A 72089-nucleotide genomic window follows, 5' to 3' on the forward strand; every position below is an offset into this window, starting at 1 on the left:
AGGGCTGGCGCCAATTTGGTTCTGTGATCTTCAGATTCTGTTTTGATAAATTATCTTTTTTGGCCGATTTTCTTTATAAATATCGTATCAAAAATTCCGTTTTCATTGACGAATCAATCTACAATCAACAATCATCAACATTCACTAATTCTCCTTATTCTTTATCATCATTCATCTCATTCACCGAATTCTCTTTATTCATCATCTTTCTTTCATCAATTCTCAATAGCATTAATCTTTTTGCATTCTTTCTTTCTTTCTTGCTTTTTCATACAAAATTCCGCATTCACAAGATCTAGAAACACCTAGCCATATTCGAAGTTGCCTTCGCCCTAGACTTGAAAGGTTTTAATTTCTGAGAGTTTGGTCCCAAATCTCTCTTTCAATTATTTAATTTAATTGCTTTGATTATTATTTTCCTTGAAGTTACTAACGTGTGTATTTTGTTATTAGAAATAGGTACGAGGCATCCAAGTAAGTATTTTAATTGTTTTTATGATGTAGACATCATGTTTAGATTATGATATTCCTAGTATCATGTCTAGGGTGTTTTTAATATCAAGTATGATTAAAAGTATGATGCTTCCTATGTTCTTTCTAATATTTATGATTATGATTGATGATGATTATTTATTATGTTGCTTGATATGCATATTATTGTATATTGTTATTGCTTGATCACGCCTTTTATTGCAGGTTAAAGGGAATTGGTATTTGCAATCACGCTTAATAAGATAATTAATAATCTTGTTAGGTTAATTGTGATTATAATTCAAGTGATCGCCAATAATAGTTTATTTGTGCATTAATGTTCAACCAACATAGATTAAACAGGTTTAGGGTTAATCCTATTGATTGTATGTTAGTCACAAAGCGCACATGAATACGAGCAGAATAAAGTAGAGGCCTATTATTAGGGCAGGTTCAATCTCTTTTAGGTTGGATTTGTACCTTCATCCCCGGACCCTTATTTGGTTCATGACCTTATGGAGTTGACGATCTCTTGGATTGTTAAGGGGTGTAACCTTCACCTCGTGAACGGTTTACAAGTTCCTTAAAAACTTGTTGGCGACTCTTTTGCTCTATCTTCTTCCCTTTTGGATGCTACCGTACTTTAGTGTATGATCACAGTGGGGTTCGAGCTAGTGGGATTTTAAAGGCTTGAAATTATTCCCCACACTTCTATGATAGGTATGGGAACTTGTTGTGTGGTTGGCATGGGTTGTGTCGAAACAGGAGGTTGCATTCTCCCGGATCTTGTGAGGACATCTATGGATGAATCTTCTTCAACCCAAAAGTCATCCATGGAATATGACACCGAAGGTGGAGGTCCTACCATGTCTTTCAAATAAATGTCTTCTTCGTCGCTGTCCCAAACTCCATTAATATTTGCATCTTCTTGTGGAACTTGGACTAGCCTCTTATCATCAATCATTTTCTGAATTAAATCCTTAAATTCAAAACAGTTTTCAATAGTGTGACCCCCTTATTGATGATATTGACAATAAAATATATCTGTCCTTTTTAATGATTCAAATAGTCTCGGTTCGAGAGGTTTGATCTCGCCACTCTCGCAGAGCATTTTGAACATTTGTGCATATGGGATCCCAATTGGAGTGTAGAGTCTATTACTCTTCTTGGGTTTATCAATGACTTGTAAAGGAAAGTGTTTCGCATCATAAGTCGTTCCCATGGGTGTGAATTCTTTCCTAGGTTTGTTTTTCGAGGGTGAAACCTCGTCATACTTTTTCTGAAGTTCCTTCACAATCTTGAGGGCTTCGCGTAGCAAGTTTGACCCTTCCAACATGGACAGTGTAAGCAATTATATCCTCTTTACTTGCTAATTCTGGAAGGTTATCCACGGCATCGAAAAAGATCTCCTCCTCTTCCTCGATAGCATGGATTTCCTCGATAGGTTTGATGAGAGATGAGGGATCAACCTCGTTTTCCTTATCAGAGATGGCCAAGGAGTTAGCGAGAGGCGCATTATCAATACTTGGCTTCTTATTGGCGGGGGCAATGGTAGTTTGTTATTGTCGATTAAGTCTTGGATAGCTTCCTTAAGTTTCCAACAGTTCTCAGTAAGATGGCCCCTACCTTGGTGATACTTGCAATGTGCGTTGGGATTCCAATTAGCCGTCCTCTTCTTGACTGGTGGGTCCCCAAACGGTCCAATAGGAGTTATAAGACCTTTTGCATTTAATCGGTCAAATGCCATGTCATAACTCATGCCAATAGGAGTAAAGTTCCTCCTAAATGGTTTCTTTTGTCCTTGATTATTCATAGCAAGGACTTCACTTACGTTAAAAGTGCTAACATTGTTTAAGTGGGTGGTTTTGGAAGAAGAAGAATTGTTGTTCTTCTTGCCTTTCCAGCCACTGTTGGAGTTATTGTTAGCAGCTTTCATCTTAGCCAGGTCGTCTTCAATATTAATTCCAATGTCGTAGACGGCCTTGAAGGTATGGAGATTATTCTGATATTTGAGATGCTTGGAATACTTTTCTTGAAGGTTTTTGATGATTAACGACCTTACGGACTCTTTTTCGCTTGGCACCTCAATCATCTTAGCTGAGGTTTCTCTCCATTTGTTAAAGAATGATGTGAAACCTTCATTCTCCTTCTTCTTGAGGATTTCAAGTTCCCTATAGTCAGTCTCAACTTGAATATTGCATTTGTATTTATCAATGAAAGCGTTTACTATGGACTCCCAAGTAGAGGTTTTTTCTTTCTCGAGAGAGAAGAACCATTGTTGGCAAACGGTTTCGAGAGATAATGAGAACAGAGAGGAAAACACTTTCTTGTCGATACCCTTAATACTCATTATTGTTTCGAAGGCTCTTAAATGAAAGTAAGGGTTATCAGTTGCTTTGAATTTCGGGATGTCGTTGCCATTGAACTTCTGCGGAAGAAGATCCTTGTCCACCGAGACCCCTTGTGAGCTAATCCCTTGAAACTTGTAGTTGCTACATAGCTTTCTCAGACTCTCTTGCATGAGGTCCATCTGTTTTTGTTTCACTGGATCGTCAATCTTGAGGGTTAGAATCTTTAACGCCTCAGTCACGGTAATCAGTTGGTTCCTGAGCTCATTGACTTCTTCTTGAGTTGCCATTATTGTCCTAGCTTTCCTATTACGAGCGATGGGTTTGTCGAAAAGTTGGACTTGGATAAAAAGGTTGTCTTTGATTAAACGCCCTTCTTTTCTTGACCACGCGCTGTAAATCAAACCATTTTTTGTTTTAATTATTTGACTCAAATTGACCTTGACTTTACGGGTTTTAAAAGAGAAAAAAAGCAAAAATAGGGTGCATATTTTTGGCAAAAATAAGGTGTATATTTTTAGGAATCGAGTATGGGATTTAATCAAGTGGTTTAAATTGGAGGATTAATATCCGACTTACCCCCCTAAAAAATGACGGAAAATACGCGCATACAAGACTCTCTTAGACATGGTCAAAGTGTGCATTAGTGTGTGCTTTATATGGTGAGTGCAAGTGACATGCTTTAGTAAGACCATGGGACTTAGTGCCTAGACTCGATTAATGACTTGACACGGTATTATTAGCAGTAAAAATTAACCGAATTGATTAGCAAACTGTTTAACTAGACACAAAGTGATGACTAGAGCAATAAACCGAACTGTCATCAAAACGACAGGACTGGCGCCTCTCTTTGCAGTGTAGCGCCAGACGACAGGATTGTCGCCAGGCGCCACGCTCCGCAGAGTGGCGCTACAGTTCAAATTTTGGCGCCATTGCTGGAGCGTCGATCTGAAACTGTTTTCAGTATTATTACTCTACAGGGGTATGCCTAAAGTCGTACTAAGTCAACTCTAATTAAATGTTAGACTTTATTTACTCTAATTAATTAATTAATTAATTAATTAATTAGGCAAAGTTCTTTTAGTCATGAATTAATTTATTTGATCTTAGCACGAGTCAAACAAACGGTTAGGAAAAACACATAGAGTATGCACAACCAATAATGCACAATTAGTCAAGTAGGCACAATATAATGCAATGAGTTTGCAACCTAACCATGGCTCTAGTTATCTAAAGTTCGGGATATGGGTTAGTCAATAGAGGGTCCATGGTTAATTGTCCGGATGCACCGCGCGGAAGCCTAACCGTGAAGGGTTGGCGCGAGTGGATGGGACACCGCGAATTTATAAAAACTCGCTTCCATGGTTTGGTGAATTCAATATTCTCGGATGTACCCTTTGTTGCTCAGAGCGTTCAGTCAGGTAGATGGAGCATGAATTCCCAGAGGGTTATGTCCATATGTAGAACACATATGGGTTTCAGAAGAGTGAGAAAAACTCCATCAGGAAGTAGGATCGAGCAAACAGTGCTAAAAACTGGTCGAAATTAGAACGCATATTTCTGGCTCGGTATTGGAAGAACTTGGCGCCAGCAAATAGAGGCCAGCGCCACCTTTTGGCTTTAGCGCCTGGCGACAAAAGTTGTCGCCTTGCGCTAACGTCAAAACGTTGGCGCTAATCTTTGTTCGCTGACGCTAGTTCCTACATGCCTCAACAGCTTTCTGTGCTCGATAAAATTTTCCAGTTTCGCGCAGCATTATTTCGGTCCTAGTTGTGAAAGATATTCCTCAAATTTCCTACGTGTAAAAAATCCTATGTTTTAACTCATTACGAATGGTCTTTCCAATGAGATTTGTTTTATGCATATGACAATAATGTTAATCAAAATTACGCACATGAAATACTTAAAACTTTTCGAGTCTCATCCACTCATTCTAAATCATTGCTGAAATAAATTTCAGGAATTAAATAAGCCAAACGCTGACATTAGCGCCAGACGCTAATGCTAGTGCCAGGCGCTAATGATGGCGTTAGGCGCTAATCAGGTTTTTGACGCGTTTTCTAAAATCAGATAGAATTTAACCGTACAGGAGGATAAAATTGTATTTTCCTCAAAAACACTTTTTTATTCTGATTAAAATTCCAAAAAAACAACAAAAGACAATTTATCAATGCTAATTGAATTATGAATGAAAAGAACCTTCTAGAAGAATCTAGAAGACTAAAACCATTCCTAATTGCATTAGGAATGATAAATCTATATTAGGCCCTCCCCTAGATCATTAAGCCGCATATAAGGCTCAAACCTGGCCTAGTTTAGTAATTTGGCCATAACTTCCTCAATATTCATCGAAATTGGGCTTATAATATATCGTCGGAAAGCTCTTTTCAAACCCTATTCAACTACACTATTAATAGACCCATATCATGGACCAACCAAACTGGATTAGCTGTTTTCTTAAAATAGGTTTTCAAAAAACAAAGAGAAGAGAAAAGAAATTAAAACTACCCGCAACACTAAACTTTCCACACTTTCACTTCAATCGATTACGATTCGACGTGAAAGGTACTCATCACCGGTTTTGGTTTCGGGGAGACACAAATGGGTGTCTACACTGCTGAAATTTATGCTTTGCGCTAGGGGTGTTCAGATCCAGGTACCCGGGTTTTCGGGTACCCGGATCTTCGGGTAGTTTGAATCTCGTCCCATGTCCCGACCCGAAAAGATCGGGTACCCGGGTTTCGAGTTCCCGATTTTCTCGGGTCGGGACATAGGGTACCCGGATATACCAACTTTTTTTTTTTAATTTCGCTAACTTAAATTTTTGTTAACGAGTATTAACAAAAAAAAAAAAAAAAAAAAAAAACTGAATTATTGAATTAATTTTTCCACTATAAACAACAATTACTATCTACTCTTATCTAAAAAAAAAAGAAAAAACTATCACACTAAGCTATAATCCAGGAAGAAAAAATAATAAAATTGAAAATTGAAACATGTTTTGCCTTTAGCAACTACAATTCAACAGCAAATTTCAAGATCCTATCAACGCTGCTTCTCTGTCCATCGCGCCTGCTTGCCGTGGAGGACTCTCAGTCGTCGTGGTGGGAGATTTCTCGGCCGCCGCAATTCAATTCAGCTGTTGTAAGATCTCTCGGCCGCGCGCCTTATTCTCTTGATGTTGGCTAGTAATTTGGAATGGTGTGAGCTAGCCTTATTCTCTTGATGTTGGATAGTTCAAATCAATGAATGAGATCGAAGGCGTGATAGATCTAGAAATAATGAACTGAGGAAGCTGTGAGAGAGAGAGAATAGAGAAGGAATGAATAGCTGCACTTTTTTTGAGGGGGTGAGAAATATAAAACCCTAAGTGGCTAAGAGAGTAAGTGGGCTGGGCTCAACTCAATTTAAGAAAGGATTTTTTCTTCTTTTTTTCTGTTATTAGTATACTATCGGGAATTCGGGTACCCGCGAAAAATAAATCGTGGCCCATGTCCCGACCTGCAAACTGGCTATTTTGTCGAGTCGGGTGCCCGTCCCGAAAAAACAGAAAAAAATTAACAATTACCCATCGGGTTTTTTGCGGGTCATCGAGAAATCGGGTCGGGTTAATCGGGTCAGGTTTTTTTTTAATACCCCTACTATACTTTGCGCGAAGGAATAATAAACTATGCTAGAGCTATCCCCGCTCAATTTTTGGAGGTGAAGACTGATGCCAAGGCTATCAAGGGGATGATGAGCAAGGATGTTGAGGATCCTCACCATGAACTTGCTGCTTTGATCATAGATGTTGGGAGGCTTCTTAGGAATAAGGATATGGCTATAATTTTTAATCACATTCCAAGGGAGATCAACTCTATGGCTCATTATCTTTCTAGATATGCCGTGGATATGCACATTGGCCATAAACCTCATTATGAAGTTCCAGCAAGTGTTAAGGCATCCTATGATGCAGATCTCTTAGCTATGGGGGTTTTTGCTTCTGTTTAGTCTATGGGATGTTCTTTTTCTAGTTCTGTTACGGACTTTTGAACTCTTTTTATTTTCTTGCCTTTTCGTATATGTATAAATTAATTTTCAACCTACCTTTTGGGTATATGTAGGTTGTGAATGTTTGGTTTGTAATATTTAGGACATAAAATCCAAGTAATATATGCTTCCTTTTTCTATTAAAAAAAAATCCAAAGTATTAAGTTTAAAAGCGAGCATGACTTGAGAATCACCTAAGAGCAACTCCAATGGCAAGCTAATTTGATAATTAGTTTGTCATGCAACATAAGCTTTTAAGCTAATTATCATTTAGCTACTTTTTGCTCCAATGGATAGCTATTAGCTTAGTAGTAATTGTTGGATAGAAAATACATGGAAAGAGCTTAATTGGTGCAATGAACATTTTATTTTGGCAAGTTTAATTCCCAAGTAAATTAGCTTGGCAAAGCTAATTTGCTTAGCCAAGCTAATTGAGTTTTCTAGCTCCAATGATCAAGCTAGTAACTAAGGAATTATTGAAATTGCAAGCAAGTCCCTAGCTACAACCATTGGAGTTTCTCTAATTACTTCATAATTTTCTAACACAAATTCTAACACCAAAACTGTTATACATTCCCGCCATCAACAGAGGCGCCTTTCTCATCTGTAACTTTTTCTCAAAAAAAACCTAAAACCCCTTCAATTCTCTCTCCAAATTCCTTTCAATTTTCATAGAATTAGTTCAATTAGATTTGTGCCCTTAAAAAATGGGGATACAAGGGCTATTGCCGCAACTAAAATCGATAATGTCGCCATTACACATTAAGGAGTTACAGGGTTGTTGGGTTGCTATTGATACCTATTCTTGGCTACACAAAGGTTGCCTTATCTTGCAGTACCCAGCTTTGCAAGGGTATCCCTACTTCTAGGTCAATTTCATCTCCCTTAATTTTTGCTTATCATTTTTTATACTAGGAATTTATTTATTTTTTTATTATTTTTTTTTTTTTTTGATTTGATTGGAGATGAAATCTTGGATTTTTTTTTTTTTTTTTTTTTTGCAGTTTTGGAGATACCCATTTGGAGAATTTTGTTAAAAATGAGTTAATTTAAGATTTGTTTGGATGGTTTTCTGATTTATCTAAGTTGGGTATTTGGGGTTAAGTTTTTTTTTTTTAATGTTATTTTTATTAATTTCCTAGCTAATAATTAAGGTTAGTTTGAGGGGGGAAAATCCCAATTGAAGTGAATGAATTGATATTAATTTTTGGGATTTTATTGTTTAATTGGAGATACATCCTTGTATTTGATCGCGGGTGGAAGTAGGTCGTTGGGACTATTAACCCTAACCAAATTAGAAATTTATAATACCTAAACTTACACTAAACTAGTTAGTGGCAAGTAAAGGGTCGAACCCAAAGGACTAAGTGTATTAATTTGTGCTAACTAGACTAGTAGGAAAGGTTGTGAGATAGAGAGAGATTAAACCAAACACTACTAAGAGCAATTAACTAAAACTAGGGAAAGTGGAATCCAATCACATCAATGTATTAAACAACATCATACAAATAGATGAAAATGACCTCGATTAGGAACATCAACATATTTAACTCACTCTCGCACAATTAAGCATTTAATTATCCTACTAAACTAATTCACTCTCGTGCAACTAGCCTAGCAAAGGTATGGAAGAATTTAGGGCTCTCAACCAACTCACTCTCGCACAATTGATTGAAAGCACAATTAAGAGCATAGAATCGATTAGCTAGAAAGATTCTAATCCATAAAAGCATCACCCATACACAATAATCAAGAAACAATTTCATACTAATCACAATCAATCATTTAATTCATTAATATAACCTTCATCCAATTCCCTAGAACAAGACCTAAGCTAACATAATGAAGAAAGACATGGAAAACAAAGTAAAATAAGACTAAAAACAAGATTAAACAAACAAACTAATTAATCTACTCAAATCAACAAACAAAAAGCAAAAACTAAGAATTAAGCAAGAAATAAAGATGAGAGAAAGTTAGAAAATGCTCATTGAATAGATGAGAAGAAGTTCCACAAAGTTGCTTCTTCAACCTCTCAAAAACTCCATGGAAATCCAAGCTTTCTCTCTATACACTACTCCTAAACTAGAGAGAGAAAATCCTAATCTAACCCTAAGAGAGAGAAAATATAGGCTAAACTAATCTAATCTATCTAAAAATAAAATGTTGATTGAAAGTTTAGAGAAAATAACCCAAAAGGGATATTTATAATACAAGTTAAATAAAAATAAAATAAAATAAATAAAACTAATTAAAATTAAATACAAAAAACAAAACTAAAATAAAATAAAAAGAAATGGAGAAATAAACCCAAAAACCCCCCAAAATTCCCACCCAAACCCACGATTTCTTTTTGCCCCTTCTTCATTTCGTGGCTGCTCCAAACTTTCATCCTCCATTCACGCATCATCATCACCGTTCATACTCCATCATCATCAGCAATTATCACTCAATCACCACCGTTCATCAACCACAATCATCTAGCATCATCAGATTCTCGGCCTTTGGATTAATTGAAGAAATCGTGGCCGTCCAATTTTCATAAAAATCACGTGAAAAGCTCGTGATTGACCCACAATTGCGCGCCCGCACAGAAGTCGCGCAAAGCTACTGCCTCAACTCAGATTTTGGACCCCAATTTGTGAGCTTTCTGACAGGGCTGCGCGGCCGCGAATTGGTTGCTCTGTGAGTTTGGGTTGCTGTGAGTTGCGTGGCTTAATTGGTGAGTAATTTGGTGGTGATTTGGGTGGTTGTTGTTGATTGGAGGTGGTAATTGCTGTTGCGGGTTGTTTGGTGGTGTGGTGAAGGTTGTGATTTTGGTGGTGGTTTGGTTGTGATTTTGGTGGCTGGTGAGAGTGGAATTTTGAGGGATGTTGCGGGGTGGTTTTTGGTGGTAGATTGAAGGGGGCAGCAGTGGTGGAGCTGGTGGTTTGGGTGGCTGCTGGAGTCGAATTGAAGGCGGTAATTGCTGGCGGTTTTGGTGGCGAAATGGGAGGTGTGGCTGGGTTGTTGTGTGCGGCTGTTGCTGCAATTTTGTTTTGGTGGCTGACGGTGGTTGCGGCGCTGTGGGAGCAGGGGATTGTGGTGGTTTGCTGCGGCTGGTTGTTGTGTGGTGGTTCAGGGCGGTGTGGCTGGGTGTAGGTGGTGCTGTGTTCGTTGCTGTTGGTGTTGTTGGGGGAAAGCAGGGAGCAGGGCAGTGTGGTGATATTGGTGGGTGGTAGATTACTCAATTCTCGGACCTTGAACCCGATCGACCAAGGACCCGAAAACACCTACAACCAAAAACAACACGAGGGGATGATCGAGAACAAAATAAAAATATAATAAAGTAAAGTAAAATACTGAAACTAAAAGAAATAAAATAAAATCAAAAGAAAATAAATAAAATAAAATAAAGAAAACAAAAATGGAAATAAAATAAAATAAGAAAATGAGAGAAACTAGGAATTATTAACTAAAAATACGAAAATAAACTAAAAACTATTAAAAACTACTAAAATACTCAAAATAAAGATAAAAGACGAGAATAATCAAATAAAAGAAATAAATAATAAAATGGGCTAAATTATTGTAAAATAAGCCGGAAAGCGACTCAATAAACACCCTAAAAGTGACATAAAAGTCACTTATCAGTATTATTTACCATTTTGGAAATACCCATTTGAAGAATGTTAGGAATAATGTTTTTCTTTTGGATGATTTTTGACCTTGCATCTGACAATGGTGATATTATTTGAATTGGGTATATCCGTATATGGGGTTAAGCTTCAATTTGTAATGTTAATGGTATCAGTTCCCATTTCCCAGCTATTGAGGGAAACTAAAATCCTGATCACTGTGTTGTTTTTTTTATTGACAGCAAGTAACCAATTAAGTTGAAAAGTTGCAATTTTGGATTTTCAATTTGGCATGCATGTGTATGCCTGAGTAAATTGTTGGTATAGTGACTTCCTCTCTATTCTAATGTAATATCTCAAAACCCTCCACATAGTCCACACAAGAGATGGAGTGGAATGATTTTTATAAAACTGTAGCTCTGCTGTTCTGGGTTAAGAAATGACAATATGAATTGAAAAGGTTTTGCGTGAAACCGTTTTACGTGAGTCCGGTTTATAATGCACACACTCATCCCCACCCCACTAACACTTCTTAGCCACTTGTCGGCAACCAGCAACCACCATCCCCAGGCTTATAAATTGATTTTTTTTTTTTTTTTTTTTTTGTATGATCGGACTCACGTGAGTCCGTTCTACACAATACTTTTCCACGTGGATTACAATGTCATCAATTTTGACATGAATGGAACACCTTTATCTTCAATTTATCGGTCTCCATCTCAATGTTAATAGCCGAATAGATTCCTTTTAGCTATTAAAAAATGCTTATATAGTGCTACATTGCTAGTAAGTAGTAACTCACTAGTCTGGATATAACTGGAATTGATATTCTAATTTGTTGAAGGATAGGCCAAAGTTAGGATTTCTTTTAGAACTGGAGAGACAACTTGACGAGCTGTATTCATAAATAATGCAATTGGTATGAAATTGAGACAGGGTCAAGGGAGAAGATGACATTAATATGTCAATATAACATCAGGAAATAAAGAGATTGTCAAAAGACCAAAAAACTTTACCATATAAACTAGTATGAATTTTGTAATAGTTAGACTAATTATTGCTCCTCAGCTTTGATATCATACGTACTAATGATTTTGCTTTGTCGGGCACATTGATTATGGTATGCACCGAGTAAATTTGTTGCGCCATTATGGTGTTAAACCTATTCTTTTTTTGATGGAGGTGATTTGCCAATGAAGGGTGAGCAGGAAAATAAATGTGCACGGTATGCATCAATTCATTGAAAGGAATATGTTCTTTTTTTCTCATCTCATACATATCATGCTTCAGATCTTTAAGCTACACTTGAGAATGATGTTTGCTGCAATCGTTCATGTCATACACCTAGGTTTATAATTCTCAGCCGATCCTTGGAAATAATATTCAGTGTTAAGGATTGCATACCATTACTTCAGTGCCTCTAGCACTACTTCCACTTACGGCAGACTAGCAACAAGAAGATATCCTAACCTATATACATTTAGGGAGGTTTTGTTAGCCATATCCTTACTGTTGTAAAGCACAGACCTTTGATTTGAAAGACTATTGATTGACCTTACTGTTGTAAAGCTCAGTGATTGACCTTTGATTTAGTGCATTGTAATCTGAAGCTGAAAGTCTCTCATTAACTTTGTCTAAAATGGGAAAAATCTTATGTGCTTCTGTTTCTTATCTGTTGTGAAGAACTGAAGAGAGAGCATCTAATCACCAATGAATAATTTCTTGATTAAAATTTTATAGCATTTTGGGTTTGGCTTAATTCGAATATTAAGACAGCTCATAGATATATGGGATATGTTACATAGTATTCATTATTCTTGTGGGCACCTCTAAATACTTATGCAGCTTTCTTGTATGGATAAGAGGCAGCTTGTTTTTGTTTTGTGTTTGATTATTATGCTGGTTGATCAAAATCAATTTGGTCCGGATGAAAAACATGTGGTGCTTGATCATAGTAACATCAAATCAATTTGGCTACAGCTAAGAGTAAGGTGTATGACTGGTTCAGTTGTAGCCTTGTAGGGCCTAGAATCGCCGATACAAATGCTTTGTCAATATAGTGCAGTGTTTTGGTTAAATGTAGGGAATCTTACAGTGAAATGAAAGATTCATTCTTACCACGCCAACTCTGTGTTGTTAGTAGCATTTTGATGCAGTGTCACCTGCATGTGGTTGATTCTTGGTCTGTGAAACTGGTATGGGAGTTTGATTTGCTACATACTTTTGTTAAATCAGTCCAAAATTGTACCACTGTTCAGTGTAACATGTACCAAAGTATGTTCCGGATCATGATCGGGGACTGGGTGGAATTGAAGCAACTATTTTTCTATAATGGGCATAAAATAGCTAACACGGCAAATTATTGGCTTGTTACATGGGCTTCTGTGTCAATAAGCATACAGCTATTGGAACTCAGTGATTCATGCATCATATAATGTGGGAGATGTGAATTGGGAAACCACTCGGGATTTTGCTTCTGCATCTAGGATTATTGGTACATTAGTTGAAGTTGTAAAGCGCCAAATTTAACCAGGAAACAAGCTGTAATGCTGTATCCATGGTGTAGAAAAAAAGTTGTATGCTTGTATCCATGTGTGTATTTCTTTTGAGTATAATTATGTGTATTCTGGTCTATCAACTTACACTGATCAGGTGATTTTACCAAATCATTATGAGTTTGGGTTTATGTCTATAAGCTCTGTGATTTTTCTACTTCAAAGTATCAGGGGATCTTAAGGGCTTACGAGTCTTTTACAAAGTTACAATTTGTGTTAGGGTTGTTAAATCAGCTCCTAGTTGTGGAAATCAAAGGCTATAGGACCCTATTCTATGAACGATTTTCTTTGGAAGAGACTTTGATGTATGAAGTTTGCGTTTTTTTTTTTCCTGGCAAGATTGCTTTGGAATTTATGTCTCTTGATCTGCATGACTGAAATGCATATTAAAACCCTTAGTTTTGGCGAGTGGTACCTAACATGAGTTCCCTTAACTTGAAAATTAGTCTAGTTGAGTGAAACCAACCAATTAATTTAAGATCTCTGTTAATTTGACGTTTTGTATCTGTTTTCGGATCATTTAAACTTCTGTTTTCGGATCATCTAAACTTCAGTTTTATTGCCACAGCTGAGCATTGGAAAACAGTGGAAAATGCTCCTTGATTGCAATGAGACTATCGAATTCATATTTCATGTAAGTTGTAATTCTGTTTTTACAGTTTCTGTATTCCTCTTGTATATGTTCTGCTTGAATGACGGCTTAATGTGTACTTTCAGGATGATGCTAAGAAACACGACAGGGGTGCCAAGAATCGTTACACTTGTTGAGTTGTATAGGTGCTGTAATGGGAAGGCTGGAGAAAGCTGCTGCTTGGAGCTGGAATGCTGATTCTAGTCTTATTGGTGTAGTGCTGTTGCTGAATTTCTTTTTTGATGCTAGTGAAAATCATTTTTGTACTCTTTGAGCTTACAAAATCTAAAGATACATTCTTATATTTTATTTGACGGGTGTTAGCATTTTAGTCAAGCCTCTTAGCTTGTATGTTCTCTCTATGATCCTTGGTTATTTTGTCCAATATACCGTCAAATCATTTAATTTATTTTGCTCTTTGCTCCTTCCTGGAATCGATTAGCACAGCAAGCAATCACCATAATGATAAGATTAAGACAATGTTAAATCATAGATAAATGAGACAGGTAAAAAAAATTATAGATAAATAAAATGCTCCATAAATGAGAAATCAATTATAAGGGCTCCCCAATCTATATCTATATCTATCTATAACCATTATAAAATATGCAAAAGAATTTACTGTAGCTTGTGAATAGTACTTTGTGGTGCTATTACAGCCTTGCCCCTAAAATTAATGAATTTCCAATTTTGCCCCTTTACTTGCCTAGAGAGAGAAAATATGTCCTCCTTCGACAATGATGGCGATGAGCTCAAAATCACCAATCATCCTTGAAAAACCGTGGCGATGGGATTCGCTTCTTCTCAGTGTTTCAATTTCATCAGTTTTGGCGACGTGGTTGCTAAGGTTCATTTATCTTTCTTGTTCTAATTGGTTCGATACTTTGATGTTCATCTCCTCGATTAGATTTTACCTTTATATGAAGGTTGTTTTATTTATTTCTGGGCTTGTCATGTAGTTTTTTTTTATTGAATTTCATTTCAAATGGTTTCCTAAGCAAAGATGTTCGGAGTAATGTTCCAGAAGAAACCAAGCAAGGAAGAAGCTCTGCCGCAGCTTCGATCCCACAGATTGATGTTCGGAGCATGGGTTGTTGCTATTCGGGTCACTCCTTATGTTCTTCAGTATTTTTCTAGAAAGAGGAGATTACTTTGGATCTTTGATTCAACCCCACCAAAATTAAGGTATTAGTCTTATAAGTTTTCAAGATATTGACTTTATTTGATTATTAATTTCACTATTTTACATTATATGGGTGTTTTAGATGTTAAAAATTTAATTTTTGCAAGAAGGAAGATGGACCTAGGTTTGGTGGATTCGAGTTTGAGGTGAAGATACTCAGGTATTATTGGATGTTTGTTCTGTTTTTTTATTTTTATTTTTTATTTTTTTATTTTTACATTATTTTGAAACATGTTTTGATATTATATTATAGAGGACTAACAGTTTGATGTATCTGAAAGTTTAAAGTTTCGGTCATATTCAGGTTAGCAGTGCGAGGCATGAGATTCTTTTCGAAACAATCCAAACCCTCACCGATTTTAGTTTCATATTGACTAAAGCTTATGTTTCAGGCGAAGATGGATGTTTCATGGATGCTGAGTAAATACCTAGCTTGTTTAATTAGCAATCAATTTTCAGGGTTTATGATGCCTTCTGATTATACTTCTGATTTACCGGTCTTTCATGTCATGGATGTGTATGTGCAGAAAATTCAAGGTGAAGGACTTATTAACCATTTATGCCAGGCAAGATTCTAAACATTCAATTTTTGCTACAAATTTGCTTCTTAGGATTAATATAATGATAATCTGTTGTAAGATAATATGATTCATTTCTGAAAGTAATTTGGTGAAATCTAAAGTAAAAAAAATATGTTTTATTACATTGTAATTTATCGAGTCAAATAATATAGGCATAGTGGATCGTTGAGTCTATTCGATTGCTAAAGATTTGCTTGGTGTATTTCTTAATGGGGTTTTGTTATTTTTTACTTGTGTTTTTCTAATAGTGTGATATCTTGGGATCTGATATTGTGATTGCAATTTTTAGTTGAATATTTGTTAAGCTTTGATTTTTGTTGTAATCTACTTTGAAGTTGATTTAGTAGTGCTACCATTTTTTATATGAGGTTTGAACTGTAAGGTGAAAGATTGATTTGTTAGGGGATACTTAATTTCGAATTTTTTGATTGCAGATTGATTTTTAAAAAATTTAACAGTGATTAATATTGAATTTTATGAACTAGGTATTAATCAAAATGGGGGTTATAGGTGACATTCCGGTAGCAGCTATTGAGGATGTAGAGCGCTGCTAAGTACTTATGTGATGTCTTTGCAAAGGTATGAATTTCAGTGGCCTGTTTGATCTGGTTTGACAATCTGATCATGTTTTGATAAATTTGTGTGGTTGGAGTCCCTAATACAATTTATACCACAAATTAAGATACATCCTAAATACATAATATTTAGATTTCCGTTCAGCACCTATTTTACACTTGCAATTTGGATCTTGTTCATTTGTATAGTTAATATTTTGCATAACATATTTAAAATTGAGCAAGCTTTGTGTGTGCTTGCTTGCAATGTTGTTTTTCAATTTATATTTGAAATGAATAAGCATATATAATTACTTTATCTCCTTTGCAGAATCACACAATTTCCCTATTCTGTTATGAGGTCATGGAGTCTTGAAAGCAGTCTCTCTGTTAGTTGCATAACCTTTATTTTCCCGATCCTGATTTCATAATAGTGTAGCATGTTATTGATACTGCACGTTTATGTATGTTATAGACTTCATTGTTTTATTTGTAGTCTTTTACTTATGTACTAAGTCCTAGCTCTAAAGTTATGAAAAAGAAAAGAGTATATGTTGAATATTAATGCGAATTTGGCGTACTATACAGTAAGCATCTTCTTTTCTTTCTTTTGCAGTTTTATCATCAGTTCCAGGGCTTCAAGTTGCGCAAACGAAACTAAATGAGGGTTAGTTGCTGTACTGACCTCTATTCTTTGTAAACGCTGATATTCTTAGTTATGCAGCTCATGTTGGAGCATCCAAATATATTGTTAGTAACATTATTGTCTGATTTGTAACAGAATTGTTGATCTACAGGTACAATTATATCTCCCCTTTTTCTTTCTTGTTCTAATTGGTTCAATTTTCACCTAACCTTTAATTAATATGAACAGCTTACTTGTTATTTTTTTCCATATCTTTCCCTTTTCTCCCAATATTTTCTCTTTTTAATATGCTTATATGCATATGGTGTTTGCTGCCAAAATTTATGCTGTCAAGTTAGGTATTGTTGTTGTGAGTGACTATAGAGGGTAGCTGTTGTTTCACGTTGTTGCCGCTGTTATTCTGGTGCTGCCCTGTTACTGATGTTCTGTTCGTCCAAAAATCATCGACCTGAAGTTGTTTTTAGCTCATAGTCCCTTCATCAATGTTTTAGATCTCAAAAAGTTATTCAATCTAGGCTCAAGAATTTCTCGATTTGGAGTTGTGTGCTAGGAGTTATGCCTTCTGGAATTTACTACGGTCTGCTACCCTGGTTCTATCGCAGTGGGCTGTTATTGCTCATTTGATGCCTATGTGGTGTTTTTGTGTTGAGTTGGTTGGGGTGCTAAAATGAATGCTTGGGCTTCTCTTATTTATTTTGTCTTCCCTTCTTCCTTTATTTACACATTAGTTATAAAGTTAAAATGTGGGCAATTTTGATTAATGACTATTTGGATAATGACTAATGATAATTTGCCAAAGTGATGAGGGATTAATGTGTATGTTAAATTTACAAATGTGTGAGTGACTAAAGTTAATTAGTTTAAATGTATTGAAGGGATTAAATGTTTATAAAATAGATTTGATGAACGAACACTAATCTCCCCAAGTTTATTCATCACTCTTAATTAACTTCTTATTTCGTATTACATGAGCCTTTTGTTGTTTTTATTAAATGAGGTGAGAAAATATATATGTAAAGGTTTGTACATGTGGTATGTCTAGATAAGGGTTGTGTTCTACTTATATGAATGTAATAACTTATCAAGTGAGTTTGGGAAGTATTAAGGAGTCAACAAAGAAGTTATGTTTGATATGATAGTCTCCTTATAATTTATTAATATATACGTGAGAGTAATTTACACCATACAACTGATAACTTGAGAATCCTTTATCTTTTCTAATGTAATATTAGCAGCAATTGCAGGTTGGTGCAAAATAATGCAGTGCTTGAAGTTAGTCTTGTGCTTCTATAACAAAAAAGAAAATTCAACTGCGTGGCCCTCCTTGATTCCATATCAACTTAATATGTATATTAACCGTGTGTATGTATATGGTGTGTCACTTGCGTAGTGCGTGTTCATGCCCTCCTTGATATATCTGCAGGTTAATAATTTGGTGGTTACAAATATCTCTTAATATGGGTGACATTCAGAATGCTCCTCTTTCAGAAGAGGAAACTACTTGTAGGTTTCTTTTGTATGAACTTCAGGTATATATATGAACTTCACGTAAAATACAAACTAATTGTTTATCGTGTTATCATATGTGATTAGCTCTATTTTTTTATTCTACTGTTTTATGCAGATAATTTTGGGATGAAGTGAGCAAGCCTAAAATATTAGGGCCAAGATGTTACTTGTAGGAGTGGAGCACGTGCTTAAAGGCGCCAAGAAGACAAGGATACAACCAGATGAAGCATGTGTGAGATGGTGATAGTGTTATAGGTTGAGGTTATGGGATTTAATTTCATTTGTAGTACGAGTAGTATTTAATTTATAGTACGTTTTAAACGGTAGAAATGGGTAGAATTAGATACGTAAATGATGAAGTAATGCAAGAGCATATAAGTGAATATATGAGCATAATGTGTACTTGTTTTCAACTTCAATATGTGTATTGTGATTTTAGTAGAGAAATTTTATCTTTGTTTTTGAGGCTAGGTATCAAGTTGGTGCTTTTTTTTTATTATTTATTTTGAGAAAAGAGGTTAATATCAAGTTGATTAATAATATATTTAATACAAAAGAAAAAATAAAAAATAAATAAACACAAATTTATAAGGTATAATGAGATAGTTTGTGTAGAAATTCAAGTTGATTGTAGTAGTTAGTAGAGAAATTATATCTTTGTATACCTATTTGATTTAAAATCAACTAAGTTTTAAGATTTACAAGGTATTGAGATACTTTATGTAGAAATTCAAATTGATTAGTTAATAATACATTTTAAACAAAAAAAATCAACCTTAAGGTAGATAGATTAATGCTAGATTCATAAGAAGTTACTTTCTTTAGTTTGCATAAATATCCATACACTAGAGGGAGACCTATAAGTTTTGAAGTCATAAAAAAGGAGAACGAAGAAGGAGATAGAGACTAGGGCCTTGTTCACATTTACTTAATTTTAGTTCAGTTCAGTTCAGCTCCTAATTTCCCTCTCTCTTAAAATATTCATTTCAGCTCAATTCAGTTCAGTTCAGTTCAGCTCCAATCAGTTCAGGGCAGTTCAGTTCAACTCAGTTCAGTAAATGTGAACAGGCCCTAAGAATGAGAAATAGAGGGTTTTGGAAAATAAAGGAAGGATGGAGAAACGGTTTAGAGTAAGAACATGATAACACTTGCTTAGTTTTTCTTTTTTTAAAAAAAAAATAATGCTCAATCACATTTCACCGATTAGCTCTTGGCTTCTTGCAATTTAACTGAATTCAATTCACATAATACAATAAATAATCATACAAAGTAAAAAATCTTACCAAGCCAGTGTGCAAAAACACATCTACAAAGTTACGTGGACAAAGTTGGGGAGTGTGCAACGCGCGCGCTCCATATGCAAATATTTTTTTTTGGGGTTTGCATGACCATTGAGAGAGAGAGAGAGAGAGAGCGTTTGATCTTTTTAATATTTGTACAACCGTAATTATAGATAACTTTAGAAATATAGAAGTAGGAGGTAGGAAGGGGAGAAGGAAACGGAGTGAGAGAGACTGGAGAGATGAGAAAACGAGATATAGAGAGTAAGAAATAGGAGGTGAAGGAGAGAAAAAAAAGAGGGGGTGGGGAGGAATATAGGGGCTGAGAGAGAAAGAGGGGGCTAGGAAAGAAAAAGGCTAGAAGAGAGAGAGAGAGAGAGAGAGAGAGAGGAAAAGAAATCGGAGAGAGATAGAGAGAAGGGGGTTGAAAGACAAAAGTGCAAGGAAAGGGAGCAAAGGCAAGACTGAGAGAGAAAAGTGCTATATGAAAGAGGGAAGGTGGGCTAAATGAGGAACATAGAAAAGCAAGGCCATAAGTTAAGAGTAAAGAGCATGTCGGGGGATAGAGTGAGCGAGAGAGAGAAGGGTCAAGAGGAAGAGAGGGTGGCTAAGAGAATGAAAGGTCATCTAAAAGGAGGAAGGAGAAGAGGGACATAGGGACCAAGAAAGAGACAATGAGAGTTTGAGGAAATTTAAAAAAAGGACGGAAGGATAAAATACTTTTTAAAAACTTTCTAAAATACTCAATTATAAGACATAAATGAAAGTTAAAAGGATAGAGAAACAGAGTGACCAAGAAACAGTAAATAGAAATCGACAATTAGATTTGGACAAACTTAAATTCTTTCCATAAATGTAATTCGTTAACAAATGTGGTTTTGTGACAATTTTGAAAATGTTAGCTAATTTGTAGCACTTTTAGAATAAAGTGTTCAACCTTATTGTCATGTAGAAACGTGCTAGATTCACAAGTATGTTAATATAACCATAGTAATAGATAGCTTTTAAGAGAAAATATGGAAGAAGGATGGAGGAAGGAAAAGAGGGTAAGAGAAGGAGGGTGTGGGAGGAGGATAAAGAGGAAAAAAGGGAAGGAGTGGGAGGAGGAGAGAGAAAGAGTGAGGAAAAAAGGGAGGGAGTAGGAGGGGAGAGAGAGAGGGGGTAAAAAAGGAAGGATTGGGACGAGAGAGCGAGGGGGATGAGAAATAGAGTGAGAAAGGTCAGGATAGAGTAAGATAGAGATGATCCAGAAGGAGAGGGAGAGAGAGATAAGGGTCGGAAGACAAAGAAATAGAGCAATTAAGAGAAAGAGAGGCAAGGAGAGAGAGATAGAGTGATAAAGAGAGAGATGAGTCGCTATCAGGAGGAAGAGAGAGAGAGAGAATGACTTACTAAACCGCTCAAACTATACAAGAAGAGTGGATAGGAAGGAGAAAAAATGAACAAGAAGGTGAAAAAAGCAAGGATAAATAGAAAAGAAAAATGACAAAAGCTAGACAAGGAATAAATATAAGAGAGAGGTTATATTATGAAGGAAGGAGAGATTGAAAGAAATTAAAACCAAGTTAGTGACTACCACACAAATAAAATCCCCTAATCATTATGTTAATAACACCCCAAACTACGAAACACGATCATAACCACGAATCTTATATATTTTACCGGGGGGGCACGTGCGTAGTGCGTGTTCCAACGACTATAAACTTAAATATAAAAAGTATAAAGTTATTCCCTCCAGCTGTATTATCTAAAAATCGTACATAAAGTGATTTATAGATAAATAACCAATCAATAAACTTTAATATATACACATATGATATTTCTCATTCATTTTATACATTCCATATCGATTACACACTCTAACTACTAAAATTTCAAACCACTCGAAAATTTTCAACTTAAAAAAGTCTAACAAACAAATATACAATACTTTTGTATATTTTACATTTAATCCATGTTTCATAACTTTATCCTTTATTGTTGCATTTCCTTATAACTACTCCTTATTATCACAATTATGCTAAAACGAAGCTATTCGAAAATTATTTAGGTACTCATCAATAAGAAACTATATTGCATTCTAAAATAATATCTAAACCAATACTCCTTCGTCCCTTAATAGAATGGCTCTTTCTCTTTATTATGTGAGGAATAATTGCTCAAAAGAGGAATTGTATTAAGGGACGGAGGGAGTAATATTTTTTTTAAGAATCTTTAAATTATAGCAAATTCTAGATAACTTCACTTATAACAATTGTTTTTCATACATATTTCCCCATAGACACTTATAAATTCATGTATCCTTGCTATTACAAAACCCGAACACAACCACGAATATCACAACAACCGAACACAACCATGAATTTTACTTATCTTGCCGTCGGGGGCACACACAACCGTGCTCCAACTAACAACTAGTTTATAAAAATATAGGTAAATATGGTCCAGTTAAAAAAATCCTCAAGGAATGAGAATTTCTCGTTACAAGGGCAGTTGGAATGTAAATACAATGTTCCATGTATCTTACTAAAATTTCGAGCTCTCAAAGATCCAAATTATTTCTCTCTATCAGTGCGAAATTTATAATCGTATTTTTTTATAATAATAATAGCACGATTAAAGAAAAATAGAAAAATATGGACAATTAATTTAATTAATAAAAGTTTCAGCCTTTAACAAAAAGTACTACCTACAGATATAGAAAAAAAGATGAAAAACAAAAAAAAACTAGTACTAGAATAGAAATAAAATGCAGAAAACTGCAACAACAAAAATTTATACTAATATATTTTCATAGTTAGCAATCAATGAACAATACAAAGTTTAGTATTAGTATTAGTTCCCACTATACAAAAAAATAGGCTATTTATATGCTGCCAGCAACTAATATATATACTAAATCATGAACAATAGAGCTGAAACTGAATACACCACTAAAACCACAACCCTCTACAGCTTCATTTAGCAGCTTCATGGGGTCAAAACAAAAATAACCATAGCCATAACCGTAAAAAAATCATTTACAAAACTATAAGGGAGAGAGATGGGATAAGAGCCACCTTCTAGGAAGGGTTCCCTTATAAGTTATAACCAACCCTCAAGCCTCAAAGTTGAAAGTTATCTACATTGTTTGTCTATACATATATCTCTAATAATTCAAAGAACCTCTCCTTCTTCCCATTCTTCTAAAAAAGCATCGTCAAAATCATAATTGACACTGTACTCTTCTTTGATATATAAACCCAAGTGTTCCAAGGGTCTCCTAAGATTATTAGTGCCTTTATAGTTCCACATAGTACGAGACGTACGATCCGGACACATCACAACCAAAGAAGTCCCAACCAAAGCCTCAAGATCCCTCATAACTTGAATGTTGTTATCAACATTAACAGATTGTTCGATCTGCATAAGAGTAAAAGGTTGAATTTAATAACAAAATTCTCTAAACCTACAACCATATAACTTCTAAAGGTTATGAAAGTTCAACTCACCTTTCTAATGGCCATTCGGGCTGCTTCCCTCGCTTCTTGTCTTTGCCTTTTGAGTTTAGATTCTTCTCTTGATCGAGCAGCTGATTTGGCAGCTCTTATTTTTGCATCCATGTTAGATGTCTCTGTGACATGAATAGCATGTTTAGTTGCAGTTGAAGGCTTAAGTTAAAACTAAAAGTCAGATTCATGTATTCAACTGCACATAAGATAGTAATGAATGCATACTCACCTTCATGTTGCCGCCTGTGCATTATTTCCTTCTCTTTCTGCCGATTTGTTGTATCAGCTTCAGCACCCTAAACGTTTGAAAAGTACATGAGTAAATTTGCAAATGGAATGTATTTCTGAGCTTGCCAATAACAACAGAAATCAAAAAAAGACTGAACTTTCCAAGTGATTAGAAACTAAGATTTGGCAATTACCGGTTCCAACAATGTGTGATTTTGGGCCTTCGTTATGGTTTCTGCATACCGACTCTTCAATTTTGCAATATGCAGGGCTCTTGATGGAGAGAGCTCAACATCTGATATAGTTTCCAAGCCTATACAACAACAAAATGAGTATAGCTGACAAACTCAATGCAGCCATAATTACATCTAGATATTATTAGGATTTTAAACACTGACCTTTGGCAGTAGCACCGAAAGAGCCACTTGTAGAAGGAGCAGTAGCACCAAAAGAGCCACTTGTAGAAGGAGCAGTAGCACCGAAAGAGCCACTTGTAGAAGGAGCAGTAGCACCGAAAGAGCCACTTGTAGAAGGAGCAGTAGCACCGAAAGAGCCATTTGTAGAAGGAGCAGTAGCACCGAAAGAGCCACTTGTAGAAGGAGCAGTAGCACCAAAAGAGTCACTTGTAGAAGGAGCAGTAGCACCGAAAGAGCCATTTGTAGAAGGAGCACTAGCATAGCCACGTTCTAAATCCATAAAACTCATACTTGCAGAATCTTGGCCAAAGCTACCCTTTTGCAATGTTGAATTATGTTTATCCTGCACATTCAAAACTGTTAAAACCCACCACCAAGATTTTCATCTATATATGAATTTAGTATATACATTAAACAAAGTAACCATTATTATAAGTAAGTTCCAACAAATTCTTCAGACCACAGAAGATAATGAAAGTAGCTCACCTTCACAGCAGTAAATTTATCACAAGGAATCATTTTCCGTGCTGCAACGTCACAATTGAACTTTGATGAAGACAAAGGACAGGCACTCTTATGCAGATGAGTTTGCCTTATATCTCTGTGCTCCCCGTGCAATTTTATTTTTACAGGTTCCCAAAGACGATCAAACACCCTGATGAGAGAACTCGCACGCTGATGAATATAATGGCCAGGAGGATTGTATAACATTGCATTAGAAAACGTCAGCCTCACATCAGCCTCAAACTCTTCAGCATGATCATATCTATGCTGCAGCAATTTCTGTTTAATGGTCCCAAGATCCATTGGCTTTTTGATGATGTCAAAGTAGTCGTCAATATTCCACATAACAGGATCTACAGGGACTTCAAACGGGGCACTCAGAGGATTCTGCATCAGCTTTTTAAGAACAGCCTGACAAAGTATCGTCGTAGACCGGTCCAACTTCAACCTCTTTGATACAGGACATTTGATCACTTCCTCTGATCTTCGTTTCAATCCAAGAGTAGAGTTAACCTTTGTCCGATTGAAAGTTTCCGACGATTTCTTAAACCCACAGTCCACTTTAGGCCCTTGTTTTGACAATGGACATACTCCAAGCTCACGGAAGTTATTTCCCAACATGTAATTTTCGACACCAGTACCGACTTCACTCGCATTATCAACAATCCGCGGCTTCTTCAAGCCGTTCGTAGGCTTCTTAACAAGAACTTTTAATCGCTGTTTCCTGCTCGTCATATCAGGTTCAGCAACACCTGAGAACACTTTGACCACCATGATTGATGGTCCGTCTGAAAACAACGGAAAACATCAATTTAGATTCATATACTCATACAAAATTCTTCTCACAAATTACAAATTGCAGAAATTGAACAACCAAAATAACTCAAAAATTGACATAAAAATTTCCCCGCCTAAAAAAAACGGCGTTAAATTCAAAGTTCAATCCAACATTAAAGGGTTGTGCAATACATTAGCAACCAAATTTGATATCTCGAAAAATACTTTTTTTTTTTTTTTTTTTTTTTTTACGGAAAATTAAAAAAAATAACATAATTTTAGGGATATTTGATTCAATAATCAAATTACTTTCATGATTTCCTTTTTTAGTAAAATAATCGCTGGTTATGATATTATAATCTTAGAATTTAGAAACAAAAGTTGAGATTTTGGAACCCTAAACTTAACGCACTGACAATTGAACTAGATAAGATCACAGATAAACCCTAGATTGGGAAAGTGATATGATGAAAACAAAAACAAACAACTTACATCAAAAGCTGCTTCAATGGGAGACAAATATCAGAAAGTGAACTGCGCTTCAATGGAGAACTTGACTGCGCTTCAATGGAGACAGTGGAAAACTGAGAGAGAAGCTGGGTTAGAGCCCTAACAAAAGGCCATGAAGTCCTGAACCGCCTTAGTTTTTATTTTTTTATTTTATTATTTTTTTTAATAAAGGTAAGAAAAAAAAAAGGTTTTTCTTTTTTTTTTTTTTAAATAATGGTAAGAAAAAAAATAGGACACTAGGAGACCCTACTCACGAGGGGAACTCCTAATCCTAAATTGCTAACCGCCTTAGTTAGATTGGTCAGATTTTTTTTACTACGTATTTTTTACTACGAGTACGTGCTTTTTTTTTTCAAGCAATTAGATACGAAGTAAATTTTTAAATATAAATCTTCTGTTCCTGAATTTTTGGCCCATTGAAATAATTTTTGACCGTAATATAGTGTTAATCTACAAGAAATATTATAGTCATATGGGAACTCGTTGGATTCATAGGTATTTTTTATTAATATCTATTTTTTATAATTTTTACACGTATGAAAATGAAAATAAAATTGTAATAAGGTGCGTTTTAGAGACCGCAAAAAGTCAAACGGGGCAAAAGATTAGGGACGGAGGGAGTAACACACTACACCCTCCTCCCCAAGTAACTACTAAAAAAAAAATATCCGAAGTACTCATATAAAAGCCTTAAAAAATATTACTCCTAGGGTTGTTAATGAACCGAGTTTGTTCAAGCTCAGCTCGGTCAAAGCTCGGCTCAAGATTAAACAAGACGATGCACGATCATGCTAAGCTTGCAAGGAGCTCGAATTAGTTTTTTTTAAATAAATATTATATATTTATTTACATTTAAATAAAGTTAAAAAAAATACAATAACAACAGTCCACTACTATAATTAGGTAGTTTGGGTAAGTTACGTAACATGATTATGCATTTTACGGGCCCAAATGAGCCTAATTTCAAAATTGAGCTTATAACTAGCTTGATTTTGAACTCAAGCCAATAACGAGCTCAAGCCGAGCTCCACTTTTAAGCACTCGAGCTCGAGCCGAGCTCAATTTCCAAGGTTTGATGAGGCACGAGCTCGAGCCAAGCCTACCAGTATTTATGCTCGACTCGGCTCATTAACAACTCTAATTACTACTACATTTTCTCTCTCCTCAAATTTTATACTTCGTAATTGAAATAATTTTTGACCGTAATATAGTGTTAATCTACAAGAAATATTATAGTCATATGGGAACTCGTTGGATTCATAGGTATTTTTTATTAATATCTATTTTTTATAATTTTTACACGTATGAAAATGAAAATAAAATTGTAATAAGGTGCGTTTTAGAGACCGCAAAAAGTCAAACGGGGCAAAAGATTAGGGACGGAGGGAGTAACACACTACACCCTCCTCCCCAAGTAACTACTAAAAAAAAATATCCGAAGTACTCATATAAAAGCCTTAAAAAATATTACTCCTAGGGTTGTTAATGAACCGAGTTTGTTCAAGCTCGGCTCAAGATTAAACAAGACGATGCACGATCATGCTAAGCTTGCAAGGAGCTCGAATTAGTTTTTTTTAAATAAATATTATATATTTATTTACATTTAAATAAAGTTAAAAAAAATACAATAACAATAGTCCACTACTATAATTAGGTAGTTTGGGTAAGTTACGTAACATGATTATGCATTTTACGGGCCCAAATGAGCCTAATTTCAAAATTGAGCTTATAACTAGCTTGATTTTGAACTCAAGCCAATAACGAGCTCAAGCCGAGCTCCACTTTTAAGCACTCGAGCTCGAGCCGAGCTCAATTTCCAAGGTTTGATGAGGCACGAGCTCGAGCCAAGCCTACCAGTATTTATGCTCGACTCGGCTCATTAACAACTCTAATTACAACTACATTTTCTCTCTCCTCAAATTTTATACTTCGTACCTTTTAGTTATACCAAATATATTACAGTAAAAGACGATGTGATGCCGGTATGATATGTACATTTTTTAAGTATAAGATTTTCACTTTTACTGATTTCTATTTATAGTTTATTATTATTATTATTATTATTATTATTATTATTATTATTATTATTATTATTATTATTATTATTATTATTATTTATAAACAAAATATATGTACATTTGAATAGTTAACAAATATTTCCTTGAATGCTTCTCAAAAAATGTGTAAATTTTTTTGGCAAATTTGTCAGAAAAAACCTTTTAAAAACAACATTTTGCAAAAAAAAAAAAACTTTTAAAAGCCTTTTGGTTAAAAAAAACCACCACGTTTAGTTTTTTTTTTTTTTTGCGAGAGAAAACCTATTTAGTATTTACTTAATTACCCTCTAATTTACTTAATTAATCTCTTTATTTCCTCCTATTTCTTCTAATCTATTAAGTATTACTAAAACAAAACATGCTGACATCATTAAAGGACACTTGTCAATTTCTTATGAAAATTTTTCCCGCCAAAAGTATTTTTGACATCATCATTTTTTTCTCTATTTTTTTTTCTCTTAAGTTCTAAAACTAAACAATTACAATATTTCTTTCAAAATTAATAAATAAGATTATGATTACACTTTTTTGAATCCTTCACCAAAAAAATGACACTTTGAATGAAGAATATTGACAACTATTTTAAACAAATAAAATCTATTTAAACCATGCAACGTATGGGATTAATCTAGTTAAGCTCTAATCCACTAACTTACTAAATAATAATATTTAATTAATCAGCTTGTCTTGTGTGATGTCGGCCACACCGTGTGACCACTTAAAGTAACCCCTATAACATTGATTAAGTAACCCCTGTAATACCAATCAAGTAACCCCTATAACACTGATCGAGTAACTCTATAACAGTGATGAAGAAACCCCTTTAACACTGATCAAGTAACCCCCATTACACTAGCAAAGTAACCCCTATAGTGGCTAGCCACACGGTGTGGCCAACCACATATAAGACTTTGTGTGAATTTATATATAAAACAAACCACCATTCCCAACCACCGCCTCCCCTTCCTCCTCTCTTGGTAGCAACCCCCTCCCCCCCACCGGACCTGCCACTCAAATCCCCAACCTTCGGCGACCTACCTCCACTACCGTCCAACCCTGTTTTTCCCCTTTATCCCCGTCGGCGACCACCACCTTTTCATTTTGAAAAATAAGCCTTAGAAAATCAATTTGGGGGTTTTTAATTTTATGCTTCTTGCTTGCAATTGATACTTGTTTTTGCTTTGATTATGTCTATATGTGATGCTAAAGTGATTTAAAAGCAAATTGCATTTGATTTGGACTTGATTTGAGCATGTTTGAGTAAACTAGATCCAAAAGTTTGAAAGGAGGTGGTGGTCGCCGACGGGGATAAGGGAGGGAGGGTCGGCCGGCGGTGGAGGTAGGTCGCCAGAGATGAGTGGATTCGGGCATCGGGTTCAGTGGGGGTGGGGGTTGCTGCCAAGGGAGGGGGAAGGGGAAGGGTGATTGGTTGGTGGTTGGGTGGTGGTTTATTTATATATATAAATTAAATATAATTATTAAAGTAATTTGATGGATTAGAGGTTAGTTAGAAGAAATGGGAGGAAGTTAGAGATTAATTAAGTACATTAGAGGTTAATTAAGTTAATAGGTTTTCTCTCGCTAAAATAATGGACGTGGTGATTTTTTTAAACAAAAAAGCTTTTAAAAGGTTTTTTTTTCGCAAAATGGTGAATTTTAAAAGTTTTTTTTCTTTTTTTTTTTGACGAAAAATGAGTATATGTTAATTTGAAATAATGTTATAACGTAATTGAATTATTTTTTTTTTATTATTATTTTTCTATATTGACATATATTTTTTCAAACAAAGTCTATTAATTCAACAAATAATAACGCAAATCAATAAAAAATGTCTAACAACAAAAATATAATAATTTGAATATAGTAGGTTGTATTAACAATATTGAACATTTACATATACAAAATGAACGAACATTTGCATATATACAAAAATGAACATTTTTATGTGATTTGAAAGTGAAAAATATAAGAGGACATCATTATGAAGGAAAAAGGGGGTGCAGCCGCGCAGGTAGTGCTACCTATACAAGGGTGTTGGTAAAAACTAGTATGGGTTAGATCTTCTAATAATAAATGGTGTGGGTCTTTTATACGATTGTGCAATCATGGGACAGTGTGGGTCTTATCAGGGTTTAAAGTAAACCTATTTTACTAAGCACTGGTACTAGTTTTCCTTTATTTTTCTATTTTGCAAATGTTATTTTCACACACCAAAGCTTGTATAAATTGTTTGTAAGGATGTTTTAATTATTATTTTTTTAATTTTGAAAACGGCTAAAATTACATTAATTAATCGAGTTTACAACAAATGAAAGAAAAGTTGAGTAACATAAGTTACTATTATGCAACATCAACTAAGGCCATTAACGACATTTTTACCTTGAAGCTATTATACAACAAGTGAACACAAATAAGACTTACTAACTAACCAATTTACATTTAAACATGTGATGGGACTATTGATAGAATGGGGAAGTTAATGATGATGCTTCGTGGTGCAAAGTCTTTTCGAACATACAAATAAAAGTCGATGAATATTGCTGAAATGACGAAGTTAGCCAAAATCCATAAGACTTATGCTAAGTGACGAAACCATTTTCCACTGATTAAAATATATAAAATCCTCTTGATATTTGTGTTGATATCAATCACATTTCCTTGTGATCTGACAAAGTTATTCAAAAAAAAAAAAAAAATCCTAGGTATTGTACATGTATAATTGTATATATATCCCCTACTCTATGGGATAATAAACACTTCTCTATTCTTTATTTTACAATCGTGATCAGTTATCATTATTTATTTATTTATTTTTATGTTAGGTTTAACTATACTAAATCTACATACAAAAATACTAGTGTACTTTTTTTTTTACTTTTAATTTTTATCCTCTAATTAGTTATTACTTCTTTCGTCCGTAGTTTATTTATTTTTTTGCCAATTTGACTTCTCACGATCTCTAAGATGTGTATTAATTATACATATCTCCGGTTCTGTAATATACTAGTATGAAGTAGGGACATAAGCAGTAATACGACAGACAAATTCCGTGTATTAATTTTAAAAATCGAGCATGATTTAAGAAGTGAATTGCTATATACCGCCAACGTTTTTTTATCAAACCGCCGACAAAAGTAATGAAGGGACAAAATTACCCTTACTCATTTATAAGTCCATTAAGCTTCAAACTCAATCGTCAACCACCCCAAAAGCAATCACCAACACCCAAGCCGCCACCAGCCATGCAATGATGCAATAACAAGTAATGGAGTAATTATAATACAGAGTAATTTTTTTACAAACAAATAATTTTAATGCTAATAAATAAAAAAGAATAAAAATCTAGCAGTGAAAACCAATGCCGATCGGCGCCCAAAATCGGTCGACCATGACCAACAATCGGAGCCCAAAACCGGTTGGCCAGGGTAACCAACGGTTTTGAATGCCAGTTACCGGCGACGTCAACCGGCTTTGAGCGTCAAGTGAAAGTCGGAGGTGGTAAAAAAAAGGGAAAACGAACTAGTTTTGCCGACCACCGTAATACCAGTCTGTCACCTTCGGGGTATAGTAAGGGCATTGGTGTCCAATCACCTTAAATGTTGACGTTGTTGATAAAAACTGTTGGCGGTATTTACACCCCCCTTTAAGAGCAAGTTTAGCCCCAAGTTTTAAGACTTGGATGTGACATCATTTTTGGTAGTCTCTATTGAAAATGATGTCATCAAATTCTTGTTAAGATTCACTAAGACTTACACAAATTTATCATTTTAGCCCTAATACTTAAATATTTGACATATTATGAAAAAAAGTGTAAAAAAAGAAAAAGGGATAATAAAAATAAAATTTAAGTGAGTGAAGTGAGTCCCAATCTCAAGTTTTAAGTTGAGTATTGAAATTTTAAGACTCAATTTGAAACTTGCTTGAGATTTTTGAAGAAAAATGAAAAAAGTGTTAAATATAAATCTTAATACTCAAAATGATGATGTCACCCATGTCGGAATACGACTTGGCTAAAAACTCAGTAACCCCAGTAAAGGTGCAATTTTCTAACACAAATTCTAACACCAAAACTACTGTACATTCCCGCCAACAACAGAGTTCATAGGCGCCTTTCTCATCTGAAATCTTTCTTCTTCTAAACCTAAAAACCCCTTCAATTTCTCTCTCCCAAATTTCTTTCAATTTCATCGAATTAGTTCAATTATATTTGTGCCCTTAAAAAATGGGGATACAAGGGCTATTGCCGCAACTAAAATCGATAATGTCGCCATTACACATTAAGGAATTACAGGGTTGTTGGGTTGCCATTGATACCTATTCTTGGCTACACAAAGGTGCCTTATCTTGTAGTACCCAGCTTTGCAAGGGTATTCCTACTTCTAGGTCAATTTCATCTCCCTTAAGTTTTGCTTATCATGTTTGATTTTGGGATTTTTTTTTTTTTTTTTTTATTTTTTATTTGTTTGAGTGGAAATGAAATCTTTGATTTTTTTAGCAGTTTTGGAAATACCCAATTGGAGAATTTTGTTAAAAATGACTTTAATTTAAGATTTGTTTGGATGGTTTTGTGATTTATTTGAGTTGGGTATTTGGGCCTTTTGGGGTTAAGCTTTATTTTTTTGTTGTTGTTGTTGTTGTTGTTGTTGTTGTTTATATTAATTTCCTAGCTAATAATTAAGGTTGTGTTTGAGAAGAATAAATCCCAATTGAAGTGAATGAATTGGTATTAATTTTTGGGATTCTATTAGGTTGATTTTATTGTTTAAGTGGAAATATATCCTTGTATGATTTACCATTTTGGAAATACCCATTTGAAGAATCGTAGGAATAATGTTTTTATTTTTGATGAATTTTGACCTAGCATCTGACTATGGTGATAATATTTCAATTGGGTATATGGGGTTAAGCTTCTACTTTTAATGTTAATGGTATCAGTTCCCATTTCCCAGCTATTGAGGGAAACTAAAATCCTGATTACAGTGTTGTTTTTATTAGTTTTTTATTTTTTTATTTTTTATTGACAGCAAAAGCACAATTAAATTAAAAAGTTAAAATTTTGCATTTTCAATTTGGCATGCATGTGTATGCCTGATTGAATTGCTGGCATAGGGGGTTTGATCTAGTGGCTTCCTCTCTATTCTAATGTCATATCTCCAAACCTCCACATAGTCCACATTAGAGGTGGAGTGGAATTACATTTATAAAACTGTAGTTTTGCTGTTCTGGGGTGAGAAAAGACGGTGGATCTCAGAATAAAGTTTACAGTTATTACAATGTCATCAATTTTGACATGAATGGAACACCTTCATCTTCGATCCATTGGTCTCCATCTCAATGTTGATAGCTGAGTAGATTTCTTTTAGCTGCAAAAAATGCTTGTGAAGTGGTAGTCATACACTTGTCCATATAGACTGGAATTGATATTCATATTTGTTAGGATTTCTTTTAAAACTGGAAAGACAAGTTGTCAAGCTGTATACATAATTAATGCAGTTAATATGTGATTGACACAAGTCAAGGGAGGAGATGGCACTCATATGTCAATATAAGATCAGGAAATAAAGAGATTATCAAAAGATAAAGAAACTTTACTATATGAACTATGAAACATTTTTTAGTAGCTAGTCTAATTATTGATCCTCAGCTTTGATATCATATACATACTAACGGTTTTGCATTGTCAGGCACATTGATTATTGTATGCACCGAGTCAATTTGTTGCGTCATTATGGTGTCAAACCCATTCTTGTTTTTGATGGAGGTGATTTGCCTATGAAGGGTGAGCAGGAAAATAAACGTGCACGGTATGCATCATTTCATTGCAAGGAATATGCTGTTTTCATCATCTCATACATATCATGCTATTAATCTTTAAGCTACACTTGAGCATGATGTTTGATGTAATTGTGCATGCCATACACCTAGGTTTCTAATTCTCAGCTGCTCCTTGGAAATAATATTCATTATTAAGGATTGCATGCCATTACTTTAGTGCCTCTAGCACGTTTTCCACTTATGGAAGACTAACAACAAGAAGATTTCCTTACCTATATACAGTTAGGGAGGTTTTGTTAGCCATATCCTCGCTGTTGTAAAGCACAGACCTTTGATTGGATAGACTATTGATTGACCTTACTGTTGTAAAGCTCAGTGATGGATCTAATCTATTGCATTGTAATCTGAAGCTGAAAGTTTCTCAATAATGACTCTATTAACTTTGTCTAAAATGGACAAAATCTTATGTGCTTCCGTTTCTTATCTGTTGTGAAGTACTGAAGTGGGAGCATCTGATCACCAATGAATAATTTTTTGATTAAATTATTATAGTATTTTTGGTTTAGCTTAATTTGCATATTAAAACAGCTCATGGAAATTTGGGATGTGACATAGTATTCATTATTCTTGTAGGCACCTCTAAATACTCTTGCGGCTTTCTTGTATGAATAAGTGGCAGCTTGTTTTTGTTTTGTGTTTGATTATTATGTTGGTTGATCATAATCAATTTGGACTGGATGAAAAACTGTGGTACTTGATCATGGTAACATCAAATCACTTTGGCTACAGCTAAGAGTAAGGTGTATGACAGCCTTGACAGGTTGAGTTGTAGGCCCTTGAATCGCCGATACAAATGCTGTGACGATATAGTGCAGTGCTTTGTTTAAATGCAGGGAACAATTTACAGTGAATATAAGATTCACTCTAACCTCGCAAATTCCGTGTTGTCAGTAGCATGTTGATGTAGTGTCACCTGCCTGTGGTGGATTGTAGGTCTGTGAAACAGATATGGGAGCTTGATTTGCTACACAGTTTTGTTAAATACTTAAATCAGTCCAAAATTATACCACTGTTAGGTGTAACATGTACCAACGAATGTTCCGGATCATGGTAGGGGACTGGGTGGAATTCAAGCAACTATTTTTCTACCATGGACATAAATTACTTAACACTTTGCAAATAATTGGCTTTTTACATGGGTTTCTGTGGCAATAAGCACACATCTATTGCTTTGGAACTCAGTGATTCAAGCATCATAAAATGTGGGAGATGTAAATTGGAAACTAGGTGGGATTTTGCTGCTGCATCTAGGATTGGTGTTACATTAGTTGAAGTTGTAAAGTGCCAAATTTAACTAGGAAACAAGTTGTATCCATGGTGTAGAAAAAAGCTGTATGCTTGTATCCATGTGCGTATTTCTTTTGAAAATAATCATGTGTATTTTGTTCTATCAACTTACACTGGTTACGTGATTTTACCAAATCATTATGAGTTTGGGTTTATATCTGTAAGTTCTGTGATTTTTCTGCTTTACAGTATCAGGGGGATTAAGTGCTTATGAGTCTCTTACAATTTGTGTTAGGGTTGTTCAATCAGCTCCTAGTCGTGAAAATCAAAGGCTATAGGAACCTATACTATGAATAATTTTCTTTGAAAGAGAGTTTGTTATATGAAGTTTGCGTCTTTTTCCTGGCAAGATTGCTTCGGAATTTATCTCTCTTGATCTGCATGACTGAAATACATATTTAAACCCTTAGTTTTGGCGAGTGGAACCTAACATGAGTTCCTTTATATTGAAAATTACTCTAGTTGAGTGAAACCAACAAATTAATTTAAGATCTCTGTTAAATTGAATGTTAAGTATGTGAAGCCTAAGCCAAAAAAATTAACTGGATGCTGTAAACTGAGTGAAGGCGTCATCTTTTAACATCTATCATTTGAATTCATTTCTTTCTAAGCGAGTGGCCTGCTTGGCCATCCAAAGACTACTGTATCAAGGCTGTAATACAATTATACAAGTAATCTCCTTAGGCTGCCTCAGTGCCTTTTAACTTATTACCATTTGCCACATATAGGAGGAATCCCTTGGAAAGGCACTTATGGTCTTGTACTATTGCAGAAAGCTTTTGACAGGGTTAAGAGAACAGAGGATTTGTCTAATGACCTTGATGAAATGACAAAATCATTTTTTTCATGGAGAAAGTAACACATGCGACAGTTCACTTTGAATAACTAATAGTCTAATACACAGTCTGTCTGTCGATTGAGCATGAACTTTCTTGCTGTGAATCCCTTACCCCTAGAATAATGATAAATTCTTAACTTAATTTTTGCTAAAATGCAGCTCTAGGAAAGAAAATCTAGAGCGCGCTATTGAACACGAGTCAAGTGGAAATTCAGCTGCTGCCTATGAATGTTACCAAAAGGCTGTTGATATATCCCCAGCAATTGCTCATGAATTAATTCAGGTACTGCCCGGTCTTCAACTCTGATGGCTCTGGTTGCAGTTACTTTTAGTAAACTGTTAAATATTTGAGTTGTGTATCTCTACAAACGAGATGAAAGTTCACAGGATTTTTTGCTTGCAAGGTTTTGAAGCGGGAAAGTGTTTGCTATATAGTAGCCCCTTATGAAGCAGATGCGCAAATGACATTCTTGGCAATTACTAAGCAGGTTGATGCTGTGATAACAGAGGACTCAGACCTCATTGCATTTGGTTGCCCAAGAGTAAGTAGCAATATGAGCTTCTTAGGTGTAATTTATTGCACCTTCATCTAGACTGGAACTTTGTCATAAAAGTGTTTTTAAGATAGTGTGAAGGATTATGTAAAGCAAATATTGTACTCTGTAATAGGCAATGTATTACTAAGGCCTCTGTTATCTTCTACTCAGCATTTTCCATGCCTAATTAAACAGTTTTCATTTCCTGATGGGACAATCTTTTTATATTTAGTGCTATTGTATCCTTCAAGTTTAGGTATTATGTGGAGGGACAATTGTCTATTTGTCTTACATAAATCCTTGTTTAACTAAACTTGTGAGTTTGTCACATATGCACAATTACAAGACTGATTTCTATAAACTTATAATGTTCACACAAATGGCCACATCCTTTATAACTATGCTAAGAAACAAAAATGTTGTAGTTTTCCCTGTACTTTGTACACCCACAAGGCTACAAGGTTAGGTTACTTGAAAGTTCTCTTTTTTATTTGAAGAAGAAGCAACTTTAAGGATCCTAATTATTTTTAATTTTTCGTCGATGCACTTATCGTATTTTGTTCAACTGCAGATCATTTACAAGATGGACAAATATGGACAAGGTGTTGAATTTCAGTATCACAAGCTACAATACAACAAGGATCTAAATTTTGCGGGATTTACTAATGACATGATACAAGAGATGTGTATCCTTAGTGGTTGTGACTATTTGCCATCACTTCCTGGCATGGGTCTGAAAAAAGCTTATTCCCTAATTAGCAAATTCAAAACGTATGAAAAGGTGAAATTTCAGTTAGCTGTTGTACACACGTTTACTTGGTATATAATACTCTGTTGAATCTCAAAACTGACATGTTTTGCATGATAGTATTATTTATTATTTTACCATCCACAAAGCTAAAGCAAAGATCCTGAAAGTTTATCTAATGGGATTTTGAGTTATAATTTAAGCTATTACGTTTTCTTAATATTCTAGGTAATTAAACACTTGAGGTATAGCTCGGTTGCTGTTCCTCCTCTCTACGAGGAATCTTTCAAGAAAGCAGTGTGGACTTTTCGGCATCAAAGAGTTTATGATCCAAACGAAGAGGATATTGTGAACCTAACAAATATCACAGACAGTATTGATGGAGATACTGATTTTTTAGGCCCATATCCTTGCATAGTCTTCTTATTGCAAATTCATACTATTTTTATATAAATTTCAGAAGTACATGTGATTAACCTTAACCAGTTCTTACATTGATGCCTCAACAAGTAGTCAAAGCCATAGCAAAAGGTGATCTTGATCCGATAACTAAACTACCGTTTCAGGTACTGTATCCTTTGTAAACATTATCAAACTGTATATGTCTTCCTTTTCAATGAGCATTAATTGTTTTGTTTAAATTGAAACAAGCTTTTCTAGGAATTGCTTTCAACTGGGGATTGACTCAAAATAGATAGTTTAGGATGTTATGTACGTTGCTGCCTTTCTTTGATAACCAAGATTTTGTGGAGCATAAGTCAGGCACAGGAGGGCTTTATAATGTAATTTAATGATGCTCTTAAAAAATAAGGCCACAATTGACAATCTATATAGGACAAGCATATTTAACTTGTAGGACTAGCGATGTGTTCAGGATGAACAGCACAAACAACCACACACATGGTTAAAGCTGAATTGTTATAATGCAGAAGCATGTATATATAACTCTGCTTTTTAGCTATGGTGATGTCTAATATTATAACTTAGAAGTGCATAGCAATCAACTCCATTGCATTGGCCAGTGTAGTGGTCTGACATTATATTACGAGGCTAGAATTGCTGTGAAACTATGCACACTTGGGGTAACTGCACAAGGTTAGGCATAACTCATTCAGATCATGAGATAAGATTAAAGACTAGACACAGTAGCAGATTTATGCGCTGTCCATTATCTTTTCCGAACCCTCATTGTCCATTTTTTTACCTTACAGGATGAGAATGGTCATGAGAATTCAGTGTTGCATACATCTTCTCAACTCAAAGATTTTAGACCTGAAAGCAACAAGAAGAAGCTGGATTTGCCTGTACAGAAGAATGTTATGACTAACTACTTCTGTATCCTTGCATTTATCTTCCCCGTTTTTTTCATATATTTTCTACTGTTCTACAAATCTGTTTATAGATTATGTTATTTTTCTTCAAATAGTAACAAAAAATATATAAATATATCTTAGTGTAATAATAGACTTTAAGCTGGTGCAGAATTGATGTGAGAAGAAGACACTGGACATCTACAGAAATTATAGATATAGTAGCCACTCCCAGAATTAACTATAAGAATAATAATTAAGCCCAGAATCAATTTTCTTTCCAGAGATTCTCAATGATTTAGGTCTTCAAACAAACTGAGCATTTTGAGTGTCAGATTTCTTTTTATTTGGATTGGATTTTTCTGCATAATGTTCGCTTTTATGTTCCTTAACTTGTTTAGGTTTTGCATCACTAGAAGCAAAGAGGAAGTTCAGGATCCCTCGAGTCTCACCAAAAGATTCAGATTCAGGAAATGACTCCCCTACTCTGATGAAACAAGTTTTTGGATCCAACAAAGCCTGTAAAGCAGATGATTCACCATCTGAATCCTTGCTTGATCAGGTGGTTCAGGGAGATGACGTGTCTTCTCATAATTCTGTAAGTTCATAGAAAACTTTTTTCTGCTGTCCCCTTTTATACGATGTTATATTGTTATGATTCATGTGGCAAATTCTGGCATGGTTATTTATTTATTTTCCTTAAAATACTCTGCAGATGAAGAATGGGTTTTCCCAAAAAGAGGTTGAAGATAATGACTCTCCAGTTGATGGTAAGAGGGTTAGCTTTATTTTAGATTTTGAATCAGTATTTGTACCACAAGTTTCTGTTGCAATTTTGAAAACCCATATGTAATGCCATTTGACTGTATAACTTCTGTAGGAAGTCTGGGGCAAAATCCTTTGGAGCAATCCCATCGTTCAATTCATAAACCTTGTTTAGTATTGCGTAGGGGGCATGTTGATGAGCATGGTCTCGGAATAGTCTCAGAAAAGGAAAACCTGCAGGAGCAGGAATCCCCTGTCAAGAGCTCTTCTTTTCATCATAATTCAGTATGTGAGCGTGATCCTGATTGTAAAACTAACAGGATGACTTTGAGGCGTTCTTATTTTGTAGATAAGCCAGATGAGGATCAATTATTGGGGTCTGGTAAAAAGGTTGTCATTAAAAGTTCCTACTTTAAGCCTAAGTCGAAAACCACTGGAAGTTTTGTAAATGATAAGTGCTTAGTCAAAGACAATTCTTCTATTGACGGTGACAATAGTGAAGAGTGTTTACCAGAAATGGCTGCAGTTGGTAATAACTATGATGAAGACTTGTATATTAAAAGAAAAGCTTCTTCTAGTCTTGACCCTGAGGTGAGTTTTTAGGTTTCAATATTCCTATTTACTTTTTAGCCGCAGTGCATCTATAACCATAGTTTGTTTTTAATTAATACTGACTTGTGATCTTTCAGGAACACGTAGAGAAAAAGCATGCTCGAACAGATACATATGAGGAAGCAAAAGGTATGCTTCTTTTTGCCTGTAACAGTAGCTTTCTTGACACTGCTGTGTGTAGCTTTCTAATAATCCTATCAGGCAATTTGGTTGATTGTTAATGATAATTGACAATTATAGATTGCATAGAATAACTGCCACCAAATTTTAGTTTTACAACTCCATTGTGATATGTTATAGAAAACATTAGCCGCTACACAGTCTGCAAGACACAATTCGAACATTAGTTAGTATTTGGAAGACACATAAATTCATAAAATAATTCTAACAAGATATTTTATGATTTTTTCTATGTATATTAAATAAATTGCGGTCAAAACTTACAAATTTGGACCTTGAAAGGACTAATGTTTTGATTAATATGGAATGGACTGATGGAGGAAGTGTCTTGTAGAGATAGAAGCTGTGATGAAAATTTAAGATGTACTTCATTTTAGTAGATTAAGCATTCTTGGGTCTTGGTTGGTTCTCTTTGACTAAGAATAGTGTGTGGTTATAATTAGTGAGAGCCATTATTTAAGAGAATCTCTTACACCTCCAAACTCCTTTTAATAGGAGTGGTGTAGTGAAATATTCCCTTATTCCTTTTTTGTTCTATGCACTTTACTTATTTCTAATTTTGGCATACCTTTTTACCATCTTACCCCTTAAACCCCACAATAATTACCATACTCACTCTCTTACTTTATTCACCTTTTTCTTACGCTAACCCACTCACATTCTTTAATATTATCTTAAATAGCGTATCTCTAGTAACTGAGTAGAACATAAAAAGAACAAAGGGAGTATGTGAGAATAGATTTTTTGGTTTCCATTATGTGACGAGATATAGCGAGAACATACGAGGATGCACTGATGCAGCCTTAAACAGATTGAGAGTTTGTTGTGTGAATGTAAACTGTTGTCACTATCGTGTCATCTTCTATAGATGATGAATTTTCTATTAGTGATTAGTAAATCGAGGTCTGAACCATATTTTGTTACTATTCTCCTCTGTACTTACTAATCATCTTGTTAGCTTTTTGTTGTTGAAATTGAGAATTTTCCCTTACAGTTTCCATTGAACAAGATACTTCTTCAGCCACAAAATGTATTTCATGTTGACTTTGGCATGTTTTTTCAAAATAAGTTACTGAACTTTCCTCAAAATAATTTGTAATTGCCCTCTGTGATTTGCTTTTTGGCTGGATCTCTGTAATATGAGTTTCTTTTAATTTGTGAATTTACATCTTATTCCCCATGGTGCTTTCCAAACGTGAAATAGTGTATAGAGGTGGTTATTCCATGTTGAAAGCTAGTAGCTTGACCTACAGATTTATCTGTGTCATTCTCCTTGTTAGTCTGTTATATTGATTCGTTGATGTGATCTCAAAGGTCAGGAGATCCATGCCTAAACACCTTTTGTCCTAGACTCCTAGATACAATTTTATATGCTGGAAAAGTGAATAAGGTTATACGCATACGTGAACAAGATATAATACTTTGTATACTACTTGTTTAAACATTCCTTTTTAAGTGTTTTGCAAAATTCCCTAATGCCATGCTCTTTATGTGAGACGAATTTGGCAGCTGGCAATTTGTTCATATACATTTGTGGACATTTCACCTCTTCACTGTGTTCTTGAATTAGCTTAGGTTTTAGTCAATACTCTTGCATATTTAGGTTCAACAATACAGAAAGAATTTTGGAAGAATATCCTTGTTAACAGTTTTCTTAAGGCTTCTTAAAATTACATCATGTTGGGCTATGACTATTCTGGGGTCATGAGACTATTCTTTACAGTTACATTTATGTAAATGTTGTCAACATAGTGTGTGCTCCTATGCAATGTGATGTGTGATTAATGATAATTTGCTATGGATCTGATGCTCAGTACTCGCTTTCCATCAAGCATTTCCAATTCTTTGGATTAGTGGGATACATCATACATCTTAAACTCTGGTTTCTGTGTCTTCTGGACTAGGTGCTGACCTTTCAGCTGGTGGTGATAAAACAACAGATGTGGAGCCCGAAGAAGAAAAATTTGGGTGCAAAATTTCCCATTTGGGACATTACTCTGATATATCTGGGAAATCAATTGAAAAATTCGTGTCTGTAGTATCATCATTTAAATTTGGCTCATCTGGTTCTCGTGCCAGTGGACTCCGTGCTCCATTGAGAGATGTTAAAAACACTTATCCTAGCAGGTAAGGTAACATGCTTTTTTTTGTTTATCGAAAATGTAGCTTTAACTTTGAATACCTTTTCATCCTATTTTCATCAACCTGCACTAATTATCATATTATATTTACAGGACACCTGCTGCCACTGAGATTGGAAACTTCTCATACATACCCAAGAGTACGAAAATCAAGGTTAAGAGAGCATCATCTCAGAGGCTCTGAAAATTGGACAGTTTGTCGATGAATCCTTGATTGGTTAATGGACATTACGCTTATTTTCAGTGCCTCACACTGGAGGCAGGTAACCATTCTGCAACCTTTTTGTAGTCAATCAAATGCATAGTATCAATATTTGGATTGTCAATTGATCTTAATGCTTTTATTTTTGTTATTTTTGTCACAGCAATCGCTTTAAACTACTACAACTACCTTGTAACCATACAAAGAATCTGCCTCAATTTTGAACATTTGGGTTGCAGTACTGTACTATCGTCTCTTTTTTCTGATTGTAGATTCCAGTAGCTTTTGATTCATTATGACAGTACATCCTTATTTTAGGCCTCTGGCAGCATAATTTTGTATATAGTCTGTCTTCATTGTTGATACACCTCCATTCTTTTCGATGAAATTAAATTGTATTTACACCTTTATATGAATGTCAAGACACTACTCATTCACAGTACACCCTTCCGAGGAGGGACAGGGCACCCTCGTCCCTCCCTTGCTGCTTACAAGAATAAGAGCTACCATTAATGAAGGGTGTAAGTTTTGCACCCAAAAATAAAAAGCTCAAAGGTAGGATGTATACGAGTCGAGTTTAATTTAAAGTACTATTTAATTTGAACGTATAGATAAGATATTAAACAAAAGTAGCATATTTGATGAGTTAAATAAGACATGTTACATGAAAATTTTCATATTTCTATTAATTTGCTTATTCTATAGTACAACAACTTCACAGGCAAAAACCCACAAGGAAAACCCATAAAGCTCAGTATACTTGTATGTACAACAGACTTGATCTCTTTCCTTTAGATCAAAAATCACCTAAAAAAATAAATAAAGACAGAAACTTTTAATTTGTTCTGAATCCTCTGCAAATAAGATTGAGAATTATCTCAAAAAAACTATCATCAGTTAAGATTTTTTTTTTTTGACACAATCATCAGTTAAGATAGCTCGTCATTCATCATAATAATGCAGTTTCTAACGTAATACAAATTCCTTTCTTTGAGAGGAAATGACCTTGCTATATCTTTATTAGCCCGTCTTCTCTCAACAATCAAATGTGGAGGTAACCTCATCATTTGATCTTCATCATCTAAATCCGAACTTGCCTCGTCGCTTTTATACCAGAAAGAGTACTGCTGGTTCCCGCTTCCCGGTATATGAATGGGCAAAGAGGAGCTAACCTTCTGTGTCTTCTTCTTAAGACTCCTCCTTTTCAACACCATTTTCGACGACCCATTAGATTGGATGTTGTTATGCTTGCGCGTCCACTCAACGTTTTCTTCATTTTCATTGTTGCATTCCATGCTTTGATCCGATGAGTAGTCCGAAAACATCACATCGGACTCTTGAAACTCAACAAAATCCATGAAGCTTAGTAAAGAAGGAAAATCAAAAGAAAGGTTTTCTTCAAGTGTTTAGCGAGTCTTGTAGCTAGGCAGAACCCTTGAATCAAATCCTGTCTACACCACTGCCTTTTTTGACTATTTAAAAAACTCGAGAAAAATTGAATAATGATTTGGAGGGATTAAAAGATGAGTTTATTATGATGAGCAAGAAAAATGAAGAGTATGAATTGGTAGTAAAGGGTGTAAAGTAAATGGGTATATATAGGAAATGGGAGGTGAAGGGTATCAAATAGGAAAATGGACCCTTAAAAGGGAATATAAATTGGACAAAATGAAACGTAATGGCGACATTGATATTGTGTATGGTGTTTGGGTTCCGAAACTTGCTCTTGTGTTTTCTTTCAGCCCACGACTTTGTTGGAACCTAATCTTGGTCAATTATTTTATTTTATTTTAAGGAAATAACATATTTCAATGGATTTTATAGGAGAGAAATTCTAATTTAATAATGTCATTACTCATAAGGAATAAATAGTGACACTCGTATATGCTTAATGATTCCTTCATTAGGGGAGAATTTGGGGATTGGGATGTAATTTCTATGGGCTGTATTTTCTATTTTTGATACGCAATAAAATTTCAAAATTTTATTTATTTTTATATTAAATTTAGAAAAAGGCATTATTTCTTACTTATGTCTTTGTGCTTAAGTTAGAAATAAATAGATGCAAAGACATTCATTTTAAGTTAAATATTGGGTGAGTGTTAATTTCAATTAATTTCGAGTGATCTTGACTTGGCCTAACTTTAATTTAGGCAGTAACTTGTTTGGTTTAAAATTGAGGATAATTGATACAAGTTAAATTCAAGTCATATTAAATTCTTATTATCAATTTTGGGTCAAAAATTTGATCTTACAATGAAAGATAAGGATAAAGTATAAGTAAATTATTTGGTCATTATATACTTTTTTTTTTTTTTTTTTTTGTAAGGAAGAAGAACCCTAACGCCCTACTGGGTCAGAACCTCTCACAGACTTGGATTAGTGGGCTAGGCATGCACTTTGGAAGTGGTGGAAAGGTAATGAAATTCCCACCCCTAAGTGCCTCTAGTGGAATTTTATTCCATAAACCACTGGTTTTGGTCATTGTATACTTGCCATTAACAATTTTATAACATTTGTTCAACAAAATAATGTTATCCAAATGTTGTAATTAGATGAAGTGATAAACAAACCCTCTAATTAGTAATGTTTCTCTAGGTATGCTTATCTATCTTTAAATTAAAATGTATCCATACACACATCTTTTAGTCTAAATTTGTTATTGTGTCAATCAACAACTAACTACTTAAAATCGTCAAATATAGACATCCATTAATCCAAACTTATCACCAATTCACCATTAACACATTGTGATAAGCATCATGAAATAATAACTAAATAACCAATTAGCATCTTGGAAAACTAAAGATAAATCCCACCACTTTATATAAAATAGTTTAAGTAAAGTTGAAGCTATCACCCAATTAGGAATGAAGTGTAAGTAATTTAGTAAGCATATATAAACTATAGTATAAATTTTACCATATATAAAGATATAAAATCAATATATAATTATAGATCTTGCTTGACAAAAAGTCTTAATAAAAAGTTTGTCATTTTGTATAGAGTTGACACGTAAAGATGAATAATCCAACCTAAAAGCTGCCAATCAAATCCTTTTTACGTCTAATAGTATTATTTAATTTAATGCATTAATTAATTTATTTCATTTTTTAACAGCATTATATGACCAAAGTGAACATGTACATCCGAGCTGGAAATACAAGCTAATTACGTTAGCCTTAATCAGAGTGATTATGATTAACTTAATTAGAGTTGGAATTGCTAAGAGAAGTCTTTATTACCAGCACGTAACCATATTCTTAACACGTGGCTAATACATTTTATATTGGATATATTTTTGGATTTATTAGATGCTTTGTTAAATTATATACGTGGGCTTTTCTATTCAAAAAAACAAAAATTATACGTGGGCTTTTAATTTTGATGTGCTGTACTTTAAGAAATTCTGGAATTGTCGCTTCCAAGGGAACATATTTGACAAAGCTATTTCTTGATTTATTTTACGTAATACTAGTAGTATTTTATTTATTGGATTTTTCACCATATACCATTGAGTTAAAGCTTAATTCACTATATACCATATAAAACTTTCTAATACACCATATAACCTTCAGTTTTACGAAAATTTCACAACTTGCCCTTACCGTTAACTCAGTTAGTCATTAACGTTAATTATGCCACAAGGCAGCTTATAATTGGTTCTTATTAATATTCTTTATTTAATTAACTAACTTTAGAGAAATTATTTTAATTTTTTTTTAAAAAAAAACCACCACCTTAGCCAACGCCGCCACCAGCCTAACCCTGACCCTACCCCCAGCTGGCCGGCGATCGTCCCCCCTCCCCGCCGGTGAAATTCCCGACCCCAGCCACCTTTCCCTCCGGAATTCCCAGCCACCACCTGCGAGTATCCCTATCCCTCTCGAATTCCCAAGCACCACCTACGAATTCCCCTTTCCCTCCCGAAATCTCCGGCCACCACCTTCGCGCGGCAGCCTAAATCCACTCCCACACGTCGCCGCCGCCCAACTTGCCGAAAACCACCACCCCGAAACCCTAAAACACCAAAATCGAAACCCTAGATTTTGGTTTTAGGATTTTGACATACGTGGTGGTTTAGTTTGGGGTGGAAATGGCACCAATAGGGGCGAAATTGATTCGTCGGCGCGGGGGAGGGTGGTTTGGGAGCTGACCGGTGGTTAGCGAAGGGTTCTTCGAGGGAGATGGGTTGTTTCGCGACCGGTGGTTCGATTGTTCTTCTAGGATTTCGCCGGTGGTTCAAGAGAAAGGGAGTACGGCGGCCCGACGGGAGTATTCTCGTTGAATTTCAGGTCAGTGCGGGGGTTGTGGTCGGAATTCGGCGCCAGCGCAAGGGTTATGGTCGAGTTTTTCGCCGACCGGTGGTGGCTGGCTGGGTGGAGGGACGTGGGTGGCTGGGTTTTTTACTTTTTTTTTTTTTTAATTAAAATTATATAATTATTTTAAAATTAAGTAATTTAAAAGGGAACCAATCATATGTTGCCACGTGGCCTTATTAGCCTTAATGACTAACGGTATTAACGTCCGTTAGTCATTAATGACATGTTGTGACATTTTAGTTAAACTGAAGGTTATACGGTGTATTAGAAAGTTTTCTATGGTATATGGTGAATTAAGCTTTAACTCAGTGGTATTTGGTGAAAAATCCATGTGTATGTGTATGTGTATGTGTACACGCGTATTTATAAATGAGTAATACCATATTATCAAGAAATTTTTAATTGTTTCCATTATTCAAAGTAAAAGTTTCATTTCTAACGATTATAGTTTGAAAATTATTCCATTCTTAATCTTTGGCAATTCGTCATAAGTTTGATTATCAAGTGCTTGAAGAAATAGTTCAACCATGAGGTGAACAAACCTAATTTAGATGTTTAGTTCGTGTTTTATGTTGTGCTATGAGATACCAACATGACATGAAGTTGACAATCTTGACATGCCCTAGTTTCAAAACTCACTAAAACTTATATTGAACTAACGTAATCATTCCAATGTGAATCTACTAGGCAATAGCAAAACATATGTGCCGAGCCCTTGACATGATCTTTAGGATGAGCATTGAATGTGTAAGCTTATAGTTACCTGAATATCTTCGGTTATGTATAAATGAAAATTATAAAAAGTTGATATTTGAAAAATTTATAATCAGCGGAATCTAATAATTAAGATCTCTCATGCTAATTTAAATTGATTGTATAAATCAAAATATGTGGTCAATTTTATTTTATTTTGACTAAATGAATAGTAAGTGAGCCGAATTGTCATAAAAAGAGGTAGTATATCCAATGTTTAATTTGGAGTACACAATTTTTAATTAATTACTACTGTGTTTTAAAGTATTGTAAAGACCTTTCTTCTTCTTCAAAAAAAAAAAAAAAAAAAAAATGTAAAGACCTTGTGCATCAAGTATAATTGTATAATATCTTATCCAAAAAAAAAAAGTATAATTGTATAATACTAATAAATTATGCATTTTTTTGTATGTGAATAATACTTGTAAATTGTAATGAGTTCTAATTGTATCATGACTAGTTCTATCTTTTTCTCAAACAATCTAATAAAGAAATGAAATTTGTTGTAGAAAAGTTCTAACAGAATCAATCCTAATATTTGCTTAATTGCTCAAACAAATTGACCTTTGGATCCTTAATTATCTTTTATTCTCAAGTATTTTAATAATCTTTAATCTTCTTTCCTTGAGACTTAGGACCTGTTCACATTTACCGAACTGAACTGAAGTGATTGGAGCTGAACTAAAATTAAGTAAATGTGATCAGGCCCTTAGGTGAACTAAAACATTCATTTTTCCTTTATTTTCATTTTATATGCTTTATATATATATATATATATATATATATATATATATATATATATATATATATATATATATATATATATATATATTTAAAATTACTATATTGACAGGAGATGATAAGAAGATGAAGTACACGCTATTTAAAATGTTAATTTGACTTGGGTAATTGGTCCGCATCAGCTTATCAATAAATTTCAATTAACAGAATCTAATATAGTCTTTACATTTGTTTAATCCCTTTAAATAAAAAAATAGAATAACCAATAGAAAGAGCTGAAGCAAATTGAAATTATTTCTTAATTTCAAGCCCATGCCGAATAACAGGAACATATACTCGAGGCATTTGATGTTGACTTTTTGTATTGATGGGTGAAATGAAACATTATATTAGGTTGGATCTTGGGGTGTTAATAAAAATTGTTTATTTCAAATTAATGTTCTACTTTTAGTTATCTTATTCAACACATTTAGAATATTCGTTAGCTTTTATCTTTTATTTTTTCTATTATTATTTGACTTAATTTTAAATTATTATTTTTATTTTTTTTAACGAATTAAGCATTTTAATTCAATCTGGTTAACTAGAATTTCTTTCAGTTCCATTAAGACCCATTCACTATAAAAGAATAGTGTATTTTGTTTGTGAACTATTTGATTTCCATTTGAAATTTTCATGAGTTGATATCGACTCAAGAAGCTAAATTGTAAACTTACTTATTCAACTAATCAAAATAGCTCAATTCATGGTTTAAGTTTGAATGCATGTGTAATTAGTTAAGCTTGAGCTCGAATACTCGAATGGCATTGTTGCTGGTCTTATAAGGAAGCCATGATATTAGAGATCAAATATGGAATTGTTGATGTTTGATGGTAATGTGTGGCAATTGAAATATTTACTTCAATTTGATTAGTTCTTTTAGCTCAATTAGCTTTTAAATTATTTTATTGATAATATAAAGATCAGTGTTAAATACAGGTGTGGGCAAATATTTATATAGACAAATTACAAATGTAGTATCAACAAAATAAGATTGGGCCTTTCACTTGAAACAATGTACTAGTATACTACGTACAAACTTGGACTTGGATGTTAGTTTGAGTATAGATTTGAATTGGTAAAGAATCAAAATATCAAATGGAATCACAAAATACTACGTATGTACTTGTAATAAATTACAGTGCATATTGGAGATAAGAATATTTATTGAGTATAAATAGACGACTCTACCCTCAAGGGCGTAGCATGTACTATTATTACATCAATAACTAATTAATTATACATTATACAAAAGTATCAAATTTACATTCTGTTGTTTAATAATTTCACGGGCAAAAACTCAAATGAAAAAACCCATGAAAATTCAACTAAATTCACGGGCAAAAATCCAAATGAGAAAACCCATGAAAATACAAGTTAATGTAAATAACTATGTTTTCCTCGATCTAAAACTCCTAACCAAATAATATACGGAATATGGAGTATATTTTTAAAAAAAGAATAAAGAAAACTCTTTTTTTTTTTTTTTTTTTTTTTTTTTTTTTTTTTTTTTTAAAAAAAAAAAAAATCTGATTTACGGAGTAGCTGTTTTTTCCCTTTCTCCTTCACACATTTTTTTTTTCCTCTCATTTCATCCTATCTAATTAAACACACCAAAAATCATTTTTTTTTTCGTTTTTGTTTTGTAAGAAAACAAAAATTAATTAAACTATCATCTCTCAAGAAAACCAGTCATTCTGAGGATGTTGTTCCTAGCTTCACACAAATTTTTGCCTTTCAAAGGACTAAATGACCTTGCCATTTCTTCATTGTCTCTTCTTTCCACAATCAAATGTGGAGGTAATCTCCTCATTAGATCATCATCATCATCCTCACTGTCCTCGTCCTCATCGAACGGTTCGATACCGAACCGAAAAGAGCTCATTGCCGGTATATTAACCGGCATAGAAGAGCTTACCCTTGGTTTTTTCTTATGACTTTTCATGCTCTTCATCATCATCCTTGGATGGTTCGCTTGACATATTTGTCTAAAATGCTTTAATCTCCGATCATCGCTCTCGTTTTCGTCGCTTGATTCGACACTTTCATCCGATGATGAGTACTCTGCGAACATCACCTCTGATTCTTTAAATTCATCAAAGAAGTCCATTTTTTTGAGTTTTTGGGTTTTCTTGTAAAATGACACCTTTGTTGTAGAAAAGAAAATGAGGGGTTTTTTGTTTATTGTCTTAAACAATAGTAATAGAAATGAGGATTAACTTTGAAAAGATTTTTTTGTTTTAGACGAGAAAGAAAATAAGATTAGCTGTATTTTGATTTTTAGGATGAAGAAACCACTCCACATGTATATATAGATATTTGGATATTGAAGGAAAACGTAGGGAATAATGGAATATTACATAATTGAAAGCGTACAAAGCACTTTTTGTTGATTTATTATTATAAATTTATTATTCTTGATTTTAATGAAATTTTATTCGATTGAATTTGTCTATCTCGTAAAAAAAAAAAAAATGAATTTGTCTACGGCTTTGTTGGATTACAAACCTTCACAAACCACCTTTTTCTTAAGCTTCACGGCTTTGGTTTTGGAAGCTCTATAGTTGCTTATACAATTTCTTTAGGAATGGTATGATTCCATTTTACAATTTACATTTTTAGAAGTAAGTATTATCCTTTTTTTTATACCTTGACTTGGAATTTCATTTTATAGGGAATGGAAAAGATACAAGAAAAAGGTATATAAATTGTACTTCATAAGGGGTAAAATTGACCCCTAAAACCTTAACTAAATAATTATTAGCACATAAAAAATAATGACTCGCAAATTGAAACATTTCTTGATATGCATACGAGACATTTATGTTGTTTTATTTATTTATTATTTTTTTTTTGCTAATTTCGAGATCAATTTGAACCCTTAAGACTTAAAATGACCCCCAAAATCTTATAGTTGAATAATTTTTTACTTGCACATCGATACATAAGACATACTAGTGAGAAGACAAAAAAAATAAATTAAGGGTATATCAATAAGAAATGCCAATACCAACCGAGGTTTACCAATGATATACAGATTAAAGGTGATTAAACGTTTACTTAACGGATTAGTCACAATAGTTAATTAGTCTAAAATACATGTGTGCCGCTGATAAATACTCCATCCATCCCCGATTGATAGTCACTTTTGCCATTTTTGGTGAATAAAAATGTTAGTCACATTTGCTTTTTTCAAGTACCATTAATATATATATATATATATATATATATATATATATATATATATATATATATATATATATATATATATATATATTTATTTATTTATTTATTTATTACCAAAATTCTCTAACATTTGCAAAAATATTTGTGCAAATTTAACTTTCTCATGTACTTTATTTACTTTCTCTCTCTATTTTTTTGCATACCCAATGTAAATTTACCTTTTCAATGTACTTTCTTTATTTCTCCTTAATTCCCGTGATTTTTTAGCAAAAGTGGCTATCAATTGGGGACGGATGGAGTATAATCAGAGAGGGTGTACCATTGACAAAAGCCAAAACCAATAGTATACTAATGATAGTTATCCAAAAAAAAATTCCCCACAAAGGTTTGACCAAAATTGTCATTGGTATCATATAACTACTCCGTAATATATAAAGCTAAACTTTTTGATTAGGTCACAAGATAGCGACACTTAGCATTTCAACTTTTCGCCAAGTGTCGCGCCACATTGGATAGATTTAAATAGACTTTATAAGATAAAAAAGTTACTTTACAATTCTATTTGGATAGAATTTTAGGATAAAATTTTTAGTTTAGAGTTTTTATTTTCGATAAAATACCAATATTTCAGATGTACAAATTGAATAATTATAATTCTAAAAAATTATCATATAAATTTATCATTTTTTATGTCATAATATTTTTTGGAGCGGAGGAATTAGTTCAAAGCGTAAAACATCCATTTATATAACATATACTAATCGGTTAAAATAATAATCTAATAGAATTTTATTACAATGTAGACCTGTCAATTAGAGTCTGGTCATAAGTCATCTTCGATTGGTTCATTTTAGATTATGAATCAAGAAATGTTCAACACTTCAACCCTTACCCAAAGTTTTGGGCTCGGGTCAACCCAATGGGGGCTTAAACATTTATTTAATTTAATTTATTTTTTGCTATTTTTTTTGTTATTTTTTTCAATGTATTAAATCGAACATTTCCACCAACATTATTATTAGTCATTGCATGCCTACTAGATAGAAAATCGTCACAAAATTAAAGCACATCAATTCCTAACTAATAATTTTGTATCAATGATATATTTTAAAGTTTGACATTTAGATTAAAAATTTATCTTAAAATTCATTAAACAACCTTGGTATCGCACGTGACACAAAACTACTTAACTATAAGAGATTGAACTCAAATCAACACAATTAAATAATTACCTTTAATTATATAATTAAATATGTCCTTATATCCAATCGTTAGAACTAAAAGTATAGGATATTTAAAATTAAAATTGCATTGTTAAATATTGGGAAAAAAATAAATTTTTGCTTAAATTATACTAATACCATTAATTTTTAATTTAGTTCTACCTGTTATGAAATATTTGTGGATATCCATTATCCTTCTTTGTATCATTCCGGAACAATCTAGATCTAGGGTTTATATTCTTATCCATTCAAACCCTAATATATTGTATTTATATATACCCCATTATATGGAATAAAAATACACTGATATATTCTCTATCAATCTCTCTTATATTTCTCTCTATTTTATAACACGTTATCAGCACCAAGGCTTAATGATTAATTTGTTGTATACTGAATGTGCTAAATTATACTATTATTATCTTGTTGTATCGCATCTTGGGAAGAAATTAGAAGGAGAATAATCTTGATCATGGGTTTTGAACTTTTAAAAATGAAATCACACGTTTCAAGAATGTCATATCATTCCCAATCCTTATTAATTAATTTGGGATTAGTACAAGGAGTCTCACGGTATTAATAATTTGGTTACAAAGAACTACTCGTATTATTTTTCGATTGCATTGGTTTGTTTATCTTGAATCATCTTTCTCATCTATTCACAATATAATAGATTAGCCTTAAGCAAGGACTATACTTTATTTTCTTTTCATTGACGTTTTCATGAGTTACAGGCTAGCAGATGACGTTGATAACATGAAGTTGACGATAAGGCTGGTTTTTATAGTGGGAAAAGTTTTGATATCAGGAAAGTTCATTCTCAACTATCCTGTTATTGTTAATTTTAAACCTTTACATAATATGTTTATATTGTTTCCCAAATTTTCGTATTTTTATTATTCTTGGAGTTCAATGAGCAATTTGGGAATAGTTGAATTTGATGCAGATTAACTAATTAGTAGTTTTGTTTTGAATATGAGTTTTGTTTAGTTTGAATCTAAAAGGGTATTTAGAATTATTATTGGGGTTAATTTTATGAACGTATGGTTTTCATGAAATTGTATTACATATATTTGCTAGATTTTGTATTACTTTTCCTATCTGTAAATGAGTTTGGTTATTTCTCTATGCTTGATAGCAAATATGAATGGTTTGATTAAGCAATTATTTACCCATATAATTTGTTTGTGAAATCCTATGTCTAATGCCTTGAATGTTTGTAAATTGTACGAAGTAAGACTAAGGTACATGTGAAAATATTTATAATTTATGTATTGAATTGTGTTTTTATATTTCAAGTATGATATGAAACATGTGGTTGCTTATGTGTTTGTTTCTATTTTCTAATTAAGCTTTATCAGACAATATATTGATATAATTGATCCGACAGTATAGTTGATTCAATCGATTCAGGTATGTTTTTATTAAAGCGTGAAGTAATAGGTTTTCATATTTTTACCTTCTCATTAAATTATAGTATTATGTACCTACTTGAAGTTAGATTATTGGAATGAATGTAAATTGAATATGATGTGCGGACCTGAAGTTCCTTATATTTATAAAGAGTATTCATGTCTTATTTTTACCTTCTATTTCTGAAAAATGTAGATGGATTGGTATATATTCTCGTACATATGGACTTGAAGTTCCTTAATTAATTAAATATATAGCAAAAAGTGTGTTATGAGTTCAAGTAATTAAACATGACATTGTGAGAAATTATACATAATCAACGTTTTATTATGCCCATAAATATAAGAGGTTTTTTTTTTTTTTTTAAGATGAATGTAATTGGGCATGAGGAACATGATAAGTGGTCTATAAGTATAATTTTATATAAGCATGTTTTTGCTAAAAGGAACACGTTACTTGATACATGACATTGCCAAAAGAATTTATGGCTTAAAAGTTGCAATGCAAGGATTTTAAAGGTTGTTGGATTGATTCATTCCATACCCCCATATGCAAGGAATAGGGGGACATTGTATGTAATCCTTGCATATAAATAATAAAATATATTGATGGTCAGTTTGATACATACAATAAGTTAAATATCAACAATTTATTTAATAGAAGTGGCTACATGTTAATTAAATATTTTGAAATGATACCATTCTGAAGATGGATATAAACAAATAACATTTATCATATACTAGTTGTAAATGCTCTAATTTAAAATTGATGTCCTAAAAGTACAACATTAATTGTTGATGAACCTATAGCATGCCGCCTGAAGCGTGATAAATCAATAGGTTCTAAAGATGATTAAGTATCTTTGAAAAGGAAATGAGTCACTATTGACAATGACAAATTTGAATAAGTGGTAAATATCATTACATTTCTAGAAGAAATCACTGTAAAGTTCATATGTTTCATGATTATATAAAAGACTCCAGAAGAGTATGAAATATCCAACAAGATTAACATGTATCAAGTTTATAGTTTAAACTCCAGTAAAGTATGAGTAATTATTGGATAAAATATTAATTGATTGTCTTGCCAATTGTATATAGAAACACATGTTGGTGTTCTAATATCACATCACATTCATGGCCATGCATATAGTAAGTTTAATAAAGTGATTACTAGTGTTGAAAACTGGCCAGAGTTCAAATTTAGAGAAGTGATTGGATGTGATAATTAAAATAGGCCATCCGGGTTTAATAATAATTACCCGTAATGGAAACCTGAAGTTTCATTTGATAATGTGTTGACACATTCTCAATGTTAAATATATAAAATGAATTGAATGGCAAGACGTAACATTGAGATTGAGTTATATTTGGATTGTGAGTTATAATAATTTGTATTGATGAAAATTTCAAGATTTAATATATTTTGATTTTTTTTTTTTTTTTTATAAAGGAGTAATGGCTGACCAGAAGTTCACCAAAATAAACTATCAAGTGATCAGAAGCTCACCAAATAGACTATTTAAGTCTTTAAGATCCAGAAGATCATCACCTACTAGAATTACAAGCAAGTGATTTATGCTTGTATAACAATTCTTTTGATTGGGGCTATTATATGTCAGCACATATGAAATAGGAGAAGAAAGAAAAACGTACAACTGCACAACATATGTCTCCCCATTGACATTGATCTCCAGAAGAGAAAATATTATTGAAAATTTAATAATAAATGCACATAAAATATAAAGTTAATGAATAAATGATTCTTCATCGAAATTGTTCTCCAGAAGAGATAAATTTTGATTGTGATCCTCCCAATGAAATGAATTTTAATGCAAATTTGTCTACTAAGTTGGTATATAATAAGATGCCCCTATAAATGAGATATTTTACCAACTTAGGGGGAGAAGAACGAATTAGCAAAAGTTGAAAAAATTAATTAAAATAAATAAATAATAAATATGATCCCTATAATGGTAGTTTGAAAAGTTATATATATGCCAACTTTTATATATACATTATCAAGATATGTTGCACATTTATGATTTGATTTGTATTCAGTTATGACTCATGTTGCATAGCGTTGAAGATACATTTTGGTCATATTAATTATGTGTATACATTGAGATAAAATCTTGTCAATTGTACTTGAATAACTACACCTGAAGTGTAGGTTGTATATGATCGGTTCCAAAATAAAGATATGTTTAATAGATATGATATTTGGCAAGATAGTGCAGTTGAAACTAATAGTGTAATAGTATATAAATACCATAGTGTATGAAATACCCTAAAAGTGGTATAAATATCTGAATTATTATAATAGATGGCCTTTGATGTAAGAAAAGTTATGATGGTACCAATGAGAAATGTATTCAGATATCATAGTAAAATAGCATGCGGAATGTAAGTTAAAGGAATTTTATGATACCGGTACATAATGGAACCGATGAATAATATGCATATGCATAATGGAATGGACTAATAAGTAAGGGATCTGAAATATATGTACATTTTGATGTCGACATAATGATAATGATCATAAGTTTATCATGGACCCGAAGTCCAATAAAATATGGATTTTTAAATCCACACTGTACAGTGTCTTGCATCATTTTGAGTCTTATTTTCATGTGCATGTGTGAGTCATAAGTTAATGGATATTTATTGCATATATAGGAAGTTGTTAGATGCATTACTTTATTGTATATTTGTTAATATGTTATCATATTTTCTATATCTCATATTGCATGCATTAATTTCATACAATAACTGTGGTGTATGTAAATGTTCATTCAAAGTATAGTAAGGTATGTTTACAACTTTGATTGAAAATTAGAAAGAGATTAATATTCCAATGGGCTTATAATTGTGATGAAATTATTGATGACATCGATTTAATTGCACATTATGAATTAAGAAGAGTTCCTGAAGAACTTATATACGACCTATTGTAATATCCAGCCCTTCAAAGTTTATATCTTGAATATTGCAATTGTTATCAAACTCTTGAAAAGTCTATGTGATTACATTATTGACATCTCAACCCGAAGTTTGAGCATATGAGAGTTAGTAAGATTTACTATTTGTATTTACAAGAGAGCTATCATGTCAATCATGAAACATCTAAATAATATCAATGGAATACTTATGCGCGAGAATGTTTTCTCATGGTCCAGAAGAATCATGATTAGCGTACATAATTACATATGTTATATTATAATTCATATGAGATTGAAGAATGACATTAATAATATCAAGTTTTGTCATCAAATTATTATTAATGAATGTTAAATCAAATAATGATCACCAATATTTATTATTAACGACTTCCAGAAGAAGTCATAACCGCATGAGTTTAACCTTTTTAATCAACTATTAAATAGAGATTTGGAATGGTGATATTAGAGATAAACACATATATGGTGAAATGAAGATACTTCACATGTTCACGTGAAGACTTGAAGAATTGAAGATGCAACTTCAACTTAGGAGAGTCGAAGATCAACAAGTGATATTTTACCAACTTATTAGAAGATATCCAACATATTGGATTCATTGTTGCGACACTAGAAGATCTCAAGTTATGTATTCATTAGGGGGAGAAAATACACGCTGCACTCTTTTTCCCTTGACCATGGTTTTGTCCCAAATTGGGTTTTCCTGGTAAGGTTTTTAATGAGACAGCATCTCGAGCGTATTACGAAGAATGATATACTCTTTTTCCTTCACTATGTTTTTATCCCACAGGGTTTTTCGTAGTAAGGTTTTAATGAGGCACAATCTTCGATAATGGACATCCAAGGGGGAGTGTTATGAAATATTTGTGGATATCCATTATCTTTCTTTGTATCATTCCGGAACAATCTAGATCTAGGGTTTATATTCTTATCCATTTAAACCCTAATATATTGTATTTATATATACCCCATTATATGGAATAAAAATACACTGATATATTCTCTATCAATCTCTCTTATATTTCTCTCTATTTTATAACACTACCCTTTTTTTTCCAAACAATCTCTTCAATAAAATAAAATTGTTGTATGAAAGTCCTAACAGAATCAATCTAAATATTTGCTTAATTGGCCAAACAAATTGACCATCCTTAATTATTTTTAAATATAAAATCTCTTAACAATTATTTCTACCATCTTTAATTTCTCCCTTGTGACTTTTAATTTTATTTTTTTACATATGCTTAATTAACTTTAAGAATTACACAACATGAAGTAAGTTGGGTAACCCTTGAGACTTGAGTGAACTTGGAGATTTTTTTTATGATTTATTTTGTATTTTATTGAGGGGAGATGAACAGAAGATAGAGGACAAGTAATTTAAAATTTTAATTGACTTGGGTAATTGGTCTGCATCGCCTTATCAAAGTTATCACATAACGGAATCTAATATAGTCTCTATGACTACAATACTTGTTTAATCCCTTTGAATAAAATAATAGAACAACCAATAAAAAAAAAAGGGTTGAAGCAAGTTCATTTCTTAATTTCAGGCCCTTGCTAAACAGCAGGAACAATACTGAAGGCATTCGATGTTGACTTTCTTGTTTGGTAGGTGAACTCTTAACACTAACACAAATTTTTGTATGTGGCACACGGTGTGGCCAGCCACAAATTTTATTATTTTTTTAAAAAAAAAATGCCACAACTCTTCTCTCTATTCTTTTCTTATCTTCTTCTCCAAATCATACATCACCAACAATCATATCTCTACTATACCCATTTTCTCTCTCCTCTTTTCTTAGCTTTTTCTTCAAGTCAAACCACACATCACCAACAACCATATCTCTACTCCACCCATTTTTTTCTCTCGTCTTTGCCAAATTACTGCAATTAAAGCCCGAAATTGTAGAAATTGGGTGTTAAATTGCTATGAAAAATTGTGATTAATTATCCTTAAAATCATCAACAACATTTAAAGTAGTGAAATTGATGAGAACCAAAGAAATGTGAGCTCGTTTTCTTCGTGGAATCTTAGATCAAACATTCTACGTCAAAAATTGTAGGGTGTTACTAGTTCGGTTATGAGAACTTGTAGGTGTTACTGGTTTGGTCAGGGCTGGGGTTACATGTAGGGTGTTACTGGTTTGGTCAGGGCTGGGGTTACATGTAGGGTGTTACTGGTTTGGTCAGGGGTTACTTGTAGGGTGTTACTGGTTTGGTGAGAGTGTTACTGGTTTGGTGAGAGTGTTACTGGTTTGGTCAGGTTACTTGTAGGGTGTTACTGGTTTTGGTCAGGGGTTACTTGTAGGGTGTTACTGGTTTGGTTAGGGGTTACTTGTAGGGTGTTACTAGTTTTGCTCAAGAGTTACTTGTAGGGTGTTACTGGTTTGGTTAGGGATTGCTTGTAGAGTGATGTTATAATTAGTTTTGCTCAAGGGTTACTTGTAGGGTGTTACTGGTTTGGTATGGGGCTTACAAGTAACCGTTGAATAAGTAACAAGTAACCTTTGAATAAGTAATTCATACAAGTAACCTTTGAAGTAACTCATATAAGTAACCCCTGAATAAGTAATTCATTCAAGTAACCCTTGAATAAATAACTCATACAAGTAATCCTTGAATTAACCCATACAAGTAACCCTTGAAAAAAATAATACAAGTAACCCCTGAAAAAAATACAACTAAATCTTGAAAAAAAAAAAAAAGTAACCCCTGAAAAAAAAATACAAGTAACTCTTGAAAAAAAATACAAGTAACCCCTGAATAAGTAATCCATACAAGTAACCCCTGAAAAAAAAAATACAAGTAATCCCTGAAAAAAAAAAATACAAGTAACCCCTAAATAAGTTTTCCATACAAGTAACCCCTGAAAAAAAAAATACCAGTAACCCCTGAAAAAAAATACAAGTAACCCCTGAAATAAAAAATACAAGTAACCCCTGAAAAAAAAAAATACAAGTAACCCTTGAATAAGTAATCCATACAAGTAACTCCTGAAAAAAAAATACAAGTAACCCCTGAATAAATAATCCATACAAGTAACCCCTGAAAAAAAATACAAGTACTGAAAAAAAAAAATACAAGTAACCCCTGAAAAAAAAAATACAAGTAACCCTGACAAAACTAGTAACCCCGTTATACGAGTGAATAATAACCCCGTTATACTTCGTAATCCGTTATTTTTACTGATTTGGCAGCAGGCCACACGGTGTGGCCTGCTGCACCAAAAAAGCACTGTAACACTAATGAAGTATTACAACTTTACAAGTTTACAATCTCATATAGTGTTATAACTTGTATTTATTTACTTAATTTTCTCATTATTCAGTTAAATAAAGCTTTTAATAGGTAGATCTTTTTATAATGAAGCGCAAGTCAGAATGATCTAACTATTAAATCCAAATACAGAGTTAATTATATCTTATTGACGGTGAGTTTCAATTTGAATTGCTTTGTTATTGTAAAGATGTCATTATTGGAGTTTAAATATGGATGAAGAGATAAGGATGGATTGATCTCATTGATGAAAATGAATGGCAATTGAAATACATTCTATTATAACTGATTTTTTTTTTCTTTTTTTTTTTTTTTTTTTTTTTTTTTTTTTTTTTTTTTTGCTCAATTAGCTTTACAATAATTTTTTTTTTTTTTTTTTTTTTTTTTTTGCTCAATTAGCTTTACAATAATTTTATTGATAAAGAGGAGTGATTAATATAATGCCAATGACTATATTAAACACAAGAAACGATTAAAAAAACATCAATTGATATGAACCAATATATAATTCAAACTTGGACTTGGATGTAATAAAAAAAAATTACCCACTTTTTTTTTTTTTTGAAGGGAACCCTTACTAATATGGTATATTAGGACCCTTCTCGATCTTAAGGGCGCAACATTTATGTATTATTACATTAAAACTATACATTATACAAAAGTATCAAATTTACATTAGTTTGTTCAGAAACTTCACAGGCAAAAACCTAAATGAGAAAACCCATGAAGATGCAACTCAATGTAATTAACATTTCTTTCCGTCTATCTAAAACTCCCAATCAAATAATATACGGAATATGGAGTATAATTTTAAAAATATGGTGGTTAACTCTTGCTAGAAGGAATCTGATTTTTTAAATCATTTTTTTTCCTCCTTTTATCCTTCACACTTTTTTTTTTCTCTCATTTTTTTCCCCATCCTATCAAATTAATTAAACACATCCAAAATCATCATTTTTTTGTAAGAAAACAAAAATTAATTAAACTATCATCTCTCAAGAAAACCAGTCATTCTGAGGATGTTGTTCCTAGCTTCACACAAATTTTTGCCTTTTAAAGGACTAAATGACCTTGCCATTTCTTCATTGTCCCTTCTTTCCACAATCAAATGTGGCGGCAATCTCCTCATTAGATCATCTTCATCATAATTGTCCTTGTCATCCTCATCGAATGGCTCGTTACCGAGCTGAAAAGAGCTCATTGCCGGTATATTGACCGGCATAGAAGAGCTTATCCTTGGTTTTTTCTTATGACACTTTATGCTCTTCAACATCATCCTTGGATGGTTTGATTGATTGTAATCATGCTTCCATCTTCGATCATCGCCGCTTTCGGTCTCGTCACTTGTTTTGACACTTTCATCCGATGATGAGTAGTCTGAGAACATCACCTCTGATTCTTCAAATTCATCAAAGAAGTCCATTTTTTTTTTTTTTTTTTTTTTTGAGTTTTTGGGTTTCTTTCTTGTTAAATGACACCTTTGTAGTAGAAAAAGTAAAGGAATGAGTTTTTTTTTTTCCTAAACAAAAGTTATGAAAATGAGGATTAAATTTGAAATAAAAGATTTTATGTTTTTGATGAGAAAGAAAATAAAATGAGTATGTCTTTGGATTTTTGTAGGTGAATGAAAATGTAGGGAATATATATACATATTTGGATGTTGAATGAAAATGTAGGGAATATTTGAAAGCGTATTAAGCACTTTTTAATGATTTTTATTAATTTATTTTTATTGATATTTTATTCGATTGAATTTGTCTACGGCATTGTTGGATTATAAACCTTCACAACCACCTTTTTCTTTAGCACCACGGCTTTAAATATCTAATTGGAAGCTAGCTCTACAGTTGCTTAAACAATTTCTTTTGGAATGATATGATTCCATTTTACATTTTTGGAAATTAGTATTATCCGTTTTTTATTCCTTGACTTGGAATCTTATTTCTAGGAAGTAAGCAACTAGGAATTTGGAAATGGAAAAACTTTTCAAACAATATATGTTAAAGTATAAACAATATAAACTTTTCAAACAATATAAACTTTTCTTGAAATCCATTTTACAAGAGAAAATATATACTTGTATTAGTTAAGTATAAACTTTTCAAACAATATATGTAAGTGTCTCACATTGAGAAAAAAAAGAGAGTCAAGGCTAGAGGTATTTCTCCTATTGTCATATATGATATTGTCATATGATTTTGAGATGAAATCTCCTTTGGTCTTATCAAGTGAACTCTCTTAATTACAAGTGTGGCCCAAATCCGTATTTAATATGATATTAGAGTCAGACCCACAGTTTAGGACAATCCATGTGAGGGGGATCGAACCACAAAAACTATTGTGTTTTTGTTGCTTTCTTAAACTTATTCATTGAACCTTGTTTTGCATTAATTTAAGGCAAAATTGGGTTCAACACTCTGAATTATGACTTGGGTCCACTCAGCACCCTAAACTAAGCGGCATAGTCAAAACACCCTCAAGTATTAGCTTGGATGCACTTAGCACCATAAATGAAATTATTCGGCCAAAAATGGCCGGATTTCGGCGAATTTTTTTTAATAAAAAAATTATTATTATTATTATTATTATTATTATTATTATTATCTCAAAAACAAAAGTCATACAACCTACAATAAATTAGTGGGAAGCCGAAATACAATCTGAGTCCCCACTCCTCTAGCTATAGCAAAGCCTACCCTAGTGAAGATATGAATTGCAGCACAAGCCTCAATGTCTTGCGTCGTCGAGAACCTCTGAATCCGCTTCAGCAACGCAACAACCTCCTTCTCTAATTCCCCAAATGGAGAAGGGAATGGAACAATAGTCAATCGCCCGACAACGAGCGTCATACTTAACCCGCTTCTGATGAGCCGCATCAACCACAACCCGTCCGCATCAACCACAACCCGTCCAAGAAAAAAGTTAGATAGCCCTGTTTGTGTCAAAGGAGAAGACTCTGTGAAGTCCACACACATCACGACCACGATCCCATGAATAAAGTAACACATCGGCAGGTCTGAGGGCCCTGTCATTTCCTCCAAATTAAACAACCCTATGTCAACCTCATTCCTTGATATAATCCCATATCATTTGTAGCAAATATCAACAAGTGTATCTCGAACAACATTATGCCGATGTTTAATACCTACAATACCAGCACACGACACCGCGTGGTCGCCGAAAATATCCCCAGTAAAAACCCGAGAGCAAGCAGAGCACGGCGTCAAGACAGAGAACAATGGAATACCCAACCGGTAGCACAACACACATCGATAAGTCTTTACGTTCATCGTCTGACCCAACCCAGAAATAGGGACGGCCGAAGCCAAGAAGAGGCGTGATCTCCCTGTTATTATTATTATTATTATTATATGCACACTCATTATTTTAAGAAAATGTTGAGAAATAAGCTAGGTTAGTGAAGTTAGTTTTTTTTTTTAAATTTATTTATTAATTTTTTTGTACTACAGTGTAAGGCACTTCTTCCGTTCCACATAGAACTATAGAAGTGCCAATATTCCTTGTTATATATCTCAAAATATAGTGTTCATTGATGAGTCTTTCCTACTTTTTCATGATTTTGGACGATCTAAACTTCTAAAGTAATATATTAAAAGACGTTTGTAAGAACATCTATGTGCCACGTAGACCACGCCACGTACTCCATCTCTTATTATGGCACATCATCACTACTCAATCAAGATGAATCATTATGCCACGTCAGCCAACATTTATATCTAAACTAATATATTAAAAGACGTTACTAATAAGAACGTTGATGTGCCACGTAGACCACACCACGTCACGTACTCCATCTCTCATTATGCTACATCGTAACTACTCAATCAACATGAATCATTATGCCACATCAGCCAATATTACTTTAAATAAAAAGATGATCATAATATATAAAGGGATTCGAATATAAGGGGATTCGAACACCCAACCTATTATGAGAAGGATGTTTATTTAACCATCTAAACCAATTATTAACTATGTTATAAACATGAAAATAAATGTATATAATTGATTATCACAAGGTCTAAATAAAAAAAATAAAAAAAGACATTATAAATATCAAACAGAGTAAATATAATCACAGGGAATAATTAAAGTAGTAACTGGGTGCAACGTACGGGCTACAACTACTTATATCCTTATAAAACATATCATCATGATATTTATACATATTTCCTCTTTGCACAAAAATTCTAGTATCTCATTATTATTAGAGGTGATGAGTTGTCTTTGACTTTTACCTCAATAGTCTAAACACGTATATATTATGAACATGAGATGAATGAAATAACATGACATTAATGAAATAACATTCGGGAAAAAACTTTTAACAAGATAAAATAACATGATATTGGAAATAAAATTTAGACTCTTAACAGTTAATGCACATAAAAAAAGTGTATGTTAATTTAGATCATTTAATTGGGAAATAAAAAGATAGCTAAGTCAAAATCGAGGTTATATATGTGTGCAATAGCCAATAGATTGCATGTTCAAATTCCCTTATCTTCATGTAGATTGTGTTATTCTTGTGGTTTAATTAAACCCCTACAAAAATTATTTTGAAAGGGACGGAATAATTAATTACAAATGATCATCCAATTTGGTTGAATTTTCTCTACCATTTCAGATCATTTCATTTGAACTTCTTTGAGCTTTAAAATATTCCGTTGAGCACACCGCACACGGCCAAGTAGGTGGTAGTTTGGTGAAACGTGGCCTTTGACAATCATTTTCTCAATATTTTGAGTCTCTTTTTAAATCATTGGAAATCTTCACGAGAGTTTAAACTTAAACCACGTAATATTAAAATTTCAATTTCTTATTTAGACTGCTAAGTTTATTAGTACTTGCCGTATCAAATCTTTTAACTATTGCCTATTGGATAGGTACTAATCCTTTAAATCACCCTCTTACACAAGCTCAACTAGTTATATATCCTTAAAGATGAATTTTCTATCACTTGGAAATGTTAAATTATTGCACCCTCACACACGCAATATTGTTGGGAAAACATCTACAATAACATGTGAACTGGGGTTAATTTTCTTGAACTAAAAAGACAGAACGAGAATGACTAACGGTGTGTTTGGATTGAAGGAAATAGAGGGAAAGGAAGGGAAGAGAAATGGAGGATCTTTCATTTAGATAGCAAATGAGGAAGGGAGGGAATTGGAGGGGAGAGAAATGAAAGGATTAAATTGTAGGAAATTGATCCCTCCAACAATTGAGAGATTTGGAAGGAAAACTCACCATTCTTCCCTCCCCTTTCTTTCCCTCCCCTCCTCTTCTCCTCCCTCCCCTTCTTTTCCTTCCCCTTTCTTTATCCAAACAAACTGTAATACTCCCTATACTACCATGTTATCTATTATTTGCAATAAATGAATATTTTATATTTCACAAATAATAGTTAACGGAGGTAGTACAAAAATAATTACGAGTATCACATTGTTTTAGGATATGATAAAACTTGGTTATAAAAAAAAAAAAAAAAAAGGATATGATAAAACTTTGTTGAGTTTGACATTTATTTCTCACATAATAGAGAGAATTAAGAATCTAATTAAGGGACGAAGGGAGTAAGAAAAATCATTATTTTGTTAGAATTGTATCAATACATAGTTTTGAACATTTATTATTTATATAAGGAAAATGCTATACATAGCCCTTAGGACATATAAGCATTAAATTTACACTTAAAAATTGTACTCCGTAAATAGTTAAGAAATTTTAGGGCTACATATATATACGCATTAAATCATGATAATATAATGTGGTTAATGTGTTTAGGTAAGTGACTGTCCTTTGATCCACGTAGCAATTGATACAAGAGTTGAAACTCTAGAAATCCCAACAAGCTTCTAAAACTTAACTTGTAGTCTCCTGGTAATTTAAGTCACACACGTGGCCTTGCCTGTAATTTAATGCCATTTTGTTGCTTTCTAACATGTCTAATTCAAATAGTTGACCTCCTTAATAGTTGTCTTGTCTTTTAATTTTTATTTTTTTGGTTCTTTTTTCCTTTTAGAATTATTATTTTTATGATGACTATTAGACAAATTAGTTGTGTTTATGTGTTGTCACTATATGCAAGGTTTATATCTATGAGATTAGTCCTAGTTTTACATCATCATTTAAGCATCGTATATGAAATACTTCTTTTATTCATCATTTGCTAATTGCTATACATACATGATGTTACCATATTTAGGTACCTAAGCTAGCTAGTTCAATTAACATTTTAATTAACTATACATCCATTTAATAGTAATGTAAAGATTAATTTAATACGGAGTAGCATTTAACAAACACTACATACTACAAAACTTAAGGAATTGAAATACTACACACTTCAAAAGTTTAAAGGCATTATTTATCACTTTATCATAAATTGTTGTCGAACATTTACAATCACCAATATTCACCTTAATTTCATAACAACTACTCCGTATTATTAAAGCACCAATAATCTTGCAAGTCCAAATCCACCAATTTCATCCAACACATCCCTAAATCAATTCATCATAATAATGATATCAAAATTAATATGAATACACTACAATATCAATCACCCATTATCAAAATTCCAAAAAAAAAAAAAAAATAAATAAATAAACATACAAATTAATACTAATATACAAAATATGGTGTAGATTCATTTAAACATAACTTTGTTCTTATCTATATGAACAGGTGGCGCAACATAAAGAATGTCAAATTTACTAAATTGAATTATCAATTAGTTGTGATCACCTGATCATTGGAAGTTAGTTAAATCAACTGTCAGTTTCATAAGCATACTTGTCAGCTTAATGACTTTAATTTAGAGTATTTTGTTGTAATTATACGTCATATTTTAGTTTCAAGTGAATCGTATCAAATCAACTAAATTAGTTTTAAATTTAGAAAACTCCACTATTTGACTTGCAATTGCGTATATTATCATTGACTTTCTTTAACAGACCTACCAGCCGACTTAGTAGTAACTAGTAAGCCTATCACAAAATCTTGATAATCATTATAAATAAAACGAAAGTCTGGGTAGTAATTTACTTTAAATCGAATATCCTTAAGGAAAAATTATATATTTCGTAATTTGGAGAATTTTTCATCATTGAATATATGAAAAGGACGGAATAAATTATTCAATATATGAAAAAAGTAATTTTACTATTAATACATACGTTTATTATAAATAACATGAACTAGTCATGAAGATCTTTAAGTGGATTCTAAGATCGTTCAACCTATGATGGTGAACATATATTTTAAATCTGCAAATAATAGAATCACATACATAAGTATCAAAGTATTATTATTGATATGAACATTGGGCTACAATCTCTAATATTTATTTCAATCCGAACTACTTTGATTGACCACGACTTAATTTATTGACTTCATTAGTTGATTTGCATCCCTCTTGTACTTGATTTGGCTCATGAATTGATTTGATTAAATACAATGACATGTTAATGAACTGGTTGAGATTGTTTAATCCCTTAATTTTTTTTAAGGAATAAGAGTTCTTTTTTTTTTTTTTTTTGGAAAGAAAGAAAGAAAGAAAAAGAGTGTTTTAAGTTTTAAACATTGTAGAGTTGCAGTTTGATTTCTCTTCTACTTGCCTTTGATTTGGACTTGATTGTCGTGGCCCATTAATCCATTTATAATGCAATATGTTTTTAATGCCCAATCCTTACAGATAATCATTGGCTAGCAACATTACAAAAAAACATGAAAAATATCACAATTAGCTGCTATGACTGTAATGCCCTTAAAGCTGTATATTGACCTAATTAGTTTTATTGTGTTTTATTCTTCAAATCAAATGTACTTAATTATAATACTATGTATTTAGTTTTTTTTTTTTTTTTTTTTTTTTTTCTTTTTTTTCTTTTTTGAAATCCTACTACGTATTTAGTATTGGCATAATCTGTTTGTTCACTCAAATTAATTAATTTCAATTGACCTTGCAATAATCATTATGAGAAACTTTTGACTCAATAAAATCAAATGTGGCACATTCACAATTATTTCATGCCTACATATATATTGGCAAAATAATAGTCAACATTAATTAGTAAAATTGAATAGTAGTTGCCAACGAAACTGATATAAAAAATCTCGAACCAACAAAAATGAATGCCAATGAAAATGATGTCAAATAGGATGAGATATTGATAAAAGAAAGATGTTAGTCGGAGTAATTATAGGGCCATACCTAGTATAGTCCATAATCAAATTCTTTTATGTTTCTGTTTACACTATTACTATTGATTTTATATTGTAATTATTGATTTTTTAAAGTTATTTTTTATTTTATAATATTATTATTCCAGCGAGATTTTCAATAGAGAGAAAGAGAAAGAGGAAAGTTTTTATTAAACTATTATTATTGACTATATACTGTTTTCGCCCCTAAGTATGGTCCATACCTGATAACAGCCCATCACGCTTACTCGTAGTAATATGAAGAAAAATAACAACAACAAATAGAGAGAGATCGATTAGGAGTGACATAGTTACCCACCTCCACACTAGGATAACAATAACCCCCAAAATGGGGGGGGGGGTGTAATAGTTTCCCCTTCCACACTAGAATACTCTAAGATAGAATTAGAAATGAGATAATTTGCAAGAAAGTAGGTGTGACAGACATTGCAAATAAACTAAGGGAAAATCGCTTGCGTTGATTAGGGCATGTAAGACAGAGACCTGAGGGTGCATCGGTTCGAAGAATGGAAGAGTGGGACTATGGAGGGGTCAAACAAGGGAGAGGGAGACCTAAAATTACTTGGTTGGAAAGAGTTACGAAGGATATGAAGTATATGGATTTGCATGAGGATGAAACATTGGATTGCAAGGGATGGAGGAGAAAGATTTATATCGATGACTATACGGAATAATCATTTTGGTCGAACCCACTTATGGGATTAAGGTTTTGATTGATTAATTGATTGATTGTTATAAAAAAAGCTCATTGAATTTGTTTTAAACGAACTATCAAAATATGTCAAATTGCAACTTCTATTCAACCATATCCTCTCTAAACTCTCAATACTCAATTTCTATGCATTTTATTTTATTTTATTTTATTTTATTTTTTTAACAAAAAATCCAATAACTATCTCCTACAAATTGTTTTTCTACTTAAATAAATATCCTGTACATTCATACAATACGAACTTACGAAGTATATATATAATCACCGTTTGTGTTCGAACTCTCAAGGATTGAATTGTCAAGTGTGGACCATGTAGCAAGCATAAGATATTGATAGAAAGTGTAATTGGTTCAGGTGTTAACAGCTCGTATTTGTTTATGCAACTCAATTTTTTTCAAAGAAGTGACACAAAAGTATGAAAAACGTTTTATCAAGACTTCTTATAAGAAGTTATTTTTTTTATTTTTTTATTTTTTTTTTGTGACAAAAGAGCTAAGAAAGAAAACTAATATTGAAAAAACAACAATTGCCTACGACAAGCACACCCAGCCAACCAATGAGCTGGTGAAACCCAATCCCGAGGAACCTTCCGAATCTGACACACCAGCAGGGAATGAATGGCATCTCGCAAGTCTTGAATGAGCCACCAAACCGAAATATCTAAAGACCCCCGAGACGAAAGAAAGGAAAGGACAGCAGCACAATCTGTATGAATCCGGATCTTCAAGAAACTCTTGCGCACTGCAAACTGAACCCCCCATAAACAGGCCTGTAACTCATAATGTAAAGCAGAACTCGCCATAAAAGTCCGACACCCACCACCCAGAACCTCCGACGAGCAAAGGTCACGGATAACCCAGCCTGCCCCTGCTCTATAAGTAGAACTATCCCAAGCCCCATCCACAATCAAGCAAGCTGTAGGTAAAATATTAGGTAACCCCTGAGAGCAAAGCCACGGGGCAGCCAACGAACCCAGACTAGCAGCCGAACGAGAACGAACCGAAGAAATCTTCAGCGCCTGAGCCTGAACACACCGATGTAGGGAATATTTCAAGCATTATCCCAAACTTGAACCCCACTGTGATCGTACACTAAAGTACGGTGGCGTCCAAAGGGAAAGAAGATAGAGCAAAAGAGTCGCCAACAAGTTTTAGGAACTTGTAAACCGTTCACAGGGTGAAGGTTACACCCCTTAACGATCAAGGAGATCGTCAACTCCAATAGGTCTGGAACCATAACTGGTAGTTCGGGGATGAAAGTACAAATCCAACCTAAAAGAGATTGAACCTGCTCTAATAATAGGCCTCTACTTTATTCTGATCGTACTCATGTGCGCTTTCTGACTAACATACAATCAATAGGATTAACCCTAAACCTGTTTATCTATGTTGGTTGAATATTAATGCACAAATAAATCTATTATTGGCGATCACTTGAATTATAATCAAATTAACCCTAAACAAGATTATTAATTATCTTATTAAGCGTGATTACAAGTACAAATTCCCTTTAAACATGCATAAAAGGTGTGATCAAGCAACAACAATAAAAATATATCAAGCAACATAATAATAATCATAAATAATAATAAAAATTATAACTATAACAATTATAATAATCATCATAATCATGTTAAAGCATAATAATAATAGCGAGTCCCTAGGCATGATACTAACAAGATTAATAACAAACCCTAGCATGTCACTAAGCAATAAAAATCAAAGCTTTAGCCCTGACATGATACTAACAATCATAAATATTAGGAAGAACATAGGAAGCATCATACTTTTAATCATACTTGATATTAAATTTACCCTAAACACGATACTAGGAATTTATTGTTGTCACCCTAAACATCAAATTAAGGAAAACATCCTAACATGATACTAGGAATCAAAATAACAATCTAAGCATGATTTCTATATAATAACATCAATAAAAACCATTAAAGTACTTACTTGGATGCCTCGTACCTCTTTCTAATAACAAAATGCACGCGTTAGTAACTTCAAGGAAAATAATAAACAAACAATAATTAAATTAAATAATTGAAAGAGAGATTTGGGACCAAACCCTCAGAAATTAAAACCTTTCACGTCTAGGGCGAAGGCAACTTCGAATATGGCTAGGTGTATCTAAGTCTTGCGAATGCGGAATTTTGTATTTGAGTAAAGGCTAGTTTAGAAAAGAGAGAGAAAGAAAGTAATCAAGAAATTCTTGATGAGAGTTGGTGAATAAAAACAGAGTTTTTGGGAGGCTATTTATAGAGAAAATCAGCCAAAAAGATAAAGAATCAAAACAGAGCTCTGACGCGTAAAAACGAGGTTAGCGCTAGACGCTGACATTAGCGCCAGGCACCAAGCTTAGCGTCAGGCGCTAATGCTGGTGTTTGGCGCTAACTTAATTATTGACGTGTTTTCTAAAATCAGATAGAAATTGACCGTACAGGAGGATAAAATCGTATTTTCCTCAAAAACATTCTATTATTCTGATTAAAACTCTAAAAAGTCAATAAAAGTCAATTTATCAATACTAATTGAATTAGGAATGAAAAGAACCTTCTAGAAGAATCTAGAAGACTTAAACCATTCCTACTTGCATTAGGAATGATAAATCTATATTAGGCCCTCCTCTAGATCATTGGGCCACATATGAGGCTCAAACCGGGCCCAGTTCAGTATTTTGGCCATAACTTCCTTAATATTCATCGGAATTAGGCTTATAATATATCGTTGGAAAGCTCTTTTCAAGCCCTATCCAACTACACTATTATTGGACCCATATCATGGACCAACCAAACTGGATCGACTGTTTTCTTAAAATAGGTTTTCAAAAACAGAGAGAAGAGAAAAGAAATTAAAACCATCCGCAACACTAGAATTTCCACACTTTCACTTCATTCGATTATGATTTGACGTGAAAGGTGCTCATCACCGGGTTTGGTTTTGGGGAGACACAAATGGATGTCTACAACCAAAAATACCATTCCTTAGCCAGATTCTCAATTGTACCAGGCGACCAGACTGCTTGCCTGAACCTCAGATGGTTCCTAGAAAGCCAAATAGCCCAAAGAATAGCAAATAAAGCCATAACCTTGTTTTCAGAGCCAGACGAAGAATAACGAGAAATAGAATCAGCCAACCTGTGGGGAATAAATTTCAAGCTTTAATCCCACTAGCTTGAACCCCACTGTGATCATACACTAAAGTACGGTGGCGTCCAAAAGGGAAGAAGATAAAGCAAAAGAGTCGCCAACAAGTTTTAGGAACTTGTAAACCGTTCACGAGGTGATGTTCACGAGGTGAAGGTTACACCCCTTAACGATCCAAGAGATCGTCATCTCCATAAGGTCTAGAACCAAATAATGGTTC

The 72089-nt window shown here is 33.3% G+C and overlaps 4 protein-coding genes and 2 long non-coding RNA genes across 18 annotated transcripts; 3 read left to right on the forward strand and 3 right to left on the reverse strand.

Moving 5' to 3' along the window:
- Positions 1-12570: 12570 nt before the first annotated feature.
- Positions 12571-13989, forward strand: LOC145635007 (uncharacterized). Its single transcript, XR_014113733.1, has 3 exons — positions 12571-13117; positions 13589-13654; positions 13738-13989. It is a non-coding gene; the product is annotated as an uncharacterized LOC145635007 (long non-coding RNA).
- Positions 13990-14362: 373 nt separating this feature from the next.
- Positions 14363-18625, forward strand: LOC145636165 (uncharacterized). 13 transcript variants are annotated; one of them, XR_014114048.1, is made up of 6 exons: positions 14363-14836; positions 14942-15254; positions 15362-15400; positions 15901-15994; positions 16586-18144; positions 18240-18625. It is a non-coding gene; the product is annotated as an uncharacterized LOC145636165 (long non-coding RNA). The 13 variants fall into 13 exon arrangements; XR_014114056.1 differs by having other exon boundaries at positions 14942-14980; positions 15139-15254; positions 15362-15994; XR_014114045.1 differs by having other exon boundaries at positions 14942-15400.
- Positions 18626-22379: 3754 nt separating this feature from the next.
- Positions 22380-25453, reverse strand: LOC145635008 (uncharacterized). Its single transcript, XM_081686319.1, has 7 exons — positions 25313-25453; positions 24026-24831; positions 23522-23882; positions 23318-23436; positions 23125-23191; positions 22896-23017; positions 22380-22806 (listed from the first exon to the last, which is right to left on the reverse strand). Exons 2-7 carry the CDS (start codon positions 24815-24817, stop codon positions 22561-22563), a joined length of 1707 nt encoding a protein of 568 aa, XP_081542445.1. The 5' UTR covers positions 24818-24831; positions 25313-25453; the 3' UTR covers positions 22380-22560.
- Positions 25454-31458: 6005 nt separating this feature from the next.
- Positions 31459-42275, forward strand: LOC145635009 (exonuclease 1-like). The gene is made up of 15 exons (XM_081686320.1): positions 31459-31770; positions 33072-33191; positions 35507-35630; positions 35752-35889; positions 36455-36664; positions 36860-37035; positions 37125-37197; positions 37843-37966; positions 38343-38539; positions 38657-38711; positions 38822-39297; positions 39396-39447; positions 41403-41625; positions 41733-41902; positions 42005-42275. The coding sequence occupies exons 1-14, from the start codon at positions 31610-31612 to the stop codon at positions 41821-41823; spliced, it is 2220 nt and encodes a 739-aa protein (XP_081542446.1). The 5' UTR covers positions 31459-31609; the 3' UTR covers positions 41824-41902; positions 42005-42275.
- Positions 42276-49368: 7093 nt separating this feature from the next.
- Positions 49369-49806, reverse strand: LOC145637045 (protein S40-1-like). Its single transcript, XM_081688560.1, has one exon. The coding sequence runs from the start codon at positions 49804-49806 to the stop codon at positions 49369-49371; it is 438 nt and encodes a 145-aa protein (XP_081544686.1).
- A 10938-nt stretch (positions 49807-60744) lies between these two features.
- Positions 60745-61179, reverse strand: LOC145637046 (protein S40-3-like). Its single transcript, XM_081688561.1, has one exon. It carries the CDS (start codon positions 61177-61179, stop codon positions 60745-60747), a length of 435 nt encoding a protein of 144 aa, XP_081544687.1.
- Positions 61180-72089: the final 10910 nt, after the last annotated feature.

Source organism: Chenopodium album, chromosome 6 (assembly GCF_948465745.1).
Source record: "Chenopodium album chromosome 6, dcCheAlbu1.1, whole genome shotgun sequence".
NCBI classification, from domain to species: domain Eukaryota; kingdom Viridiplantae; phylum Streptophyta; class Magnoliopsida; order Caryophyllales; family Amaranthaceae; genus Chenopodium; species Chenopodium album.

Coding starts and splice junctions, on each gene's coding strand:
- LOC145635008 (XM_081686319.1), bottom strand. CDS start 24,817: ATGGTGGTCAAAGTGTTCTCAGGTGTTGCTGAACCTGATATGACGAGC. Junction 23,437..23,521: donor TTTCGGTGCTACTGCCAAAG/GTCAGTGTTTAA, acceptor GTTGTTGTATAG/GCTTGGAAACTATATCAGAT. Junction 23,018..23,124: donor GCACAGGCGGCAACATGAAG/GTGAGTATGCAT, acceptor TTCATGTCACAG/AGACATCTAACATGGATGCA.
- LOC145637045 (XM_081688560.1), bottom strand. CDS start 49,806: ATGGACTTCTTTGATGAATTTAAAGAATCAGAGGTGATGTTCGCAGAG.
- LOC145635009 (XM_081686320.1), top strand. CDS start 31,610: ATGGGGATACAAGGGCTATTGCCGCAACTAAAATCGATAATGTCGCCA. Junction 35,890..36,454: donor TTGCATTTGGTTGCCCAAGA/GTAAGTAGCAAT, acceptor GTTCAACTGCAG/ATCATTTACAAGATGGACAA. Junction 37,036..37,124: donor GATACTGATTTTTTAGGCCC/ATATCCTTGCAT, acceptor ACCAGTTCTTAC/ATTGATGCCTCAACAAGTAG.
- LOC145637046 (XM_081688561.1), bottom strand. CDS start 61,179: ATGGACTTCTTTGATGAATTTGAAGAATCAGAGGTGATGTTCTCAGAC.